The 72,089-nt window shown below is 30.8% G+C and overlaps 3 protein-coding genes across 3 annotated transcripts; 2 read left to right on the forward strand and 1 right to left on the reverse strand.

Annotated features, from left to right (window-relative positions):
• The first annotated feature begins 11,525 nt into the window (after positions 1-11,525).
• Positions 11,526-15,283, forward strand: LOC114387350 (NAC domain-containing protein 76-like). The gene is made up of 4 exons (XM_028347522.1): positions 11,526-11,797; positions 13,226-13,427; positions 13,832-14,103; positions 14,591-15,283. The coding sequence occupies exons 2-4, from the start codon at positions 13,259-13,261 to the stop codon at positions 15,128-15,130; spliced, it is 981 nt and encodes a 326-aa protein (XP_028203323.1). The 5' UTR covers positions 11,526-11,797; positions 13,226-13,258; the 3' UTR covers positions 15,131-15,283.
• A 9,788-nt stretch (positions 15,284-25,071) lies between these two features.
• Positions 25,072-26,771, reverse strand: LOC114386268 (sucrose nonfermenting 4-like protein). Its single transcript, XM_028346230.1, has 5 exons — positions 26,767-26,771; positions 26,380-26,473; positions 26,198-26,257; positions 25,813-25,900; positions 25,072-25,136 (listed from the first exon to the last, which is right to left on the reverse strand). The coding sequence occupies exons 1-5, from the start codon at positions 26,769-26,771 to the stop codon at positions 25,072-25,074; spliced, it is 312 nt and encodes a 103-aa protein (XP_028202031.1).
• A 36,533-nt stretch (positions 26,772-63,304) lies between these two features.
• Positions 63,305-69,972, forward strand: LOC114388027 (CTP synthase-like). The gene is made up of 22 exons (XM_028348366.1): positions 63,305-63,701; positions 64,100-64,299; positions 64,796-64,875; positions 65,177-65,263; positions 65,355-65,405; positions 65,502-65,619; positions 65,926-65,982; positions 66,105-66,169; positions 66,367-66,450; positions 66,537-66,587; positions 66,673-66,735; positions 66,939-66,985; positions 67,140-67,209; positions 67,326-67,388; positions 67,535-67,624; positions 67,720-67,758; positions 67,887-68,114; positions 68,204-68,289; positions 68,493-68,541; positions 68,628-68,708; positions 68,803-68,896; positions 69,332-69,972. The coding sequence occupies exons 2-22, from the start codon at positions 64,182-64,184 to the stop codon at positions 69,538-69,540; spliced, it is 1,830 nt and encodes a 609-aa protein (XP_028204167.1). The 5' UTR covers positions 63,305-63,701; positions 64,100-64,181; the 3' UTR covers positions 69,541-69,972.
• The last annotated feature ends 2,117 nt before the right edge of the window (positions 69,973-72,089 follow it).

A 72,089-nucleotide genomic window follows, 5' to 3' on the forward strand; every position in this document is an offset into this window, starting at 1 on the left:
AAAGATGAGATAATTTTTTATTTTCAAATATAAAGATAAAGATATATAAAAATATTTTAAATAAAATCTCTCCTTTTTGAAATTATTATAAATAGAAGCATCTACCTGAGAGTAAAGTGTATCAGACACAAACTAGAAAATTCTAAGCCTAGTTTTTAAACCTGAAAAGTAGAAAGAGAGTTTGCTCTTTAGAGTTCTACTCATCAAAATGATCTCGGTGTGGATACACGTAGAGTCTTCACATTATACATTATTAAAGAAAAAATTTGTTGCTTCAAGAATGCGCATCTAGATACACAAATCTATTTTTTTTTTCTATTCATTATTGTTGTATATTTTGAATGCAAAATAAATCCTAATTTTGTGCTGCAAGTGTTAGGAACACTTCTCGTAACTATCATGTAATTACCTTGTAAAAATATGTCATGTCATGCCTGATAGAGAGGCAATGTAAGCCCTAATTGCATAACTTAGAAAATAAAAGGTTATACACATTTCTATAAAACACAATAATTAATGAAGTGAGATTCTAGTGAGTGACCAAGATAAAAAGAATGATGTTTAAGTGACATAGAACACTAGTGGACTTAGAGATAGTCCAGGTAATCAACTCTAGGTGCCTAAGGGAAGGTTAAAGTATGGTCCAAGGAGATATAAATGATAAGTTGTGACAATAGTTATGAGATTAGAATGCTTAAGAAAAGAAAGGAAAAACCATGAGAGTTAAGAAAAGATCTCTAGAATAGGGTTGGCCTAGAGTCCTTAGGGTACTCATTGAGACATTATGTCTCATCCCTTTTAGTTTTTATTTTTACAGGTTAAAACAAGTGGATGCTAGATGAGTTGAACTTTGTGCATGAAGCTTTTACTTGGAGGAATACATATATAGTTATGTATGCCCCAATGTATGGGAATGGACTATGTGTTTTGTTTATATTTTAAGTTTTATTCATGTTATGTATTTAATAAGTTTTAGTTTCTGCATCGACAACTCTAATATTTTTATATACTAAAGTTTTTTAAAATTTAGTAATATAAGCAACAAAAGAAAAAAGTAACACTATTAGGATAATATTGGAAACTTAAGATAGAAAATCAAAATGGGTCTGATACTTATTTGCTGTCATTATTAAGGTGTAGTTATTTGCTTTCAATTCTATTTTCCATTTTTCAAGGATTTAGTGTAATTACCCTAGGAAGAGCAAGCGGTGTGCTTTGTGTATATAAATCAGTCTTTGTGCATCAATACAATATACAAAATTCTGCCTCATCATATTCTTTTATGGTATCAGAGCTAGGTCTTGAGAACCTGTAGATGACCAATATGGCAGAGAAAAAGGATGATGGCAACAAGATAAATGACGAATCCAACAAAGATGAGAGTGGGTCTCATTTGAAGAAACAGATCTCTCCCTACGATCTGTATTCAAGTGATAACCCAGGAAATATCATAACCCAGGTACAATTGAAGGGTGAAAATTATGATGAATGGACTCGTGCAGTCCGAGGCTCGTTGAGAGCACGACGAAAGTTTCGATTCGTAGACGGATCGATTAAAAAACCTGATGATGCTGCCCCTGAAATCGATGATTGGTGGACTGTCAATTCCATGATTGTTTCGTGGATTTTCAATACGATTGAACCGAAACTTCGATCGACCATCACATACAGAGAAAATGCACAAGAATTGTGGGATGATATCAAACAGAGGTTTTCTATTTCAAATGGACCTCGCATCCAACAATTGAAATCTGAATTGGCGAATTGCAAACAGAATGGAGACTCGATTGTCACATATTTTGGACGGCTTAAGAAGCTGTGGGATGAATTGAACGATTTCGACCAGATACCCATGTGCACATGTAATGGGTGTAAGTGCGGCATATCTGCGGCGCTAAATAAGAAGAGAGAAGAGGAAAAGCTTCACCAATTTCTGATGGGCCTTGATGATACTCAGTTCAGGACCGTGCGGTCTAATGTCCTGAGTCTAGACCCGCTGCCGAATCTGAACAGAGCATACCAGATGGTGGTGCAAGAGGAAAGAGTCAGAGTAATGACTCGAGGCAAGGAAGAACGTGGAGATCCAATCGCATTTGCTGTCAAGTCTGGTAGGACATCGAGTTGGGAAAAGAAACCTAACACAGGGTCGGAGAAACCATGCTCACATTGCAAACGTGATGGGCATGATATCGACTCATGTTTTCAGCTGGTGGGTTACCCAGATTGGTGGGGAGATAGACCTCGATCTGTAGGTCGTGCGCTTGGACGTGGAAAGCATGTGCATCGACCAATGAGTGGCGCGGTAAAAGGAAGAGGCAATAATGCAAAAGTGAATATGACACAAGTTGTTGATGACACTGAAGTAATGAAGTATGAAGATGATCAGGTGCTGCCGGGGTTGAGTTCAAAGCAGTGGAATGCTCTTCTTAATGCGATTAACACACAAAAAGGTGGGACGAGTACAAGACTAACAGGTGAGAATTCATGGATTATTGACACAGGTGCCTCTCATCATATGACTAGCACTCTTGCGTGCATGAATGATGTTCGAGATATAGAGCCTTGTCCGGTTGGAATGCCCAATGGGACACGGACATATGCAACTAAAGAAGGAATGGTCACTGTTGGTGACAAGCTAATGTTGAAGCATGTCCTTTTTGTCCCTAATTTAAATTGCAATCTCATCTCAATCTCTCAGCTCTTACATGATGCTGATTATATTGTTCACTTTACTAAAACAATGTGTGTTATACAGGACCGCACTTCGAGGATGATGATTGGAGCGGGTGAACAATCAGAGGGGCTTTATGTGCTTAGTGTGGTGACACCAGTCCGTGCATACCAAGCAAATGGCATTAGATTTTGTGAGTTGTGGCATAGAAGAATGGGACACCCATCATCTAAGATAACTAGTATGTTACCTGATGTAATTGGAAAAAATATTGATAGTAGACTAAAGACTTGTGATGTTTGTTTTAGAGCCAAGCAAATAAAAGAATCATTTTCATTGAGTGAGAATAATGCAAAGAATTGTTTTGATTTGATTCACTGTGATTTGTGGGGACCTTATAGAACACATGCCTCTTGTGGTGCTGCTTACTTTTTAACTATAGTCGATGATTGTTCGCGTGCATTATGGGTATACTTATTGAAAACAAAAGATGAAGTTCCACATATCATTAAACAGTTTTTTGCTATGATACATAGGCAGCATAACAAACAAATTAAAGTTTTGAGAAGTGATAATGGAACGGAGTTTAGAGGACTGAAAAGTTATTTTCAAGAAAAAGGTGTCCTTCATCAAACTTCAATTCGTTATACACCGCAACAAAATGGAAGGGTGGAAAGAAAACATCGACATATATTGAATGTGGCAAGGGCATTGAGGTTTCAAGCCAATTTGCCTTTGAAATTTTGGGGAGAGTGTATTCTTACTGCTGCGTATTTGATTAACCGAACTCCTTCTGCACTACTTGATGGGAAAACTCCTTATGAAGTGTTGTTTGATGCTAAGCCTGCATATACACAAATCCGAACATTCGGATGTTTGTGTTATGCTCTTAATGAAAATAGGGGGCGAGATAAATTTGATAGTAGGAGTCGGAAGTGCATTTTTGTAGGCTACCCTTATGGAAAAAAGGGGTGGGAAATGTATGATATTGAAACTGAAGAGTACTTTGTATCTCGAAATGTGAAATTTGTGGAAGACATATTCCCCTTCTCTAGCAATGACAAGGTGAGTGAAACACACGTAGATGAATGGGGATGGCCGCTTGATCCAATTGATGAATGTGGGGAAAGGAATGAGACAAGAAATGTAGTGACTACTAACGACTTGGGGGCTGTAGTTGTGGGAAATGATGTTCAGGACATTGAAAACCATGAGGAAGTACATGTTATGGAGCAGCATACTGAGACAATTGAAGATGTAGACCAAGGTGAGAGATTGGATTCTCAACAGAGTATTCGAAGTGATGAACTTCTTGGTCGGGGACATAGAATCAAGAATCCCTCTACACGTCTGAAGGATCATGTCACACACACTGCGACTGTAAGCCTCTCGACCAGTTCACCACTTCATTCAAAATCCTCAGGTACGCGTTATCCCATTGCACATTTTATTAATTGTGACAAATTTTCTATACAACACTGTGCTTTCTTGGCAGCAATTACTGCAGGGTATGAGCCAAATTCTTTTGCCGAGGCTGTTAAGGATGAGAAATGGCGAAATGCCATGAAGGAAGAAATTCAAGCTTTGGAGGACAATGGTACATGGACAACCGAAGATTTACCACTGGGAAAGAAAGCTATAGGATGCAAATGGATCTATAAGATCAAATATAATTCAGATGGGTCTATTGAGCGCCACAAAGCAAGATTGGTTATTCATGGCAACAGACAAGTTGAAGGCGTTGACTATAATGAGACATTTGCTCCCACGGCAAAGATGGTGACAGTTCGAACATTTTTAGCCATTGCGGCAGCCAAGAACTTCCAACTACATCAAATGGATGTTCGCAATGCGTTCTTTCACGGAGACTTAGAGGAAGAAGTGTATATGAAATTGCCTCCTGGCTTTGAAAAGAAATCTCCCGGTAAGGTGTGTCGCCTTCGAAAATCTTTGTATGGTTTGAAACAGACCCCTAGATGTTGGTTTGCTAAATTGTCGGATGCCTTGAAAACTTATGGCTTCGAACAGTCCTACTCTGATTATTCTCTTTTCATGTTGCGTCGCCGTAACACCGAGCTGTATGTCTTGGTGTATGTTGATGATATAGTTATATCAGGAAATCAAAGTGATGCTATACATAAATTCAGGGATTATTTGGGCCACTGTTTCCACATGAAAGACCTTGGAAAGTTGAAATATTTCCTTGGCATTGAGGTTGCTCGGAATGCTACATGTATTTTTCTCTCGCAAAGAAAATATGCATTGGATTTGATATCTGATTGCGGACTACTAGGAGCAAAGCCTGCGACCATTCCTATTGAACAAAATCATCAATTGGCCCTTGTTGAAGGGGAGGGCATCAAAGATCCAACTGGATATAGGAGTCTCATTGGACGACTTATCTATTTGACTATTACTCACCCTGAGTTGTCGTATTGTGTTCACATCCTCGCTCAATTTATGCAGGCTCCAAAGATTGAGCATTGGAATGCAGCTCTTCGGGTTGTTCGGTACCTAAAAGGCAATCCCGGTCAAGGGATTCTTCTAAGAACTGATTGTGATTTGCGCTTGTATGGCTACTGCGACGCAGACTGGGCAGGCTGTCCCCTCACTAGACGATCTTTGACAGCTTATTTTGTGATGTTGGGTAGTTCCCCCATCTCTTGGAAGACTAAGAAGCAAACTACAGTGTCTCGATCTTCGGCCGAAGCTGAGTACCGCTCCATGGCTGCAGCTACTTGCGAACTCAAGTGGTTGAAAGGATTGTTGAGCTCTCTTGGTGTTGAGCATACTGATCCTATGCAACTTTATTGTGACAGCCAATCTGCCCTTCATATTGCTAATAATCCGGTCCTCCATGAGCGTACGAAACACATTGAAGTTGATTACCATTTTGTGCGAGATGAAATTGTCAAGGGTAGCATCCAACCTTTGTATGTTCACACTTCTAAACAACTAGTTGATATCTTAACAAAGGCTCTAGGAAAACGTCAATTTGACTCTTTGCTGTCCAAGTTGGGCGTTCTTCATCTCCACGCTCCAACTTGAGGGGGGGTATTAGGATAATATTGGAAACTTAAGATAGAAAATCAAAATGGGTCTGATACTTATTTGCTGTCATTATTAAGGTGTAGTTATTTGCTTTCAATTCTATTTTCCATTTTTCAAGGATTTAGTGTAATTATCCTAGGAAGAGCAAGCGGTGTGCTTTGTGTATATAAATCAGTCTTTGTGCATCAATACAATATACAAAATTCTGCCTCATCATATTCTTTTAAACACTCTTTATTGTGTTACAATGACCCCCCAAATAGGTCTTCAATTTAGTTTTATATGGACTTAAAGCTTTTCCAGTGTCTAGATCAACATGAACTAGTAATCTCTCCAATCAAGTGCCTAATAATCAATCTTCTGAGTCGTGTGAATTATTTACTCCTCCTTAAGGTAGACTCTGAAGGAGCTGACTTGACAGAAGGAGAGTTCGATATGTCTATTCAAACAAAAAAACAATTAAGGTCAATAGCAAGTAAACAAAATTAATAAATTATAAATATTAAAATAAATATATTGAAAAAATGATTAGATTATTAATTAATAACATTAATATTACTTATATATAACACAATTAAATAAGAATATTCTTCCATAAGCCTTCGTAATGATCATGATAATTTGTATGTACGTCATCCTGTTCATTTTCTTCGATAATAGTAGGCATGCATGTGTGGAGAAAGGAGTCACACAAATTTTCATTTTATTGGACTAATACTTATCATGTGATTCAAATCTACCTTTTAACTTTATCAATATATATCTTTGCTTATAAAAAAAAAAAGGTCGAATCAGGTGTCCTAAACATTCTTAATTAACATAAGAATGTTTACTAACGGACAAACTTTTTGAATCTAAACACAATGTCCTGAGAGAAGATTATTCAGGTTTGAGCTTCACGTAACACAACAAATAGGAAGACACTGCAAATTCAACTTAGTAAGTGATAGTCAGAATTAAGCGACTAATTAAGGCTTTTTATCTAGTGTTTGATCTGAGTCAAACATGTGCTTATTTGTCAAATGATGAGTGCGAAAATCCGGGAAGAAACCAAGTGTAAACAAGATTGAGAATGCGGTTTTCAATTTCAATGTCTCCAAAAGCTAAGCCAAGAAGCGGCGCTCTATACCTTTTTTTGGATTTTTGTTTATAAGATTGCGCAAAAACTGGTTCATGAGGTACTCGATCGCGTTCTGGCTGCTCCAAGTGATCCATGCCACCAAAGCATGCATATCAATTTGGTAGTTTGAGGTGCATTATAATAATATTATTATTTTAACTAAGGTTTTAAATATCCTTTTATCATGTTTATTGATATCGTGACGAATTACAGACAAATGTAACCAACACATGCAGGTTTAATTATGATCATGTTACGATTACAAACACTTAAATCTTCTTGATGTTGTGGCACAAAATTACGGTCGTAGAAAACCTTGAATTTATGACATGTTCTGTTGCATTGCAATTAACAGCTATACTTCTCTACTACTGAGGAAGAAAACATAAACTTGTATCCAAAGTGATTTTCAAGAAAATCAACTTCATGCTGACGGGGACTACGTTACTTTGATCAATTTTTACACGAATATAGTGTAAACTTACATCACAACTAATCAAAGTTAAAGATATTTATAACATAACTTTAACACCGACTTTAATATAGATCTTAGCATTAATTTAACTTATCTTGTGTTTTTTATTAGTTGTGTCCTTATACTAATTGACAAAGACATGATAGGCGATAAAATTGTCACCATTTATAAGACCTTTGTATAATAGGAATTATTTTTTGTAACTTAACAAAAAAAACTAATAAATTGTTGGTATAACCATTACAGATCTACACTAATAATATGATATGTATTGCATTAATATTTGATGTACTAATCAATACTCTAAAATACTTTTAAATGTATTGCTGCATTCCTAGTTATGACAGACAGTATATATCAATTTTTCTTTATACAAAACAAAATTCTCTGTTAGCATGATGCATTTGTTAGTATAATCGTGTGATGTCTATATTAATAATATTGTTTATGCTAGAAATGACTATACTAACAAAGACTAATGCAATATTAAATTGTTAGTACATGACATTTTTTTTTTAGGATTATCTCCCTGTACTCTCATCATTTTTGTTGCCGGCTTCTAACACACTTTGTGCTAAGTTTGACTGCTTATTATCAATTATAATCATGCGTCTTTGTTATATATATATATATATATATATATATATATATATATATATATATATATATATATATATATATATATATAAATATAATATAATATAAAGGGACATGATGGTTTTTAAGCGTGTATATATATAGTCATTGTATTGTACTCAAGGAAGTATTGTTCATCATTTTGTTCTGCAACTGTCACTATGGATGGTACTAATTAATAACTCTCATTCAGCTAGGAGCAAAATTAAAATTTAATTCCTTTATTATTAACCATCCAATATATCTATGTATAAATCCAACCAATCCGGTCCATCCACTTATAAAAAGAAATAATGGATTGGTTGGATTGGATCATCATTTATTAATGAATCATCTAATATACTTTTATAATTTATGGGGTAAAGTAAATCCAAAGTTAATTGGTTGAGCACAAGCTTTTAAGGGACAATTAAGTTCTGAATGTATTTGGATATAAAAATGTGTATAAATATTGAACTTTATTTTATAAATATAATATTTAAAAAATATAATACTGTATACTTTAAATGAATGGATTGAATATATATTCATAAAAAATGATTAATGGGTTGGATTTTTTTTTTATCGAATGAATCGTAGATGAATTAGATTTTTTAATACATTATTAATGGATCATATATAAATGAATCAACAATTTCTTTTCAACTTAATCATAATTCAGCACGAAATTTCTTCGATCCATTCATTTGACACAAAGGCACCTGCATTCACCACACATCAAATATTCAAATTCAAACTAGGTATCCATTGTACCATTTCACAGCAAGAATTAGCTAGTTATGTATAGTTGTCCTTTGAATCAAGAACGTGTATCCCTCAACGCCATTCACACCTACACCAGACGAGGGCATGCATAGGATTCTCATATCTCTTAATTAAGCCAAAAATATTAATGTTAAATGTAGTGTTCGTAAAGGTAACGGCACCAGCACTAGTAAGCAAGATGCATGTGTACACATAGTATAGTATAATATTTACAATTAACAAGAAGCTAGATAAAATGGTTATAAATGGTTCAATAAATTGGTAGCTAGGAATTAATTGTGATGGAGTTTGAAGAGGAAGTCACGTTATAATGAGAGGCCAAAGTCTTTATAATGAAGGGGCTTTTGATTTTTGATTCATTCATTACGTTCATCTGCGTGGTTGACCAGCTAAGTAGCATAGTGTGAGTGAATTTTTCATGTGCAATAAGAGTGGGGAGGTTGCGTGGGAATCCCTTTGGTGAATTTTGTGAGAGATCGATCAGTCACTGAAACAAAGCCTTCCAGATCCCGGTTTTGCACCTATTTTGTTATGAGGATTTATGTGACCGAGACCTTGAATTGTGTATTCTATGTTGGATCAGCACGTGTATAAGCCACGGACTTTAAGGAATTTTGCTTTCTCTCATACCCTCTTTTTTATGTTTTTATAACCTTTAATTCTTATAAGTTTGTGCAAAAAATAGAATGGCAAACCCCACGCCATCCTTGTGACATTTTGGGCATATATTATCCACCTGACCACACACTAGAATTTCAGGAAAAAAAAATGTACTTAAGCAGTATACTAACCAATTAGTAATTTTAACGGGATGTCAATACTCTTTCATTACTAGTTAATTTGTCAATCTCATCGTGTCATGAAAAGAAATTACACAAAATTAACAATAATAAGAACCATTTTATTTTATTTTCTCGTAAACTTAAATAGTCAAATATATACTATGAAAGATCAAGTTAAATTTATTTATTTTTACATTATATATGTGTGTGTGGGCGCGTTTGTTTTTGAGAGAGGAATTATAGTCCGAATATTTCGATTGCAGCCAAAGTGATCAATCTGTTCTCAATGAAATTAAAGAATCATGAAAAAAAATCCACATGACCCACTTTAAAATATTGCGAGCCTCTAGACAATAAGTATTAACAGAACCAAGGTGCCTGTCTATATATGTTATAAAATTAAATATGATAGAGTTGTTTGATATATATACAGACAATTTGTTGCCTTTAATCACCACATATTTTTCTGCTTCATTTCGGATACATATATGCTAAACAAGGAGTGTTGTTATATGGTTAAAATTACATTTGATCGTTAGATGCAGTCAGCATGTATGACAAAAGGTAATACGCATCTTTGGATCAGAATAAATTTCAAGACAAAGGTGTGGTCAAGGACATGTTATGTTATCCATGTATTGTGTACTAGCAAACAAATGTGGTCTCACGTAACCACACCAAATGTTCCCATCTTTTTCAATGGAACATAGCAATTAAAATATAAAGTATAAACCAGCCAGAAAATAAGGAAAAATAGAAGTTAAAAGAGCAATAATTAGGGCAAAATTACACAAACTAGGTAGAAATTTTGTGAACTTTGTGGGGGCTTAAATGGTCATTTTTGTTTAGCTTGCTTTAGCTTGACTAATTCTTCTATTTTTATTACCACCTAGGATCCGGAATCATGATGCACCATTCATAGGTAAGCTGCATCTCAATAACCCACAAGATTTAAATTGGTAATTAACTAATATTGCGTATGCTCTTTGCCAGAGAATTACGACTATATATACACATTGGTAGACTTGGAACTCCTAAGTTCGACACTTACACTGAATTTGATGCAAATTTTTCACTTTTTTATGAACATGATTTCAAGGATAGCCGCTGGATCCTTATCCTTTGATTAGTTGACTGAAGCTTTACTAACGCTACGTACATTCATAAAGTAATTAATTATCCTTAGTGTAAATTAAAATATATAGATATACATAGCTAGCTCTTAACTGGCTTAAATTAAACCAGCCAAAAAGGAAGCACATGCTCACTTGTATAGGTTTCAGGATATAGTTTGGACTTGTGAATCATGATAGTACTTGCAAAATAATAACATATTATTATTTTGTAATAACAAATGTATTACTATAGTCTTGTAAGAATAATTATTATATTATTTAATAACATTAAGATGCATGTATTAGGAATATTGGAATGAGCAGAAAATGCCCTCTATCTGTATCATTCTTCTTTGACTTTGACTAGTGCGCGTGATAGTGATCGAAGACGGATACATTTTCATCTTGTAATTAAATTAAGGCACAAAAAAAAATATACAACAATAAAATAAAATCCACCCTTTAGCTTTAAATTTACATTTTATATAATATTTGGAAAAAAAAAACACATATATATAAAGGAAATTAAATGAGGAAAAAACCAAAAGAAGTTACTGTGACTATATTATAGATTAGTGATTGATAGTTAAGCAGATTTTCTTCATTGTAATAAGGCGGAACATGGGAGGAAGGTCTCCCATTCAACGGACATTTACCAAAGCCTATTTTGTATACTATTCTTAATCTTACAATACAATGCATAATTGTCTGTATATAATATACAAAATAAATTACCCACTTGAAAGTTTACAACATAACATGGGCCAAATGGTGTCAAGAACAAGCTCCATATGCTTCAATTTGCTTCTTATTAATAATGTACATTTATGATATCATCATAAGTCATAACACAGCTTGCTCAGTGTACTTCATAATTTATTTAATTATTCTTCATTTTGTTTCAGGTAAATATATAAATAAAATAAAATAAAGTTGAGTTTTTATATATTTCTGTGCCCATTCTTGGTTGTCAGTCCTTGTTTGTGAAGCTAGCAATATTTGCATTGATCCATTAATCTCTCTTTCTCTCTCTCATTCTCTCTTAAAACCCACGTCCGTGCCCTTGAAGCTAAGCAACAGTACAACCAAAGACTCCTCCAAGCTGTCTGTTTTCCTGTGTAGTTCTTTTGTCTGCTTTCCTTTGTCCTTGAGAGGGTTTCATTTTTTTGCGTATCACAAAAGGTTTGTTTCCTAATTTTTTCTCTTCTTTTTGGCATCACTTCTTTGTGTGTCATGAAACCATTTTCTTGCTTAGTTGATTTTCTTTCTTTCTTTCTTTCTTTTTTTGTTTACTCCTGGCTTCCTTTGTTTGCGCCTTGCTTTATTACATAATTTCAGAAACCCTTTTTGGATAGTAGTGCTTGATTATATCTCTTATCTCTTTCTTAATTCACAATTTCCTTTTCCTTATAGCTCTTGTTTTAGTTAGGTTAATTTGAAAAAGATGTGTGTGTGTGTGTGCGGTTCAAACAGAAAATTATGTTAGGACAGAAGCAACGAGGGTTTGATTTGTGTGCCTTATGGTTCTTCACTTCTTCCTTTAATTTCCATCAACTTAGTTATCAGATAATGGAGTTATATATATATATATATATATATATATATATATATATATATATATATATATATATATATATATATATATATATTAAATAGAGTTAATATTGAACGTTTTTGACATATATAATTGCATACAAAACCATATCAAGATGTGAAGATGAAGACTGATAACTTTTTCTCTTTCATTTTTCTTCTTGGAACAATGCTTAGCCCTTTTTATGCACGTAACAGTTGGAGGAAACGACTTGTTTTTGTTATTTATTGAAATCAATCCATGGATATGAGCATACATATTCCTCTCTTTCTGCTGTTTCTAAGGAACTGTGTTCTAACGTATATACTACATGGTGATGTAACTAGAGGGAACGAAGCATGGACAAATATATTTTTTTTTCTAGTTACTGTTCTAATAATTTGTAAGCTGTTCAACATCATGGAATATATAAAAGGTCTAGATATTCTGAAACTGAAACTGCTCAGCAACCAGGGACTTGGTCTGAAAAGTTAACTATCTAGCTTTTCTTTTAGATTCTTCCTAGGGTTAGCACTCAGATTTAGATTCCTTGTGTCAGGAAATGTCCCCTATTATGCATGGAGAAGGTTTTACATCCAATATGCTCATTAGTTTCCTTTGTTTATATAAATTTATGATGTGTACAATTCTTACTTTTTGTCTTTGATTTTGATCTACAGAATTCTGGTTTACATATAGCAGTGTACCTAAACAATGGTCTTGGAGAATATTAAATAATTTTCTAAGCTCCTCCATGTTTAATTTATTTATTTTATGGTCAAAAAGTAACTTTTTGACAGTGAATATGAAGAACTTACATGATCTCGAGATTAACAATCTTAGGCCATCATTTTTTGAATTTCTACACCATGGACTACTAGTATGTTCATACCTTCATGAAAAATAAAACCGTTTCATATACCCTTCTATAAGCAACGTACCCCTGATTTAATAAATGTATGTAATTTTATATCAAATTAAATTGTTTATCATCTAAATAGTAAATACCAATGGATCTTAATTTCTCTCTTGTTCAGGTAACAGAGTCAAAACCCTGCAAAAAGTACAAAATGATGCCAGGCAATGGACAGTTAACTGTTCCTCCGGGCTTCAGGTTCCACCCTACTGATGAGGAGCTTCTCTACTATTATCTGAGGAAGAAAGTTTCTTATGAAGTCATTGATCTTGATGTCATAAGAGAAGTAGATCTCAACAAACTTGAGCCTTGGGACCTCAAAGGTACACAAAACATTCATAATAAAAGAGATATATAGTTGGTCTATATTTCATTGTCACATGTTATGATACAACTAATATTAAAGAAATAGTTGGTCTATACACTATAGGAGCTACAACTGTTTTTTTGAAAGCTTCTCTACAAGAAATAAAGTTTTTTTCAATAGAAAACTCTCAAAAACACTTCTAGCTTTGTATCTAAACAGGCTTATAATATGCTTAAATTAATACAGATAAAATCATAAATCCATGCATATATGATATATCCTTCCCTTTGTACTATTCTTCTATCTAGGGTTTTATTATCATGGAAAGAAAGACATAGACTTGTTAGCCTTGAAGGTTATAATACTTCTTGAGTTTTTTGTAGCATGAACTAGTTAACATATGTTGATGCTTCTTTTCAGATAAGTGTAGGATTGGATCAGGGCCTCAGAATGAGTGGTATTTCTTCAGCCATAAGGACAAGAAATACCCAACAGGAACCAGAACAAATCGAGCAACTACAGCTGGTTTTTGGAAAGCAACTGGAAGAGACAAGTCCATATACCACACTAATTCCAAGAGGATTGGCATGAGGAAAACCCTAGTTTTCTACACTGGTCGTGCTCCTCATGGCCAGAAGACTGATTGGATCATGCATGAGTATCGCCTTGATGAAGATGATGCTGATGTTCAAGTGAGAAAACCACACATACACATACACTTCAATTATAGATGTCCATTCTCTTGATCTTTAGATTAAGGGCACATTTTTGACAAAAATTTTACTTGAGTATTTACTTGGTTAGAATTTATTTTATGAAAGTTTATTCATAAGCATGATAAATATGATTAAAATAAGCTTAAAATAGTTTATAAGGTCATGAAGCCATTTTCAAAACCTAAATAAACATTGTAATTGAAAACTTTCAAACATCCTTTAAATTATTGATTTGAAGCAATTAAGTTCATTGTATTCTTTAGTGAAACATGACAGTATTTGCTGAGAGCAGTGATTTTTGGAAACTCCACTTTTTCAAACACCTAATTAACACTTATCATTTGTTTCCTCTTTTTATCACTTCATATCACTTTAATCACATATAGTTCAAATAACACTCGTACGGATCCAACTTAATTTCCAGATAATGACAAAGTGTTTTCATGTGTTTAATTTCTTGCAGGAAGATGGGTGGGTGGTATGCAGGGTCTTCAAAAAGAAAAACCAAAGCCGAGGTTTCCAACAAGAACTTGAAGAAGAAGAGCACTTAACCACCCACATGAGAGCAAGTGGTCCATGCCAGGTTCTAGAGCAGAAGCATCTTCACATGCAAGGAGGACCATATGATCATTACAACTTTGATGGGACAATGCACCTCCCACAGTTGTTCAGTCCAGAATCAGCTATTGCACCACCTACAAATTCTTCCTTGGCCTTATCCATGAATGCCATGGACATCCTTGAGTGCTCTCAAAACCTGTTGAGGCTCACAACCACTGGCTGTGGACTTAATCTTATGCAGCAACAACAAGAAGAGAGGTTCAGTGGTGACTGGTCTTTCTTGGACAAGCTACTAGCATCACACCATGGCATGGATCAAAGCAAATGTAACCCTCCTACTAATCATCATGCTGCAACTGCTGTGGGCACTTCTGCTCAAAAATTCCCATTTCATTACCTTGGCTGTGACACCACCCATGATATCATGAAATTTTCCAAGTAGGAAGGGATATTGCATTTTAATGTGTTATTATACTTAAGGTGATCATGAGGTGAGAAATATTTGGTTTCTAAGTATGTGTAATATGTAGCACCTTGTTAGATACTCATTGAGATTCCACTCATTAATTTAGTTATTTCTTGAGTGTCAATTGTATATATGTCTATGATATCTTTTACGTTTAATTACATGCTATCACGAAGTATCTTAGTGCATGGGGTACCCTAATTATCCTTGTTACACAAACTATTTTGGATAAGCGAACACAATTAAGGATACTCTAATCTAGCTTTCTACAAAATAAAAACACACTTCCTATCCAACTCATAATTATATTCTAACTCATACACCAATTTCAGATTGGGGTACCTTTCTCATTCTAGCACCAAACCTATATGACATGAGCTAACCTCAAATCCATCACTATATATAACGAAGTCACACCAACCATTTAAGGAAAAATTTCATTCCAAAAGTGATCATATACGGACCAAAGTATAGCATTCCAAATCACCTTCTAAAGCTTTCTTCCCACCCACACCTCCTTTAAAAAAGGCCTGAAATTTCAGATAATGCTCAAATAAGTTATGGGGAGTCAGAAAAACAATACTGATCCAATTGTTTATAATATAATAAGCCAACTTAGTCCAAAATATACAGTCTGCCGATAACAATTAGAAGAAACTTAACTATTAGTATTAGATATTGGAAGGTAAATACATCCAAACACATGCACGAATGAAAACTATAAATCTGAACTGGATAAGTATAACAAAACAATGATAATCAAAAAGAAAAGTCAATTGATAGTGACATAATTACTTAAAGAATTATGTACTTTTTTTTTAATTTTTCTTATTAAAATATTACATAATGGTTTATATTTCCAGTTCTCATTTATTACAATAAAAGAAAGTTCTTATTTGATATGTACATATATAGAGAGGCTCCTGTAAAAATACTTAATTACTGTTATAAATAAAAACTATAAATATAGACTATTAAATCATATTTTAATGATGAATATATTAAAAGAAAAATATACATAATTTTTTAAGTAGTCATCTAATCACCAACTTATAATATTAATCATTCATATAAAAGTATGATCTAAATTTATAGATATCATCAACCAAATATTTTCATAGTAGTCATCCCTTATATATATGGGGCATATATATCAAGTGAGAAATGACAACTATATATTTGAGTAATATAATTATATATAAGTGATCAAGATTATAAGTTAATGGTCACACGATCACTTAAAAAAGTCTCACATGAAACATCTTTTAATTTTCATTATTCAAATATAATTTAATGGTTTATGAGTGTGTTTCGAATAACGTCCACTCACTGCATGAACTACAAGAATCACATCGACATATACTCTGATGAAGCTGAAGCTACTTCTTCATATTTTTTATGGATGTGGAGGGTGGCAATCTGCGTTCCAAATGAAGTTCCGAACACGGGCACTCTATATTTATAGTTTTTGTTTCCCACTTTAAGAAGATATCTTATGTAGAATTTTTTTAAGCTAAATTTTTAAATTTAGAATAAAGAAAATTCTTAGGGTTACTCTACCCGTCTAAGTCTTATAATGTCATATTTACTTATCTTTAACTGTTAAGAATAAAAGAAAATTAAGAGTGAGAATGACATTATTCTTCAAGTAACTTGATTTATCCTTCTATACACACGGTATATGTCTAGTTGACTACTTAAGATAATATACATTCTAGATCTGTATTTTTTGGGCTGATATTGATGCACCCTAGTGCTCTCTATATGTACATTCTTCGCTTATCAAAATAAATAAATAAATACATCATATAACTAACCTGCAGGCAATTCCATAGCTTGTATTTAATTATATTTTTTATGTTTCACTAATATGCAAGAATATGTCTGTCTATTTCGAAAGTGACAATGATAAAAAAGACAAAAATCAAAAAATAGGTGGAATTCAACATCTCATTAACTCTTTTTTTTTTTTATATTTCTCTCTTTTTATCATATTGTAAATCCTATCATGTTTATAAATTTTTTTTCTTTTTTAACTCTCTCTGGATATAAGGATGTTTATCAAAGATTGTTCTGACAAGCTAGATGCAGAAAATGTGTATCCAAGCAACATTGTACTGGACCTTGTGCTTATCTAATTGGAGAAATATGAAGTGGTCTAAGCACGCGATGAAAACTCCATCTATTCGTACAAAGAAGACACGACGTTACACTAATTCTGAGTGACTCATCAAAAATGTTTTTCAAACATATCATCAATTTTAGAGACAAACAGCTGAAATAATCTGTACCACTCCTTTTTTAAAATTCAATCTTAATTGGGCCTAATAGTGGCTGCTAGAAGTTTTGATTTTCATGAGAGGAGTGGATATGCTAATGCCTTGTAAAGAATATGGTGGCTTACTATTCTTGTACATTATATTGATCCAAAGGTCACCATCTATAATTTTTATAAATAAGAGAAAGATAAATATTTATTTTGATCCCTAGAGATATAAGATGATGACATATTAGTCCTAGAAAATTAAAAAATTAAAAATTTAATCATTAAATATGTAAAAAGTATAACAAATTAGTGCTATAAACAATTTAATAATAAATTAAACTTTGTAACTTAATGTCAAATATAAATCATTGAAAATTATAATTTATCGTCAAATTGATTCTTGAACATTATAACTTAATAACAAAATAGTCTTACAAATTTGATAACAAGACCAATATATTGTACTTTTTGCACATTCATAAATTAAATTCAATTTTTTTTCTTTATAGATTAATTTATCACGGTGTCACATCTTCAAACACCAAAATAAATATTTAGCTATAAGAAAACGTATGATACTATTGAATCTCAGTGTCATTAATTATCATGTATTCGCAAAACTGAAACATCCTCAATCCGAAAGAGAAATCCAAAAAATCACTAAGAACCAATCACTAAGCTAAGCCACATAAATTATGTAAAAGTAATATTAGGAAGCCTTTGTATTAGAGGACGTTGACTATTATTTGTGATCCCTTATATAGTTTATAATTCAACGAGTAGTCTAGCTGGACCATCGGTGTTGATCAGTTGGAATTAAATAAATGCTAAAGCACAAAGAAATCTTAATAAGAAGATAGAAGATCAAGGTGCATAACCTTTTGTTTTAGGGGAGACTTGCTTAATTAGGTCACAGCATCAGTCTTAACACAGGTTTATAGTGAATTAGTATTAATGGCCAACACCAATAAATAATCACTACCAAGTGTCTATATGACAGTTTCATATTAATTAACATAATTTCTGAAGCAGTAGTGACCTATGTGACCATTGCTTAATCGTACGAAAATTTTAATAAAGTGGTGAATCAACTTCTGTTTCAGTGGTTAAATAACAAAGTAAATAATCAAAGGAAGGAGGCGAATTAAAATACATCAACCTTAATTATGACCATTGGTATACAGTTATATAGTGTTCAGATTTGCATCTTTCGTATGTTCGTGTGTCAAAATAAATTTTATGATGGCACAACCGATTTCTCACAGCAGGTACGTTTTAAAAAAAAGATACAAATTGGTTAGAGGACCACCTTTTTTAAATGTGAATAGTGTTTTGGTTAGATGTTTAAATAATTTGGAGGATAGGTTAGTTGAGTATTTATTATATTTTTTTTTTGGGGGGGTATATTAACGTAAAAAAGTCCCAAATGACAATTATACATTAGCGAGCCACTAATACTTATCATTAAAATTAAACATTGTAAACTTTTACTTTGATATGATAAACGAATTAAACTATAACAGACGCGTTCAAACTGGAGGGGAAGTGAGCAACGTTAAAACACAGCCACAGCCACAAGTTAAAATTGAATATTGGAAAAAATATATTTAGAGACCTATTCGTAATGTATATTGAACAAGAGAGATTAGAAAGAAGAAGAAAAATACACAGAGAGAAATATAAAAAATGTGATGAATAGAACGCTGAAGCTTCCCACCAAAAGCAAAAGGGGTGGTAAGGGTTAACTTTGATTTTTTTTTTTTTTTGGTACGGGTTAACTTGGATTTGAAAGTGAATTGGAAAGATAAATTCATCTCTAGTTTTTTTTTTCTTTTTTTCATGTCGTTTTCTTATATAGGTTGGCGGGTCTCAGTTTGTTTAAATAATTAAGAAATTAAAATATACCAAATAATAATAGAAAAAGTAAAAAAGTATGATATTTTTAAGAAAAATGATTAAGAAATAATAAGATTTAAGTTTAAGTCAGAATCTTCAAAAACTTAAAATTAAAAAAAAAAAAAAATCGATAGGTTAACTCATTTTTCCTTTGATCCATCTTAACTTGTGGTCATGGGTTAGATAGGACACGATAAGTGGATTGATATATAATATTATGGCCTGATATATAAGAAACAAAAGATAATATTTTTTTTTAATTATAAAAAATTTATAAAATTATTTTATTATTAATTTTTTCTATTCATAATTAATTGTGAGATCTATAATGATATACTTTCATTTTTTTCATAAAAGTTGATGTATTTATTGAGGTATCAACAAATAGTTATACTCATTTGTTGAATTTGAAAAATAATCATCTCTTAAATCATTTAATATCATGAATAATCTTAATATAAAATTAAAATTTATGACAATTAATCAATTTACTATTTTTATTGATCTTGATGTATTAGAAAATTATTTTTTATATACAAGATCGGGGGTAGTATATGAAATTAAACTTACTAAATGATAGATTAAGTAAATTAATTCGATACGCGACATGATTAATATTATTATTCCTAAATTAGTGATATGATATGGAAAAAAAAATTATTCAGAGAAACAAAACACACTTCAATAATCTCTACGGTTAGTTTTATGACTTTCGTTTCTGAGAATATCTTACTTTTAAAAAAAATTAAGAAAACTAAAAAAAATACAAAAGATAGTATATGACAATATCTGAATTATCAAATATTTGTCTTTTTGAGCTGGATGCTTTAGACTTATAGTGCATTATATTCCCACTTGTGTTTAATTACACATATGTGGTTTTGTAGAATTTGTTTGTATTTGATCTTTAAGATGAAAAAGCATTTTACATGAACTAACGAGTGTCACATGGGTGACAATAGCACCCAACTTTTCATTTAGAAAACGAAGTTCTAAGTTCTTTGCACATTAACTTGTTTGTCACTTTCCCCCGCTAGCTAGTTCACACACACATAATCAACGATCACAAGCCTAACTTGTGAGAATCTAATCCTCAAAGCTGATGGGATAGGACTGCCAACGAAGGATGCCAAAGTCCAGAATTTTCAACCAATAAAACAAAAATTTTATAATTTTATTGTAAATTTGGTCTCTTTATTTGTTTTAAAATTTGATTTTGATCTCCTTATAATTTAATTTACAAATTTAGTTCTCCAATTTTTTGCAATTCCGTTAGGTCAGTTTTCAACTCCAAAATTGAACATTGACTACTACTTATCAACTTTGACTATCATGTGTCACGCTTTTAATGGATATCGACCGTTGCGTGTCACATTTTTCTTGGACATTAATTTTGTGTACTTAATTAACGTCAACCTCCAATAAAATCGCAATACGTAGCGGTCAACATCCAATAAAAATACGACGCATGGCGATCAAGATAAGCAATTAACGTCAACGTCAAATTTTGGGCTTGGAGACTGAAATAACGGAGTTGCAAAAAACTTATAAACTAAATTCGTGAATTAAATTATAGAGAAACCAAAATCGAATTTTGAGACAAATAGGGAGACTAAATTTAAAATTTAGCCTAATTTTATAGATATGTTTATAATATTTCTATAATTTTTCATCATATTAAATTTAATTTTATATATTTCTCTTCTTTTTTTCTGTCATTTCCTTAGTTATTAAAATTTTATATAAAAAAGTGTTGTATAAATAATATTTTTATAAAGAGAAATGTCCAGTGTGGTATACAATTCTTCCCATGATCACAAAGGGCAATATATGCTCCAACAAAGTGGGTATGGAACCTACAATTTTTTTTTCTTGGTGATAATCGAAGTTGGTTGCTTTTACTACATAAGAGTTAGGCATCTATCTAGTATCTAAGATAATGATTTGTGGAGACCATAAGATAATGTCCTTTGCCATATTTTGCCTTTACCCTAACATTATGGTGTTTGATAAAGATTTGTGAACATCATAAACAATGTCCTCTAAATTTGCAATATTTAGCCTTTAACATTAACGTACGTACGTTACGTAGGAATGGGTAGTTGGGTGACCATGATACGGACAATAGTACCCACACACGTACGTATTGTTAATTGTTGCTCAGAACGGTCAAAGGTTATGTACGCGAAGGAAGAATATTACGTTCGTGAATCATATTTTATTGAGCTCTTTCTAAATGTGTGTTAATTCATTCTTGGGTTATGTTAGGTATAATATGCAATCCGAGCAAGGGGAGGATCCTTTTGGATTAATGAGGTGGCCTTGGCTACCTTAAAATAAATAGACATTATAAAATTTGTACGTATATATACTTTTTATTTTGTCTTCCCATAAAATTATAAATATGTATAATAAAATTTGTACGTATATTCTTATATTGTAAAATTTTCTTTCCTTTAACTTGTTTTAATTTATATTTTATATGAATAAAAGTTATAATAAATCTTTTGTTTTATTGGTTAGATTTAATATGTTAATTTTGAAAATATTTTTTTACTCTTTGAATGTGGCCCCTCATAAAAAAATGAGCTAACTCCGCCCTGATCCGAGCCCTTATATTTTAATAACAATAAACAAAATATAAAATTTGTTATAAATAATAAATACTAATTTTGATTATCCTATTCATCCTAGCTAGCAGCTTAATATCATTTTAGGTACAAAAGGTTCATCTATCCATGCACTACTAAAAAAAAGGTCTTCTACATCAGTTCTAATAGTCTTTCTACATCGGTTATGACGCGTGGTAGTAACACAGTGTCGTTGAATACCGACATCGGTTAGAGGACCGTCTTTGAAGGGCAACCTTTCTACATCGGTTGTGTAGCTCAACCGATGTAGAATGTGAGTTTTCTACATCTGTTCTAAGATTAAAACTGATGTTGAATGATAGGGTTTCTACATCGGTTATCAGTCAACCGATGTAGAATAGGTAATAATGACAAGGTTTCTACATCGGTTATAAGTCAATCGATGTAGAATTTGAAGGATTTCTACATCGTTTATTACTGAACCGATGTAGAATGGGTAGGAATGACAAGGTTTCTACATCGGTTATAAGTAAACCGATGTAGAATTTGAAGGGTTTCTACATCGTTTATCACTTAACCGATGTAGAATAGTAAAATTTTTATTATTATTTTTGCGAAATTTATAATTTCTCCTTCAAATATTGATGTGATGTTAAAGTGCATGATTGTGGTTTACTAAATGTAAAAATACACATATTTGAGCCAGTAATAAAAAAATCACAAACTACGTATAAGACTAATGTGAAAAATCAAGAACATAAAAAACAGTTTTATTGAAATGTTATTTAACAACTTCTATAAAGATTTTGCAGGGTCAAGGAAAGTACCTACTGTAGAAGCATTAATCTGCAATAGATGGTGTGAAAAGCCCAAGTTATAATGCACTATCGACCCATCAACCAGTTGATAGACGAAAACAAGATTTGAATAATTAATATTGCAGAAGATAGGAATAAAGCATGTCAATACATTTTTCTGTTTCATGATTAACAAACAATAAAAAAGATAATAATGCCACCAACCTGTCAATTAGTATGACCATCACGACTAACCAGTGTACCAACGAAGACAAATTAAACAAATTGTATTATCAACTTGTATTTATATGATAATTTTTAATAAAGTTTTTCAACTAGTATTTATTTTTCATTATATATTTTTTTATATTCTATTTTTTATACGAATTAAATTAATAGTATAAATATGTATTATATTATCATCTAATTATAAATGATTTTAATATATACTAAAATTCTGAGTTTTATAATATATATATATATATATATATATATATATATATATATATATAACAAACAGGTATGTTTTATATTTTGTAAAACTTAAAATACTAACTTTTATTTATAGTATATATTAATCAAAATCCCAATTAATTAGGGAAACAATTAACGATAAATATGATAACCAATCCTAAGAGATAATAAGGAAATAATGAAACTAATTCTACCTAGAGGATAATCAACGATATGATAAGATATTTTCACAAATTCTAACAAAATCATACTAATCTATATGCATCAGGTGTGGATTTGGTTCAAGCATCTCATAGTATCTCCAAAAAATAAACTTCCACTTGGAAATGAGGATGTCATGGTTGTTAGGAATTAATCAAAGCTTCAAAACTCTAGGATTTCCTCTCTTCATCCTCAATAAAAATAAAATAAGTGCACTGATACAACTAAAAAGATATTAGTAATATATTATGCCACTATAACACCATTGACTCTTCAATCATAAAACTGTTAAAAATAAAACTATTCAAGAACTTCATTTCAAAATAGCATTCTTAAAAACCAAGCTGATTAATATTGGAGTAATAAAATGCTTATAGTTGCCATAAGTAAGAACAATATAGAAATAGATTTAGATTTACTATGCACAGAGTCAGTCCTAAACCCTCCTTTAATAATCCGTCTAGTTATTATGATCTATGTTTTTTATTACTACAATTTTTAGTCCATCATAAACTTCTGTACACTAAAAGCATTCTTAATCAATCAATTGCATTTGTGCTGGTTACCAAATCCTAATTACTTGAAAACCCTTCATTGGCTCATAGTGCAAGTGTAAATAATTTATACTTCGACCTCTGGAAGAGAAATTATTAAATAGTCTTTTAACTATTATGTGTTTATATAGTCTGATTAATCTCAACATGACATGTGTCATATAAAGATTAATTGAAATCACAATGATCTGGTTACCTAATAATTTGTCCTGCATGCCAACCAGCCAAATTCATCTTTTATCATCAAATTAACACTTTTACACGTAAAGAAAAACAACAATACATCAAATTAGTTTTTAGAATTTTATAAGTATCGATCGGTTAATCTAGTTTCTTTTTTTTTTTAAGTATAGGTTAATCAAGTTTCTGAAATTATATATAAATATCATTTCAATTTTTGAAATTACCAAATGTTAATCATTTTAGTCTTTATTGTTATAATTTCAAATACTAAAATAATATTTTTATAATTTTAAAGATTAAATTGACCGATTGATACTTATAGTTTTAAAGTCTAATTTTATATATAATTACTCTGTACCTAGAAAATTAAAACACGTACATATATAGTCATGTCATCTCTCATCTCAACTATATAATTAAGAAAGTTTGATTAAAAATTTTTAAAAAAAAATTGCTTAAAAAAATGTTTAATGAATTTTATGGGTCAACTTTGTAAGTCACCTAACGTACCAATAATCGCATATTCATCAAGTCTGTTTTACTTTTTTCTACCTCTACGTGACAAGAACTTGGGCTATCATTTATTATGGGTGAATATCTCGAGCTGCAAAATATAATTCAAATAAAGCTACCATCACTTGTTGAGCACCTTAACGTAACAAGAGAGAGAGAGAGATTATAGAAATTAAAACTATATAATTTGAAGTATTAAAGAAGAAAATTGAAAAAACTGAAAATTATAGAAATCATGATCACGTAGTATTAGGTAATATTTTTTCTTTTGTTAAATAAAAAAAGAGATTCTTAGTATGTTCTATACTGCTGTAAAAAGTTAGTTTTTATTTGGTTAGATTTAAAGGAGATGAGATCTAAGTGTAACTAACTTCTCAGTGTATAGTTCTAATCTAAAAAAATATCTAACTAGAGATATCATGAAGAAGCAAGTCTCAGTGGTTCAAAGTTCACCTTTTTCAAAAGCTACATAGAACACTGATCTGATATGGAGAAGCTTGTAAGGTCCTGTGACAAAGAATATATGAGGATAACCATGTTAAAAATCTTAGTCAAAGTTATCAATCGCACCATTCACTTTAGATTATCTTCATCTATAGAAGAAATAGAGTATATTTTACAACAACCATCCTAGCAACTATACATTCATTTAGGACAAATAAGATTACACAATCAACAATAGAGAGGAGTGAGTCAGATAAAAATTATACACATTCATTTAGGACAAATACATAAAGCAAGAAATTAATTAGTAGAAAGTGGTGTATTATTTTTACCTTTAGCAGAAATTAATTAGTAGTCTATAATCAAAATCCTCTGCTACAGCTCTGCTCCCCTAGTCTGCCACGCCCCTTCATCATCACTTGCCTTTATTCATCTACATAAGTTCATAAATTGATCTCTGCAGGATCGAACAAGTTGAGATTAAACTGATTTAACAATCAATCTAAAAGCTAAAAAATAAATCATACAAGTTTTTCTCACATTTTTCTTTTTTGCCTTTTCCTTTCATTACCAGGTTTTGTAACTTGTCATACCTCTTCTATCTATATGACATATAATACACTATCTATCACAGCATCACAAATCATCACCATAAAAGCATTGTATTCAGAAAGCTTACCAATACAAAGAAATAATGATCCTAAACTTATGCACCTCTGTTAAAATATAAAATAAATACCTCTTAAAATTAAAATAAAATCCGAAGCACTAAGAACACCAACAAATTGCCCCTTGCAGAAGTCCCAAAGAGGAGCCATGAAAACTCCCTGCAAATTATCCAGATCAGAAAAATTGCATATGCAAATTTCTAATCAGCAATTCACACTAAAACTAAGAAAGCTAATGCATATAAAGGAATAAGGATTAAGAAAAAGACTTAAAATCATTGTCAAAATAACTGGTCAAATTCCATAGAGCAATTCAAAAGCACGAGTTCATTCTCACTTATTTACCAGGGTAAAGGCACATTTAAAATGGCACCAATTTGTTTGGCAAAAATTACTAAATATGCTTAAAGGACTCTGGAAACTTTCATTTCATCTGAGAGAAAAAAAAATAGCTACCTGCTCATGCAATATATGAAATGCCTGTTTCACTGGTAGATCAACATCCAAAGCAACAACCTGTGGCCAGGAGTCACTATCACTATTAGTAATTTTATGATTCATGTTTGAGGTTTGTAAATTTGATGTAATGTAGGCAAATCATAATGTCAAAATAAAGGGTAAAGGTAAAACTTTCAAACCTTGCCTGACTCGGGAAGTAATTCATAAGCGGTGTGTGAAGATAGAAATGCAGAAATACACTGACGGGATATCTGTACATCAGTATCTGATATTCTTGGTTACTACACTTGACATCATTTTTTTCATTTTAGTCCCTATCTTGGTCACATTAGTCACTACATAATTTAAAAAAAAAAAAAACTACACTGGGTCTCTACACTTGACACATTATTTAGTTTTGGTGCCAATAGGTGGGGGAAAAGCAATAAATGGTACAGGCTAGGGAGTAATTTGTAGACAATTTTTCATGCAGGGACCAAAATGTTGAGTTTTTACATTAAGGGACTAAAACAATCTTGAATATAGGGATTAAATTTATACTCTAACAAAAAAAAAAAGCAACTAACCTCATTCATATCGTGCCATGTTTTTCAATGTATCCAATATCCTTACATGTAAACAATTTTTATAGAAATATTTATTCTTACATACGCAGGGACGAGGAATCCATAATTAATAGGAGCAACAATATGAAAATATGATAAAAAAAATACTCAAATAAGATATTAGTTACACATTTTCGAATCTAGTGATTATTATCTCCTACTTTATTGATACATTTCAAAGTAATAGGTTTATGTGGGACACTTTCATTGATATAATAAAATACTAATATATTTCTCTTAATTAAACGTGGAGCTCCTAATAAAATTCTCTTATCTCGATCCGTAGAGAATATGACATTCTAATATAAAAAAATCTAAACATAAACGGAAAATTAATTAAAGCAATCCGTGAGATCAGGGAAGTGAATTAAGTCAGTTAGATTAGGTTTACAAAACAAAAATCTGGTTTCCTTTTCAAATTAAATGCTCAAGTGCAGTCTATTTATTTAACATGTACAAGTGTTTTTGAAAATTTTGCCATATCATTTTAAAAATCAGGCTAATTAAACTTTTATACTTCAAGTTCATATGCATGATAATAAATTAAATCCAAACTCTAAAGGCATATAGTAACCCTGCAGGATTTTAAAGCTAAAGAAAAACATTTAAATTATTAAATTGTGACTATAACATATAAGTAACAAGTGGCAAACAGGAGGAATAAATACACAAAAATACCAAAAAAAAGCTACTCTTCCATGATTGCAGAACCAAATGGTGAATAAGAAAATAGTAAAGTGGCTAGGGAAAAGAAATGTGACACCAACTATCTCCATTTACAACAGCCAATAAATTGATAAATAAATAAATAAAAATGAATAAATTAAAAAAATAATCCATTTGAATAAATTAACTTATACACGTATTAACTTAATTAATTAAAAAAATACCAATAGTATATATGGTGAAATAAATGCTAAAGCTGAGAGAGTGCATCATAGTCAAAATTCAAATTATAGGGGTATCCTGTAATAGATTTTTCATAAACATTAGTATATGAGATAGAAAATACTAATTCTAGAAGTTAAGGGAAGAAATAAATGTTGTATCATACCTGAATGATAGTTGGTCCTTTCAGAGATTTTTTGTATTTAGCCAACATGCCTGCCATATAAGCTTCCCTTTCCCCAGTAACCTCATCATCTATATCAGGCTCAGTGACTTCAAGGCACGTGGTGTGAATATTTCTTCCAAGCACTATCTTTCTTTCTCCATTTTTTGTACCATTCTGAACAACCCCATTTCCCTATTTGTAGCACAAGAATTATCTGACAGACATAACACACAAGTGAATTATCAACAAATAGAAAAATCCAAGTGCAAACAAAATAAACTATGAACATAAAACTCAATCATCACTCCTTATCAAACATTTTTCTGGAAATCGCCATTCTAAAAAAAAGAAATGAAACAAGTCTAACCAAAAAGCTCGAACTGCTATACATGTTCATCTACACATATCCATGTTAGACATTTCTAATTGCATTGAATAGTATTCATTTCACTTTATTATTTTTTAAGCTTTTCCCGCAATCAAATCAAAGAGGCTGTTTTGTCAAAAGGCAACAACTTTATCCATGCGCCACACACCCTCAATCTGTAATGGCTCATACTTAATTTTAAAACAATAATTCTAACTTTTAATTTATTATAAGCCCTTTCATGTCTTACAATCTCAACCAACTTTCATTTAAATATCCTCCACGAAAAAAAAGCATTATAAAAAAAGGAAGTAAGCTTAGAAGGCTTCAAAGAAGAAGAAAATAAAAACAGATTTACTAGAAAAGGAACTAATTCAGCATATCTCAAGCCAAAACCAAAGTAACATGATGAAATGCTCTGTTTCGGAGATAATATACTCAAATAGTCAAATGAAAGAACAAAAATTCACAACTATAAGTAAAGAAGAATAGGCACAAACACAATGAACTACAATTTACAAGCAAGAACAAAATCTCTCTGACCATAAAACCAAAAAAACTCATTAAGTAATAAACGAAGCTAAGAAAAGTTCAAAAATCTAAGTATTTGGATCATACAGGAAGCAATCACAATTCACCAAACTTGCTTATGAAAACTAGAGAGCATGGAACAAATGGAGTAGTACTATTCGAGACTCTAAATTGGATGAATGTAGGTGCTGGATGGAGAAGCAGTGAATAAAAATATCCATAGTGAAAACAACACAATTCAATGAAATTAGGATTCCATCACAGACACACACAGAGGACCAACGCCAAACACTCTTAGTCAAAAGAGAAGAGAAGGCTCACCACAACATCATCGAACTCGAAGTGGCGAGCGTACTCCTCGACGGCAATCATGGCGGCGGCGCCCTTGCGCTGGAGGGCGATGCGCTTGGCCTTCATGGAGGCGGACTCATCAAGCGCGTCAGGGCCAAGAGGAACAGCGTCGGACGGAGGAAGAAGCGGCGGCAGAACCTTGGGGACGGGGACCTAAACGGTGGCGTCGTCCCTGCGCGTGTTGGCGAGGAAGTCACGGAGCACTGTAACATCGTGAACGAAGGCATTGGGAGCGTCAGGAGCAGCATCGAATGCGCACAGAAACCCTAGCGTGCAATGGGGGAGGAATACGAAAAGGGGAAAGAAAGAGAGAGAGAGAAAGAAAGTTGTCGTCAATGGGGGGAGGATAAGCTTAAGCTAGGGTTAATAAGTGGTAAAGGAAGGAATACGAAGGCAGTTTTGCTTTAAACCCGTCGTTGTTCAAGCTTTTGATAATAACGGAAATGCCATCGTGTCACATTCTAAGGCGATTATTTATAACCGCCTTAGAATGTACGACGTGAAAACAAATTTTTATTCCCTTAATTTCAAAAATGTCACCGCGTCATGTACTACATCGGTTTTTTAATAACCGATGTAGATAGCACGATGTGGAAGCCTACTTTTGTAGTAGTGATATGTTTTTCCTGCTGACTTAAGGAGAATAAGTCCAATGAACAATGATACGTTAATTGATATAAGCTTAGAAGTTTGGTTAAGATTTAAATCTTCATCCTTAACAAAACAAGACATATAAGATTTCTCTCTCCAATATCAAATGGCATAAACGCATGGGACAAGACGGCATTTACTACATTCTGTGTTGTTTGTGGGTTAAGGTTTCGGGAGAATTCTGAATCTGACGTGACACACCTCACCAATTATGCATAGACCGCCCAAAGAAAGCACGAAACATACCACATAATGGGAAGATTTTGTAAAATTTTAAACATTTCCTATATTAACAATTATAGGAAATTAACTAACAAGATAGATAAATAATATGTACATTTCTCTATAGTGAGACTTCTCTATGATGTACTTTGATTCCTTGAAAGTAGAGAAAAATAAGATTTTACTCTTTTAACTATTTTTTCTGTCTCTCACGTTTGTGATGGCTAAAGATTAGAGATAACATTTTTTTGTCAAGAAAGGGATCTTATTTCACATAAGTGACTATTAATCTCTTTTATAACCACTACTCTCATCAGTTACCTTTAGAAACTTCTCCTATTTAATCTAATTATAATTTAATCTCTAATCATTAATTATTTATTTATTAGTCCCTACATAAGTCACATGTATCTCACATGAGACATTAATTCTAACATTCTCCCACTTGGATCATGTGACATTACTAAACATTATGAACTAAATAAATAAATAGATTAAACTAACACTACGCATTAAAATGACTAAATTGTTCTATGCATTGGGTACATCATAATTTCATGATTAAGAATAGGAACCAATTCGAGTCATGACGGTTGTACATCACTTAATCGATATGATCCCTTTCATGTACTACAAATTAGTTTTCTCCTTAATATGACCATTATTTAGGAGTACATAATTGGTCTAACATAATATTTTTATTCAAGACAAATCTGTTAACATTACTCTAATACAAATATGCATGCAAACATAAAGAACAGGTAATCAGAAACATATCATAAATGAGTTCAAAGTGTGAGTAAAATACATAAAGCAAATTACACTTAACGATCATCAATAACAACAATGCTCATATTTTCAACATGTTCTATAAATGTCTTGGGCGGTAATCCCTTTGTCAAAGGGTCAGCTATCGTAAAGTTTATGCTAATATGTTCTATTGACACTCTTTGTTTCTGAACTTCTTCCTTCACGACAAAGTACTTTAATTTCATATGCTTAGCATCCTTAGAGTACTTATCATTCTTAGAAAAAAAATACTATTATGGAGTTATCACAATACATTTTTAGTGGCCTAGCAATATTGTCGACAATTTCAAACCCTGAAATAAAGTTTCGCAGTCAATTAGTCTTAATTGTAGTCTTAAAACATGCTACAAATCCAGCTTCCATGGTAGATGCAACAACAACTGATGCATATAGAATTGCTTCCATTTGTTTTCATTCCAGATCATCTCTAAGACATTGTGTGAGACTAAATTTGTCCCCTTTCTAAATTGGAACAGGTGACGCTGAGGCTTTTCCATCCTAAATATCTCTAGTACTTTATCAATATATGTTTTATGAGATAAGCCTAACAATCCTTATGATCTATTACAGAATATTTTTATCTCTATCACATAGTTTGCCTCACCCATATCTTTCATTTCAAAGTTTCTAGAGAGAAACTTCTTAATCTCATGAAGAAGATCAAGATCATTATTTGCAAGCAAGATATCATCAACATACAAAATTAGAAAAATAACCTTACTTCCATTGGCCTTCAGATATATACACCGATCAACAGTATTTTCCTTAAATCCAAAGAAAACAATGGTATCATTAAAATTCAAATACCATTGGCGAGAAGCTTGCTTAAGATTATATATTGATTTCTTTAATTTGCACACCATGTGTTTCTTTCCTTCAACTGAGAACCCCATTGGTTGGTTCATATAAACATTCTCCTCTAAATCTCCATTAAGAAAAACAGTTTTCACATCCATCTGTTGTAGCTCCAAGTCATAATGGGCTACTAATGTCATGATAATCCTGAAACAATCTTTTCACGAGATCGATGAAAATGTCTTTTTATAATCAATGTCATCTTTTTTAGTACATCCCTTAGTAACAAGTCTAGCCTTGTAACGTTCAAGGTTGCCATGAGAGTGACGTTTAGTCTTGAAGGCCCACTTACAATCAACTCTCTTACAACCCTTTTGCAATTCTACAAGGTCTCAAACATCATTATGTTCCATGGAATTTATCTCTTATTTCATGACATTTAACCACTTCTTAGAATTATCACAGCTTACAACTTATGAAAATGAAATTGGACTATTATCATTAATGCTTAAGTCTGTTTTTGTTTCATGTAGATATACCACATAGTCATTTGAAATAGCTGGTCTCCTTTCTCTTTGAGACTTCCTTAATGCTACTTCTTGTGGTTCTTCCACAACATGTTCATCATGTATCATGGGTTCATTATTGTGTTGTTCTTCTTCATTATTGTTTTGAAGACATACATGACAATTTTCAAGACATACATCCATAAAGATATGGGTAAAGTTAAATTTCTTAACATACTCCTAACCATATTCATTAAAGTTCTATTACATCTTTCCGATACACTATTTTGTTGCAGTGTACCAAGCATTGTGTATTGCGCACAAATGCTACGTTTCTGAAGGAGTTTAGCAAATGGATCCGAGTGTTGCCTAGTTTCATCGTATCTTCCGTAATACTCACCACCTCTATCAGATCTAACAATTTTTACATTCCTGTCTAATTGTCTTTCTACTTCATTCAAGTAAATTTCTAAGACATTCACTATGTGAGATTTCTCATGCAATAAGTAGACATAACCGTAACATGAATAGTGATCAATAAAGGTGATAAAGTATACTTCCTTTTCGAAAGAATTAACATCAAAAGGTCCACCAATATTAGTATGTACAATTTCAAGAAGCTGAGTGTTTCTTGTAGCTCCTTTCTTTCTATGTTTTGTTTGTTTTCCCTTAATACAATCCACACAAATATTTAGATCCATAAAATTAGATCATGAAGAATTTCATTCTTTATTAATCTTTCCATCCTTTCTCTAGAAATGTAACCTAAACGTTTATGCCACAAGAAAGCAGATCGTTCGTTCACTAAATTATGTTTAGTGTCAACATTATGATGCAGAGTTAAAACGGTTTCAGCATACAAACCATTTAATTTTAGTTTATATAAACCATCACAAAGAACATCAGTATCAATGAGATGGTTATGCTTAAATAAACTGAAACATCCATTACCAAAATTAAAAGAGTATCCAATAACATCAAGTTTAGATAATGAAACTAAATTTTTAGATAAACTAGGTATGTAAAAAGTTTCCAGTAAATCTAAATGATATCTAGTGTCGAGTTTTAAACAATAAGTCTTGACTGCTTCCGCTAGAGTTTTCACTCTATTCCCTATGAAGACAAACTTCTCATTTGGGCTTATGGTTTGGATTGTAAGAAATCCCTACATAGTATTAAAAACATGAGTCGTACATCCAGAATCAATCCACCATGTATTATAGGGAACTTCAATTAAGTTTGATTCAAAACATACATGAACATTAAGCCCACCTTTCTTTTTAAACCAAGACTTACACTTTAGGAAATCCTTCTGGAAGTGTCATAATTTCCCATAAAATTGGCAATTATTGTCCTTTGATACCTTTTTCTAGATTTGCAAAGAGTCTTCATTGATCTTTAATGGCTCTTTGCCTTTTTCATGTTTCTTCACAAATTTCTTTTCAACTCCTTGAATCCCTTGGTGGCTTATATAATGGACTGAGTGACTTTCTTGATTCTTAAGCCTCGTTTATTCCTAAACTAACATACTGTGCAATTCATGCACATTCCATTTATCTTTCATGGTATTATAACTCATTTGGAACGGACCATACTTAGATAATAATGAGTTCAAAATAAACTGAACAAGGAAGTTCTCATTCATAATCATTCCCAAAGTCTTAGGTCTTGCTACAATGTTTGACATGTTCATGCATAGTACGTGAACCATCAAATTTCATGGTGGCCAATATAGTCATTAATGTTCCAACAAGAGACTTATCAGTTGTTTGAGAGCTCTCTTCCACTAGCCCATAAACTCTTTAGCATTATCAGTCTTAGGGAGAGTTGTCTTAATACTGTCTATAACAGTCATTCTCATGAACATTAGGCTGAGTCTGTTAGATCAATGTATATTGATGCTCTCTTTTGGGTGATACACCAACACAATATACAAACATGATGATGCTAATAAAATTCTTAGCATTATTTGACAATTAAATATGCACCAATTAGTAGTACCTATTACCTTTGGGTATATAAATAAAACCAATGATACACATAAATCGCCTACAATTATATTCATTAATTATAAGAATAACTAATCAACCTTTGGCGATCCATAAATGTCTTATATCAATGAATTTCAATTATCCATAAATCAATAATCATATAATTTAGCATCCATTATTTTATGAGTAATTGAAATAATCATTAATTTGGAACTAAATAACCTTATAAATTTGGTCACTTTGGTGACTAAGAAATTCATCATACATTTAATTCCAACCAAATATATGACCTGTACATACTTATTGCTATTAGCAATTCATAGTCATTTTATTAATTTCATTTCATGCCATAAAATAATATCCACATTTATTTGTCTTTTACATTCAAGCACGTGTAAGCAAATATGTAGCATGCACATATTTATTGTTACCGATAATTTCAAAGCATTCACATTAATTTAATTCCAAGATATAAACTTGTCACTCCTTCAATGACATTCAACAATAATATTTGGGGGGAAAATGAGCATGTGGCTTTCTTTTAATTACCATAAAATGCAATGTCAGCAGACTTCTGCTTTTCAAAGAATAACTTACAGCAAAAAACATGTACAGCAGATAAATCATGATGGGTTCCATATGTGCAGAAATTGGAGAGGCAATTTTAACGATCATAAAATTTCATACTTGTAACAAAAAAATCCCTAAATTTCATAATTAGGATTCATGCATAATTAAGAAAAAATAAATTATTTTTAGAGAATCATAAATTTCATAACACATGCTCTGATATCACGTGTAAAATTTTAAGGGTTTTCTAGATTAACAATAATAGGAAATCAACAGGATTTTAAAACCTATTATTCTCACAAATAATGAATAAACAATGCGTATTTTTCTCCATAGTGAGATTTCTCTCCAATGTATTTTGATTTCTTGGAAGTGGAGAGGAATAAGGTTTCACTCATTTGACTATTCTTTTTATCTTTTAACATTTGTGATAACTAGAAATTAGAGAAAATATTTTTCACTACTCTCATCAAATAACAGTTACTTTTATAAATTTTTCTTATTTAACTTACTTACAATTTAGTCACTAATCATTATTTATTTACTAGTTCCTACATAAGTCACATGTCTCTCAGGTGATAACATTAATTCAAATAAACTTCGTGTGACACAGGTTGCTTTCTCTATCGGAAATATATATATATATATATATATATATATATATATATATATATATATATATATATTAGTTCCTCGAGCAGTGGCATTGTCAGTGGGCTAAGTTATCTTAAAAAATAAAATTAAACTAATAACTATTATCATAATATAAAAACAATGAGATGGAATATAATGTGAAGTTTAGTAACTTGAAAAGAGAACAAAATATAAGAAGTAGTACTAAAATAAAATTTGAGAACAACTAAAAAATTGGAGACAGAGGGTTAAAATTATACAAATAAAGGGAGCTAAAAGATAACAACTTTGCAGATCAGCAGCTGTCAACAATTAATGGAGGATTGATTTTTGAAGAGAACTTTATTTAGAATTGTGTTCCATAATATTTAATCACATCTTAACAAATATATATCTTATATTCTCAGCTAATTTAAGGATATAAGATACGTTCGAATCTTAACTATTATTAGGAAACTTTATAAACAATTTAGTCCTCATACAAGGGTAAGACAAATCGAACACTTTTTATGATATAAAGTAGAAACCTCTAATTTCATGGAGGAACTCTATCCCGGAACAAGAATGAATTGACAAAGGTATGCTTTATGGGAAATATTTTTGTTCGAAGGAAATATGATTAGATTATTAAATTCAAGAGTTTATATAAATTCCTCATAATTTTATAAAATCAACTTGTGAATTTAACTCATAAATTTGTAAGAATCTACTTTATATAAAAATAATAATAATATATTGATAAATAACATATCAATTTAACATTTTAAAATAAAGCAAAAAAATCAAATTTCATAATACGTAAATTACTAAGTCTGATAATGCATCAATATTAGATAATAACTTGCAGATGTTATAATAGTGATAGAGTATTTTCATCAAGGGTTTGATGTTATTAGAGAACAAGAGTTTGATTTATTAGATTTAAAAAAAATTATTCAGGAATAACACACTAAATGGAGGTATGTTGAACCCTGAATAGACATAAAACAATCCAAAATGACTTACGTTTTAGTCTAATTTTTTAAACTTGTTAATTGACTCGTTAGTAAACTCAAGAGTCTACCGAATTTATTTAAAATTTATCGAGTCTACCTAAAGTTTACTAGAAAAAAAGTTTACACATGAGTCAACTCAAAGAAGATAAATGAACTTGTAAACTCGTAAGAGTTAAAGATATTAACTTAAGAGTTTGATAACCATGAATATGACTATTGCAAACAATAAAAGTTTCCTTTAACATATTTAACATAATTACATATGTAAGAATCTCAAATTCAAAATAATTAATTAACTTGGAACAACCTAACATAACTTATCTATGTCTCTTGTACTTTTTTTTATAAAAAAGAGTTAAAATGAGTACTCCCTCCAAATATAAGAAAAAAACTCATGCTAAAGTTAGTTAGTTAGCACTTAGCATCATTTAATTAATTGTATTAATCTTATTTTTAAAAAAAATCCTAATATTTTTTCTTAAGACTTAATATCAAGAATAAAAATAAGTCATTAAAAAAATTCAATCATATGAAAAATATTTTAGAAATGATATCATTAAATAAAACAAAATTAGTTAAAATATACTTATATTTTGAGACCAACACACCATGAACTTATAGTAACACGGGCTTACAACAACTCATGCACATTGATCAACCAATTGAGCTAATTATTTTTTAAACAAATCAATTATATCAATTTGTTTCTTTTATTGAAAATAATTGGTTTGAATAATTTTTAGATTATAAAATTATTTTTTATATTTTACGTGAATTCTTAGGATTAAAAACTTTGAGCGAGCTGAATGAATTGAAAATATGTTATATTAGTTTTGAAAAAAAATTTAAATTTTAGTTGGTATAAACTATGATCTTAATCTATTATTAAGAACAGAAATATTTTTCTTCAAATATTTAATGCAGTTGCATACTCAAAACACAAACTTAAACCTCTAATTAAGAAGGAATAATCTTATGTTAGTTAATTCACGCATTTGATGATAAATGATATTGAGATTATATTTATATTTTGATGGAATATTATTTCTCAGTTTTCCCTTTTTCTTATTTTCTTTTTATCCTTGTTTCATTTAATTTTCTTATTTTTCTCATTTTGATTCCTAAAGTTTAAGGATTGGTGCAAACCCTTGTGTATGAAAGAGTGTATCAATCATTAATCAGCAATATATGAGAAGAAACTATCTCCCCATCTCAAACTTATATCAGACCTCTCTGGTTAGTCCACCCTCTCCTCTCTTTAGGGTTTTAGCCGCTGCAAGTATTGGGTGGTAACCATATAGTGATAGAAACACCACCACGTCCAGTGATAAAATTAAAAAATAATTATGTTTCGTCCTTTAAATTAGAGAATCTGTTTTATTTTATCTCCATATAAAAATTTATACTTTTTAGCTAGTCTCTCAAATTTGAATGTTGTTTTAGTCCTTCTATCAAAATTTGAGAGACCAAAAAATTCAAATTTTTATTTGAGTGATGAATCACACGTCCCTTTCATTCTGTTGAGTCCATTCAACCATAATAACTGACACCACAATTCTATATATTGGGGACTCTTGGCTAAATTGGCTGTGTTGCTGATTTGCTAAAGATTCTGTCTCCTCCCATTCAGTAGGAGGTCCATTCAAGATTCCCGACCGTGCTTATGTTGCATCACACCCTTTGTCATTATTCACTAAACATGTTTAAGAAACATTATTATTGTTACACTACAAATAAACTAAATTATTTTTCAGATATTTAAACAGAAATTGTTTAAAATTTGTTTGAGTAAATTTCATTTAATTGTTCGGTTAAATATACAAGTTCAAACTTAAATTTAAATTCGAATATTCTTTGCTTAGATGCACTATATTGAACATTCATATTAATTCACATTAAATTAGGTAGAAATATAAACTATAATATTTAAATATGTTAAATATAAAATATTTTACACTGCATAGTCTTTAAATTCTTTTTTAATTCCTATCTTGAACTTGATTAAATTAAATTTTGATGAATTATATGTTAATTAATTCGGTGACCATATAACCTTCTTTAGAAATATATATATATGATATTACAAAAAAAGTCATTTATTTTCTTATTATAAAAATTATTTTATTTTTTCATAAATAAGTATTATTCAATTACTACTAAATTAATTTTTTTTAAAATCAAATAAAATTGTGATGAATAAAAAAAAATTAAAATCAGTTAAATGAGACCAGTTTAAGTTTCATCTTTTTAAACAAACTGAGAACAATTTAAAAGGAATTTTATTTTAATAAATAAGTCAAACATTGAGTAACAAGAAGAAGAAGAAAGAAAGAAAACATAAATTGGAACCCCTTGTCATTTTTTCCCCAGAATTTTTTTTTCCTGCTCAAATAGTTGGAGGTTTAATTTATGGTAGATTAGGATATGAAATAATTTTAAAAGTTTAGAAGCTGGAGATTTAGTGAAAGTTTGATAAAAATTGAGGATTTAGTGAGACGTGATTAGGTTTGAAGAGGAGACAAGATTAGGATTTTTATTTATATTTTAGCTGAAATTTGGTATTTTAGTTAGTGAATTTTTAAAAAAGGTTTAAAATGATTTAATCAATGTAACTTGCCAAAATTTGAATACAAAATAAGAATTTTGAGACTTTTAAATAGAATAAAATGATTAATTTACAATAGACTTTTTTTTAGGGAGAGGGGATGGTGGTACCCCGGTAAAAGGCAACAAAAATCTTCGAGCTAAAAAAGTAATTATAACCTATTTATATTTGTCTCACTTTAAAGAGACAAGTGGATGTTCAATTAAAAAAATAAGAGATTAAGTTAACTCAAAAAAATATTAAGAGAACAAAATCATACATTAATTAAGTATAATAGAAGGACTAAAAGTGTAATTAAAAAAATAACAAAATTAACCATTTAACTTTAAAATCATACTAATTGACATTTTGATCTTTCATGGTGAAAATAATAATTAAATGAATAGTGTCAAAATAAGCAATAAAGTTTTATTTTCAAATCATACAATGTTAATTAACTTCAGCATACAAATTGATGAAAGAGAAAACAAATTTGAATTAGTGTAAGATTTTATAAGCATGATGCACATCATTCCTATTTTTCTATCCAACTTGCGTGCGTATAGATAATTTAGTTTGACACATTAATTTAATCATTCAAAGCTAGGACCAACTACAACAGTTGTTTTCACAAATCACGTCAAACTAATTAGACCACTAACTATAAACTAGCTAATTATGTTTTAGTGATTTATTATGGGCCGCTAACAGCTAATAACTAAACTACAAAAATTATCATCAAACACTTAGATCAAGTGACATAAAGTTATTTTAAGTTCACTAATGTTTTTGAATTGAAGCTTTAGATATCTAATTATTAAATACTTAGAATAAAGATTTTATTATTCATAATAATTTTATTTGACTGGACATAATTATCTCTAGTAAAAAATTATATTTGAACTCATAAGTGATTGAAATGTGTACGCATGGTTTACAATTCTTTTATAACAAATGTTCATCGAGTACATGGAAAAGGAAAAAAGTAAAGAAAAGTAAAAATGGCGGTTATAAGGAAAACCGATTTTAATGATATGATTTGGTAAAATATTCCAATATCTTAATGTTCTATGTTGTCTCATATATATGCACTTTCACAAATTCTAATAGTCAAAGTATATCCATTATCCAAACCTCTTCCCCAAGAAAAGAAAAAATAAATCCAATATAGTCAAACTAGACGGCAAGCATCCTTTGCCTCGTCGAAAAATGCATGGCCAGCAGAAAATAAAATGCATGCCGAGAGAACATGATGTAATCATATTGGTTAAGAAAGTGAAATATTGTTGGCAATGTCAAAGGGTGAAGTCTTCTTTGTCTATCCATATCTATTTTTATTGAATTTCAAAGGTCCATTGAGATACCCAGAAAGCCATGATTAATGATTCGATTAAAATCAAAACAAACTAAGGTTTTCACTCGCCGTCAAATAAGGAAAAAAAAAAGGACAACAGGATCAACCTAATGGTTTAATCCATCAATTGGGGCTGTCGTTATAATTTGACTTTTTTTAAGTAAGGAAATATATAAATTAAGAAAATAAAATTATATTTCTTGTTAATTTTTTTAAAAATGTTTTGTAAATTTATTTTTCTTTAAATTAATATATAGTTGTTATTTCTGTTTGAGAAAATTTTGAAGTTATGAAAATTGAGTTCGTTTTTTATGAGGACATTTCAACGAGGAAGCATGCATCTGAGTGTCAATGACCATGAAATTAGTTTCAATTTTGTCTTACACAGTTATTATTTCAATTAACACGTGGAAGAATGACTTACATTTCATTAACCTTAAAAAAAATTTAAATGACTCAAAAGCTTTGGACTTGATAATAAGTTATACTCCATTTATTATATTATTTTAACTCATAAATAAAAATAGTGATGCGCTCAAGGTAGGACAATTGTGACTCCTAAATCACATAGACCAATCTACTAATATCGTGTATTTAAATTAATTAATTCTATTTATTTAATAAGGATTTTATATTTAAGATTGTTAGTAAAGTATGTCTAAACAAATTTTTATACTAATAAATAATAATTACCAACGCTTACTTATAATTATTTAATTCTATTAATTAAGAATCGACCATAAAATAATAATTACCGAGGCTTACTTATAATTACTTACAGTTAGTTAATTCTATTTATATTGGTTGAGATCAACCAGTATAAATCTTTCTGCTTTTATTGTTTTCATTAGTCTTTAACTGACTTTGAATTATGAAGTTGTTTTTTGAAAAGTTCCTTTTATAACAACATGGTTCTAAACTATCGTATGCTATTTTTGCTTAAACCTTATTTCAATTTGTTTTTAGACAATAATTTGCTTAAAACACAATTCAAGTCCTCTTTTGTGTTTTTTTTTTGTATAATTTGGTATCAGAACTCAACTTCTAAGGCGTTGAACATCTGATAATGTTTAGAGGAAAAGATTTTGATGACAAATCAAGATTCACATGATTAGTTTATCTCAAAAGGGGTTTCCCTTTCTAGATCACCAACCTTTCTAGGTGAAGATTATTCTTATTGGAGAGATTGTATGAAGATGTGCATCAAGTCTACATAGTATCAACCCTGGCATATCATCATGCATGGAGATATTCCTACCACAAAGCCAAAAGCATAATGCACTCAACAAGACTTCAACATTCTTTAGCTCAACAACAAAACTAGATATACCTTTACTTGTGCTTTGACTAGAGTTGAATATAACAAGTTTTGTAGCTTAAAGACTACCAAAGAAATACAGGATGATCTTTGCATCATCTATGAGGGGATTGAAGATGTTAGACTCAAAAAAGTTGCAACCTTGTCCAAATGCTATGAGAACTTCACCATGAACGCTCACAAAAACGTGAAGATCCTAAATAGCTTCCCAAGGTGTGGGAACCTAAAACCACTACTGTCCAAGGAACACACAACACAAAGACTTTGACCTTGGATGAACTACTAGGAGCTCCATGAGTTCATGAAATATGTATTCAAGAGCAAAATCATATTCCAAAAATGGAATTTGTAGCTCTTAAGACTAAAGAGACGGGCTCTAAAAGAAAAGAAAAGGATGTTTCTTCAAAGGCGTTAAAGGTATAAAAAAAACTATTGAATCGAGAAGTTCGAACAAGCTCTAGAAGATCAACAAACAATGAAGTGGCTCTCATGTCTAGGAAATTCAAGCAAATGTTTAAAAAGAAGGGAAAGTTCAAAGAATCCTCCTAAAAGAAAGACAACAAATTCAAAAAAAAGAAGAAAAAAAAGACAAAAGTAGTGGCATCATGTATTTTGAGTATAAAGAGCATGGACACATGAAAGCTTAGTGTCCCAAGCTAAGAAGGAAATGGCACTCAAGAGGAAAGAAAAACAAAATTTTGATTGCAACTTGGGATGATACAAAAAGTGATGAAAGCAACAGTTCAGATGAAAAAAACAAACCAACATTTGTCTGATGATTGATGTAGATGACAAAGTTGAGGTTAAAACATGTATTGAATCTGATAGTTAATTTGGTTCCTCATCAAACGATAAAGAAGAGATGCCTTTTGATGTTTTTCTTCAAAACTTTCATATGCTTTCTTTATAGTTTAAAAAATACAAAAAAGTTGTTTGTGAAAATTCATTGTCAAGGAAATAAAATAAAGAATTAGAAAAGAGAAAATTCATACTCTAGAAGAAAGTCTAAGAGAAGCCAAAAAATAAGACGAATGAATCGTTCGTAGTTGAAAAACTATGAGACGAAATTGTGTGACATTCCAATTTTCTAGATTGGGAAATACAGTGTAGAAATAGCTTCTGTTTGTTATAGTATGTACTGTAGTAGCATTATACATAGTGAGATAATTCATATAAGAGATAGAATCATTACTAGACAGGCAAGTGACCTAAATTTTAAGTACTGAAGCTAGGAAAAAGTGGTTTAGAAGTAGAAAACCCTTGACCAAACCTATTTCTTTTCTCTTCAATAAAATATTTTTTATTACCCTCTCTCCAAGGCGAAATAGGCGCAAGGGAAGAGTAATAGACCGGACCAACCCACAAAAACGCCTATATCCTCTTTTTCTTCTTATACCACCTTCATCTATCAATGTCTTTTTCTTTTTCCTATAACATTTTCTTTTTTTATGCCCCCTTCTTCTTTTACTTAATATGTCTTATTAATTTGTTTGATCATGCTAGCAATTATATATTTTAGATTGAATTGAACATAAAAATTAACATATTGACCCATGGTAAAGGGCTTACCGGAAGCATAAAGAATCTCCAAGTGAAGAATTGTCCCCTTCCTTGAATTTCTATGGGATTATGTTTGTTGAAAAAAACAAAATGTAAAATTTATCATCAATAGTAGGTCATGCTTTAATGATTTAATAGTAGGTCATGCTTTAATGATTTAAGTATTATCCCATTTTAGTATGCTTGTTTTTTGTAAGTTTACCTTTGCATTGTGATTCGTGTCTGTGATGATCATGTATCTAATGTACGTGGAGAGTAGATGGCTAGGAGGTGGCCCCGTGTGTCTTTAGAGACTTTGTGGATATGCATACCGAGATGTGAAGATGCATCTGTATTTGTTCTTTCCATCTTAGCATCTTGTATAGTGTTTACTGGTTTAGAGTCTAAGGAGTTTACCTTTATAGAATTATATATGCTTATGTTCATGTTTTGAGTAGTTATGAGTTACTGATCTGTTGTTAAGTGTATGCTATAATGGACTGCCACAAGACACATAGTCATTCGGTTGTATAGTTATATCATATGATGTTTTACATTTGTATCATGTGTCTTAACTTTGGTCTTTGAAACGCAAAAAATTTACCCATATCTTCACAATCAAATTAATTGAATAAGCTATATTATTTTATCAAAAATGTATGCCTTAGAATTTATCACTACTAGAAAAAGGGCTTTTTACGATGGTTAATAAGTGCTTTTAACGACGATTTTAAACTGTTGTTGTATATAACGTCGTTAAAACCAAATTGCTTTTTAAGACGATTATTATAAAAACCGTCTTTGAAAATAAGAATCATTCAAAGACGGTTATTAACTAATAACCGTCTTTGAATGCTATGTCTGTGTTGACATTCAAAGACGGTTATTAGCTAATAACCGCCTTTGAATGCTATGTCTGCTTTGACATTCAAAGGCGGTTATTAGCTAATAACCGTCTTTAAATGTCAAAGAAGAAACAACATTCAAAATAATTAGGCAGAGTGTCTTACCCTGCAATTGGGGTTCATTCCTGAAGAAAGGTATCGCTATTGCAATTGGGAGAAGAAGAAAAACTTAAATTGAGTCCATCTGGAAACAGTGAATCAAAATTGGAATCGTTGAGCTCCTTTTTAACCTCCAACATGACTCTTCTTCTAAATCAAATCCTACAAAGCATACATATGAGCAGAGATAATAATAATATATCGACAAACACCGTGATATTGGAAATAACTTGATTTGGCTATTTGCATATATGTTATGGAAAGGAAAACAAAAAATGTAATGTGAATAACAAAGAGGCAGCCCCAAGCTTTGATTCAATTCATTCAAAACACAATCCAATAATCGGAATTAATAAATTTCACCAACATTCTGTTATAAACTCAAGTCAATCAGGGAGGCAGCCCCAAGCGCAGTCCATCAGTATTCGCACAATAGAAAAATTAAGCAAAACAGTCAATCCCCTTAACCCAGACTTCCTTTCCCTATGTGCAAGCTTACTTTCCCCATTTTACCCCTTTTTTCATCATTGAAAGTTCACTAAATTTTGCCAAAAATTAACTCTTAAATGGAATGAGGATGAGTTAATCTTAGAACTTACAATAGATGCCCCAAATCATCCAAACCCTGAATCAATTCTTGATGTCTCGGTATACAAATATGATTTGTCATCCCCAGTAAAGCATTCCAATGCCCCTTCCTTTCTGATGCCTGAATCCACAACCTTGCTCACCACCATTCCAATTTTCATTAAAACACTCTACAACAGTTCCTCTTCAGTTATGTTCCTATTGACTACGGAAATGCCACAACTTAGAGGAGTGAATCTTCGCTTATACCGCCATTGGTTTCCGGAATGAGTTCGAAACGATAGCCGAGGCCGTCGGAGCTGCCGCGTTCACGCCACACCTCGAGCCTCCCCCAAGGCTTCCACGTGCCATCGTTAAGACGAAGAATGAGCCACGAGCCGGGGTTGGAGCAGCTCACCCGGTCCGAATCGAACGAAGCGACGAAAGACGTGACCATGGAAGCTGCGGCCACCGACGAATCGGAAAGATCGTGAACCGTTATGGACCATCCTTTGCGCTCCTTCCCCGGCCTCTCGCGCTCGCTCCTGAACGAACTCAAGCAGCTTCTAGAACCTCCTGGTTCCGATTGTAACAATTTGAACGAATGAGTATGAGAGCGTGAGAGTGAGAGGGTCAGCTAAGAAACTAGGGTTCTATGTGAAAAGGAGAAGGTGGGAGGACACTACGCGTTTTGCTTTTTTTTCTTCCTGGATTACGACGGTTTTTTATTAAAACCCGCCGTGAATTTAATTACATATAACATTCTAAGGCGGTTTTCAATAACCGTCTTAGAATGTGTGTCGTAAAATGCTCTATTCCTTATAATAATTACAAAAATACCACCGTACTACTTTCTAAGCCAGTTCACATACAACCGATGTAGATAGGGTGTCGTAAAAAGCTATTTTTGTAGTAGTGTATATAGAAATTCGGCATTATCTAATAATTAAAACTTGTTTCATAATTTAATGTTAGAAAATACTGAATTTATTTTTTATTTTTAATTTAAAATCATACTTTAATTAGGGTTAGTTTGGCCCAATGGTCCAACATAAGGTTGAATTAGGCCTAAAAAATTAAACTACAATCTAAAAAGAATGCGTCTAACTCTGTTTAATACTATAATCTGATGGATTGGACTGATCGTTTTGATAACTCTAATATTAAATCTTTTAGACTTATAATTAAGCTTAGTGGTATTGTATACGTACCAACATATTACTTGTATTCATTTATGTGAGCACAAGTTTTTTAGATGAGGTTCAAAACATATTATTATTTAATTTGATTGAATTTTCCTTCTCTTTATTTTTTTTAATATTTAGGTTATTTGAATAATTTAGGTATCAATATCTCTCCATTTATTATCTGCATATTTAAATTCTCTTCAGACAGTAATCTTTTTTTTTGTTATTCTTCTTTTCTTTTCCCACTAATAAAAAATCTCTCAAGACCCCTTCGATAACTTTGTAATTGTTCTTTAGGAAATTATTAAAAGCTTTTATATTCTATAATAATTTTAGTAATGATGTTATGCAAGTTTTATTACTTAAACTCTTTATAGTAATATTTTGGTTGACAACAACTTTTAATGACCTACCAAGTTGTTTCATTAATATTACTAATTTTGACGTTAGTATTATGAATAGTTAAGGAGGTGTTTGATTTGGTTGTTTTTTGTTTTTATTTTCACTGGAAATAAAAAATGGTGATGAAAATGTGTTTGGTTGGATTTCTGTTTTTATTTTCATTGAAAACATTTTCTCAAACGAACCAAAAGTTGGAAACAATAAAATTTTATTTTCAGTGTTTTCAGTTGAAATCAAGAACCTCATTTTAGGTAAAATGAAAATACGGTGACAATGAATGTAATTTTAAGCAAATCTAAAAATATATCTTCTTTTTAAAACACATTTTCAGTATTTTTATTTCTTGAAAGTAGAAAATAAGAAGTGAAACTAAATATATTTTCAAAATTTTAATCTTTCAAAAATTAAAATAATTTTCAAAAAATAAAAACAAAAAATAAAAATACAAACCAAACATACCCTAAAATAACATCAATCTTGTGTTATTTATAAATAGTATTTAACAACAATATAATATAATATAATGCTACCAGGAAATTCCTCTTGCATCATGAATCGTCATCAAATTTCCTTTTATAACTAGAGACTTCCCATAATGACAACCTCACGTTAACGCGTCGTGTAACATATTTTCTTGTTGTCGGCACTTAACCACGCGTCACACGAATCATAACGCGTAAACATTTTTTTCTTCTTCTACATGTATGGAATTGATAAAATTCTATTTATATGTAAACCCAACACTAACCGAAACTACGAAAGCTAAAAGTCTTGGGATGAATTAAAGGATCACCTAACATGGCCGACGAAACATGTCTCACACACATCAAATAAAAACAAACTTTTTGTGTTGGGTTCAATTCTTATTATTCAACCATCATATGATAGGTAACCATCTAGGGTTGTCGATGAACACAAAGCCATATGCATATGAGTTGTGGCACACTGGCTAGCACTGAAAGACCCACCACCACTACAAGATTGCTCTCCACGCAAACCCGACCAATTGTTAAAACCTACAAGTCATGACCAATCCTTGACCAAAATAAAGAGCCTTGACCAAATTATCCATTCTAGTTGTTCCATCAAATTAATCAAATTTAGATAAGGTTCTTTACCAAGAGATATAGGCATGTACTAGTTTCATAGTAATTAATGCATCTCTTCCATCAAATCATGGTTCAAATTTTTGTGCTAATTTGGGTTGGCAAAATTGATTAAAGATCCAAAATGGATTTCTATTTTTCTCATGACTGTCCATTAATTCTAATCCTTCTTACACAAATTTTCTCGCTTGGTGAACAATCTTCTTCAATAAGAATCCTTGGCGTCTAGAGACTAATGGAGTACCTACAACTAAACAATTCAGACTTGTACAAAAATCCTTGAGGTGAATCTATACTGGAAGTTCCAGCATGTCATTCGTGCCCTGATGTTTTGAAAAGAATTGCTTTTAAAAGAACATATTTGTAGAAAAACAATAAAAAAAATGATTGATGCACTAATTTAATCATATTATACTAAGAAAATAAATGTGTATCTATAAATTGACTAATAATTTATATAATTTAGCTCTGGTGTTGCTTTAAGAATATACTGGTTTGATTGCATGTGAATAGTAAGGACTTTTAACGTTTGTAATAATGATTTTTTGTTAATAAACAAATATCTTATACATGTTTTAAGAAAACCTTACAGCTTAAATATTTAAAAGAGAACCTTTGATTAAAAGAATTAAGTGATTTATATCAATATAAACGAATTTATATATAATCCTATAAATGGATAACAAAAGGCCAGCTTTTAAGTTTTAATAATTATTCGGTTTAGTTTTATAGTAGTGTTATTTGTTTTAGAAAACATTTTGATGATTATAAAAATTGTATACATATAGCCATTATATTTTTTTTTACATGTTAATTAGGTGAATTTTTAAACATAAAAAACTAAACCTTTACGAATTTTGGGAGAAAGGTAAATTTGTATTTCTGCCAACAAACTGTTCTGACACTAAAAAAGGAAAGAAAGAAAAGGAAGGGTTATTCCCTCTATTTTTTTTTATCGGCCAAGAAAAATATATTGAAGAAACGGTATTTAATTTACAAATCAAAATAAACCAAACGAATTTCCTACGAGTTGCTTATGAAAAAATCCTTTGACCCTTAAAAAGGTGCTTCATATAAGTTTTAGTATTTGAATGATTTTATAATTACAAGAGTTAGGTGATATATTCTTTTCCTATTAAATACAATAGGGTTTCTAGCATATCAAATGAACATGCAAGTATAAAAAACGGTAACTCCCATACAAATTAAATAGTTAGGTCTTCATTCTAGAAATTTACAAAAGTTTACTGCGCGTCATACAAAACCATGCAATTCCATACTTTGTTTAAAACCGTAGTGTTGGGCACAAATTCAGAAAAGAGAATCTGAAGCAATGGTTCTCCTCAGCTTGTAAGACTTATTTAGCATCTCTTTTGTTGTAGTCCTCTAGTAAAATACTTTCCATGTAAATAAAGAGATTCTTTTACCAATTAAATTGGTCTTCTTAAACTTATGAAAAAACTATAAAAATATAAAATTTAAATTTAAATATGCAAAAGGTCAAGAAAAATACAAATGAGAGAATTAAAAGAATTAATAAAATAAAATAAAATAAAATAAAAGAATAAAAGAATGATAAAAAAAAGCAAAAATAAAAATCGTAAAAATGTCATATAGCATTTATAGTAAAAAAAACTTTTACAACAAGAACTTTTAAAATAATACTAATAATTTCTCCACTTCAAGCAAAATTCATTAAATTAAAGATTAGTTAGTAGGCTCAAGTAGTATGACCGACCAATGATAATCCCTTCACCTCAATGACTTGCCATCACGAAGTCATTATTGAGAAGAATCATGCATTGTTCTGAGAGTCATAGACAAAGACTGCATATTGCAACTACTTAAGTCACATTCAACGATGTTTGAGAAAGTGTCTATTTTACTTAACAAAGATAAAGACATTGTATTCAGAAATATATGGATTGAACTAGAAAGTGTTTTTTCATAAATAAATAAAAAACTGAATATTTTAATTTATTCTAATTTTTAGAAAAATTAAATACTTCTAAATTAATTATATATATTAATTCTTATATTTAAATATTTTTAATGATCTTATTTTAATTTATATATTTTTTAGACTTTATTTAAATTAATAATGCATATATATTTCATTTCTTTTGTAATTTTAATTACTTAATCGATCTGTACTTTTATCTTTTTCTTGAATTTAAATATTCATATGATAGTCAAAATATTCGCAACGTGACACTTGTAAATTCATTAGTATATTTTTACGTGGCCAAATTTTATCGGGCTATAGGGCTATAAATAGTAAAATTTGTGTGAAAATACTTGCAATCGAAGTCACATTACATGATAATATAAAAAATAAAAGTAGTAACATACACACACACAAAATCACATTATATGATGCTTGAGGAAACACGTACTTATTGTACGCTAGACTAATATTAAAATATAGTAGTTGTTTTTCTTAAAAGATTTCATATATTATATTAAATATTTTATTAGTTCAAATTGAATTAAGTTAAATTACTATAGACCACAGAAAAAAGAAAGATATACCATATTTTAAGACAATTAAGACACAAATTCAAAACGATTTTAAATTAAAATAGGTTCCTACCAACTCATTTACACACGCCTTCGTAAAGTATCTTAATCCTAATAATATTGTTAAAACTTAAAACAAAACTTGACAGATGTAACGGCAGCAAAAAAAAATGGGTACATGATGTGGCGGCAGCAAATTGATTTGACTTGTGCAATATTAATTTTATGCAGACCAATTTTTTAACGTCATAAACTTACAAAATTTAGTGTTTACATAAATTAATTATAAAAGCATATATTTAATAATTAATTATATTGTTATGATTTATAATTAACTATATAAAATAAATTCTCTTTAAATGTGTCAAGTGAAAAATAAATTTAGAATGATTTATTTCATTTTAGAATATTTAAGAGAACCTTTTTTATAACAAAGTTTCATCAGAACAAAATGTTAACTTTTAATTATAAATTTTAAGTTTTTGTTGTTTGTGAAAATCATAAATAACTTAGTATTAAATAATACTTAAGTATTCTTAAATTTAATGAGAGTTTAAGGATTGTATTAAAAGTGGTCTAGAAAATACTATTGTAGTCATAGTAGGACAAAATAATTGTTATAATCAAGTTTTAATTAGTAAAATCATTTATTAGTTTGTAAAAGAGAACTAGATACAACTTTGTTTGAGTAAATCAGTATAAACACTTAATGTTTCTACTTCCATCCAAAGTTATTTGATTAGTATTCTCTTATGTTGATTTTAATGCACTTTGTCACACAAGTCTACGTTTGAAAACCTTTGTGAAAATTAAACTCTATTTTACTAGCATTGGACGACAGTCCACACTTGTTTTTAAGCAAATTGGTTTTTGAACTCATTGGACAATACATTCAGCATCTAGTGTTTAAACATATATGTTTGTGAAAATCATATTCTTTGTAAAAAGCTTTCAATTTTATCTAACACTTTATTTAACCCATCATTCTAGTGTGATATTTGTTATTTCATTCATAAGAATAATATCATCGTTCTGCAGGGCCTTATTCAAACATTTCATCTTTGTCCTTTCGACCTTTATTTACTTTTTGATCTTTTCAAACTTGTTAAAATCCCAATATGATAAATTTATCACAGCCCTTGTGATATTAGCCACCATATCTCCCCTTTGATCCAAGAGTTGTTGATAACTGATTCACATTCTTCATCTTGAGACCAAAACTTCTCGAACTAATACACCTCCATTGTTTTTCTTCTTCTACGACTTTGACCCTTCCCACAAAACAACAGAATGGGATTATGGTCAGACTTGTGGCAAGGGAGGCAGGTCATTAGAGAGTCGTCAAAGAGGCGCAACAATTTTGCATTGCTAAAAGCTTCGTCAAGCCTTTCTTGAATATGGTTAGGATATATTCTCTTTTTCGTCCAAGTATACCGAGATCCTGCAAAATTAATTTCAAATAGCTCGTAGTCATAGATAGTATCAGAAAAAGCATACATAGAGCTCAAGTCTGGAGGGGAGCCCCTGACTTATCTTGGGGTTCCATGATCCGGTTGAAATCACCAATAGCTAATCGTGATGTTAAGTCTATGAGTTTCAATTGTTGAAGCATAACCCTCGTAAGGTGCTTAAGATGACTTTGGGGATATCCAAATATGGCTGACATAAAGAAAGATGCCCCATTTTGTTTCACCACAATGCTTATATGGATATGTTGCATATTTCATGAGATGAAATCAATGTCAATCCCATCATTCTAGAAAATAGTTAATCCTTTTGCCTTATTTTTTCTCCTACCTTGGCAATTCACCCCTAAATTTTTTTTAAAACCAACTGTGTTTCGAAAGCACTGAAGTTCTACCTAAGTTTTCCTTGTCTCCATAAGGAACAAAAGGTCAAAACCTTTTTTAACCAAGAGTTTCCTCAAGGCTTTAACTATGGTGGGTTCCCAAGCCCCCATTAGATACAACTAATGAGCCTCATTGTGCCCCTCAATGTGCTAGCTAGAGTTCTATTGTTGCTTCTAAATTCATATTATTCTGTTTCCATGTCCACCACCTCCTCTTGCCAATGACTATCCCAACTTTCTCACTATTGACCCCTTTTTTCTAGTCATCCTTTTCCACAATTTGACATTTAGGCTTCCCTGGTGATCTCTTTATGTAGATTTGTTTGGGTTCTTTTGTTGTTCCCCCTCATAAGTACTACCACCATTCTCTACCTCTTTCTTTTCCTCTTCAGTAGCCTTCATAATTTCCTTCACATTAATAATATTGTTACTGTCTTTAGGGGGTATCCCCTTCTCTTAAGTGGGTTCTTGTCAAGAGCTTTCCTTTCCCCTTTCAACTTCTTTTATATTCCTCTTGTCCTCTTTCTGAGTAATTTGGACCTCCATGAGAGCCTTCATCATCTGTTCCATTGATTATGTGTCTATGGAGAGATTGGCATTTTCCCCTTAGGCGTCTCTGTGCTAGCTTCATTCTTCCTCAGGCAGCTCAAATGCACCTTCTTCCTTATGCTTGACACCACATTTTGTTTTTGTGCCAAAGCCCCTAACCATGGGCAAAAAGTTATATTCCCCCATTCACCCTCATGTGTCTCCCTTTCCAAATCATCACATTCTTTCAGCATATGATCCACTTTGCCACAACAATAGCAAAAGTTGGCAAGTCTTTCATAATGAAAGAAAATCTTTGATGTTTAGTTTGGCCTCACTTTCAGAGTCATGGCTCTTTTTAGAGGTTTCCTCACATCAACATAGGCCCTTACTCTCATTGCCCTTCTAGACTTGCTTTCGTCCCCTGCATATTAAGTCATGAAAGAACCAATATTGTTCCCAACAATCCTTCTCTGAGTATAGTCCTAAGGGAAGATTAATCACCTGAACCCAAAACTGGTACATGGTAAGATTTGTTGATTTTGGGTTCATATCTCCATGAAGCTTCAATGTGACCACCAATTGCTTGTTGAAATTCCATGGTCTCATATTTAGCACTTGCTCAGTGTCTTTGTCGTAAAGAAACCTAAAGGTGAAATGGTTTGTTGCTACCTCCCTAATTTCAACTCCCATCTTGGCCTTCCAAACCTAGGGAAAGGTTGATTTGAAACCCCTATTATTCGTTGTGTCTCCTTTCAAAACCCATCCTTAGAGAAAACTCTAGATGACATCATCCTCCTCTAGCTGCACTTCAACTTATTCCTCTCGTTCGAAAGTAATATGCTTCCAATAAAAGCAAGGATAATTAACGAAAGCAAGGTTAATTAAGGAAAATAGGACTAATTAAGGAAAGGAGACTAATTAAGGAAAGCAAGACTAATTAAGGAAAACAGGCTAATTAAGGAAAACATGATTAATTAAGAAAAATAGACTAATCCAAAAGCCCGCTAATCTCCACCTAAAAAAGAAGAAGATAAAAGAATAAAAAGAGACATAGAAATTCCAAGAGAATACAATTCCTTATAGAAGACAAAGGCTAGAAGAAGGAGAAGCAAGCATTGGGAGTCATTCCTTCCCTCTATTTTCTTTCTTATCTTTTATCCCTTTACTAAATATTTCCATTTTGCAATTGTAAAACCTTCATGACAATGAGAGACTAAACTCCCTTTGTTGGTCAATTATTCTTGATGTAATTTTTCTTCCTATCTATTTATGAATATTAGATTTGCATTATCTTAATATCATTGTTTGTGACTTGATCACCCACTTGCATGATAAGTTTTAGGGGTAGCATTGGAAAACGCTATTTTCTAATAGAACTGGAAAAATATATCTAAATAAAGTCATCACTAAGGAAAAGTTGATTTTTGTTTAGCTTGTTATACATTTTCATTCTTAATGCAATTTATTATTTTAGCTCTACAAAGGGATTTTGGAGAGAAAATAGATAAATTAAGCTCTTTCATGCAGGGACCAAAGTTAGAGTATACTAGTAAATGTAGGTGTAAATTGAAATAATTATAAATAAAGAAAAATCATTAACATTACATCAAATAGTAGCTCTGGTAGGCTAAGTTACCAATATTTTCATCTTCTGAATTTCCTTCTACAATAATATTGGATTTTGTCATCTTTTATGTCTTTAATTAATTAATTTAAATTCTTATTTAATTTCTTCTTTTATTTGATTTAATTTTCTGCCAATTTAAATTATTATTTTTTTATAACATTTTAAAGTCAATTTTTTAAAACTTTTTTATTAATAAAATATCCATCTACTTAAATACAAAGTTCATGTGGATTCGACATTCAAACTTTCGTTTTAACTTTACTACATAAGACGTATTGATGCACTTGTCAATTCATCAATAAGAAGACAAGGAGAAAACTCTTGCGGTAAGAAAACAACACCCTTACATTGTTGCCACCTAAACCCTAATATGATAGAGCATCCAACTAAACCCTAGCTAGGAGAGAAAATCAAAGGGACCATTAAAGCTTTGAAATTGAACTGTCTTAACTCAACATTTTATATAAAGACCAAGATATACTAATTCTTGAAAATAATAGTCATATATAGACCTACGTGGCACTCGCAAAATCATGAAGTTTGACTCGAATAATGTAATCTGAACTTTATATATGTGAATACAATTTATCTATGTTGTACAGTCTTAGATTTTCCTACAGCATTAGTTATTGATTAAGGTCACTCGCACGAAAATGGGACACTAAAAAAATCTATTAAAGGCATCATAGAGTAGATTAAAAAATAACATTTTATGCGTATAACTTTCTTTCCCAAGCCATTAGGTTAGGGAAGTGATGGAGCAAAGCATATTCCTCATATCTTTTAGAAGCATCATAATGGTACGTGGATGCTAATAGTCATAGGAGTGTGCACCAATCTCTTTCGTATCTTTGAATATTCTTCTATACCATAGAATCGTCCCTTTTGCTAAGTTTTCTCAAATTAACCTTTTAACTTGGGGAATCACAAAGGGTAAACTTTCATTGGTTGTTTAATAAATTACTCCATCTCTACTTTCAAAACAAAACATTAAAAAGGACTCCTGATCCTGCTCCAATTCCTGTCACGCGCAGAAATTATTCCCGTGTCCCTGGTGGCCGGTGAGAAATTTGAACATCCACATTTACATAATTAAATTAATAAAAAAAATCAAATGTAATGAAATAAAAAGATACAGTAAAGGAGAAATAATCTAATATTAGTATGTAAACGACAACCTTGTCCAACAATATAAAATTTTAAAACTACACAACTTTATTTTATTCAACAACCTAGCAACAACAAATAATTTTAAAATTAATTACTTTAAAAATGAATAGTTAACAAAATATGCAAAGTATTATATATATATATATATATATATATATATATATATAAAAGTTCATTTCTCTGTATACACATATATCTATATACATAAAACAAACCTATGAAAATTATATAATTTAAAAATAATTAATACTTCAATTTTAATTATTCAATTTATTTAGACACATAATATAAATAGTTATTGATTATAAAATCACATATCTATAAATATTTAATTTATAAAAAAATTAACTTACATCATCATTAAGATAATATTACATTATTCGCTCTATTCAACTTATATAATATAAAATAATTTTGAATGAAATAAACATTTAATAGATTCTTATTTTTTTTTTCTCCAGAGAGAGGATGAGAGTTAAAGTGAGAACAAACTTTTGATTGCTATGAGGAAGTTAAAAAAATCATACATAGATTCCTATTCTTTCTCTATATAATTTATTTCTTTCTGTATAGAGAGAGAAGGTTTAGAAATCAAGTGAGAATAAAATTTGAATTATGATAAGAAAGTTAAAAAATTTGAATTATCACATCATTATTTTAAAAAATCATACATAAAGCTTTAATAGTCACATCATTATTTTAAAAAATTATGTTCATTTATATTTTAATCTTAATTATTTAAATATGATTTGATAATTTATGTTTATTTATGATTTTCATTTCTCACATATATATATATATAAAAGACATATCATGTGTGAGAGGATGAAAGAGAAATTTTTTAACTATATAATCATATATAAATAGTTAGAATTAAATCACTAAGTATATGTAATATTTTAAATAATCATGTGATCATTAAATAACTTTTAATTTTAATAATTCACATATAAATATATGGTCTTGATTCATTCTTCTTATTTTTATTCTTAGCACTCCTCTCGGTTAATATATATATATATAAAGCATCTTGGAACCCTATCTATTAAATTAAAATAATGTTATCTTTCCTTGTCGATCCCACATGAACGAAAGATATTTTCTTATGCAAATTCGGTACACCTATAACTTGAGCACATTAAGTCAATAATGAGTGTTGACATGTTAGTATTTTTTATTAAATAAATATTCAATTTACTAATATGTTTCTGATGTGCCAATATATTATTTATTCAATATAAAATCTCAAGCACATCCCTCGAAATAGTTCGGTACTATTTGCTCAAGTTAGAGAACATATTAATGTACATGTTAAGAGAACATATATGAATTATGAATGCACATGTTAGGAGAGATCACTATTCTATATATATATGGTGAGTAATTTAACATTTTACGACAGATATTATAAATAAAGTAAAGATAATTTAAAGTAAGTAATTTTCTATCTAGTTAAAAGGCTAATACGACATTCTTTATAGTTCATGTTTTAATCTTGGTTATAATTTTAAATTAATGTTCACGTATTTATTTTACATTTTCATAAATTATTTTATTTTATCATTATAAATTATTTTATTATTAAATATCATAAATTTAATTGAAAAGAAAATGAGTATTCTATGTTTTTTATGTGACTTATATAAACCTCATAACAAATAAAACATATGTTAATGGATGTAATTATAGTAGGATTTTTCTACAATTTTGTAATTAACAAGGTTATCGATTATTCTATAAGAAATTTATACGTGATAAGACTATGTATTTTTTTTTAAGAAAAATATTATTTATGAATATTAAATGGGCGAGGTTCTATCAAACTTTATGAGTGTCTAACAGCCATATTAAAATTTTGTCTCTTCATAGGCATATAGATAGAAAATCCCATTAAACTATGTACATGCATATATTGAGAAAAAAAAAAAAAGGAACGTAAATTTTTTACACAATCTTGTTGCTTAAGTTCACATGAGAAGATTTAGTTCTATTCATAATAAAAAAAAAATGTAAGGTGCGTTTTAATTATTTTATTTTCAAATTTAAAGGAACAGCAGAATAGCACAAATATACTTGAATCGAAACGGAAGTAATACTTTTTGATAAATCCTTTTTAATATCTTATGATTAAATGAACTTTATATAGGCCCGATTAAATTAAATGATATTGATTTTATTTTAGAGAAATGGTAAGATCATCAATATATTCTCTAGTACATTCTTTTGAAGATATTCTTTTTTATTAGTTAAAATTGATTGAAAATGATAAAATTTATAAGTTTTACAACATATTTGATAAATTTTTCTTATGATTTTGTAATTTTTAATAAATTCTAACTAAAAATGGGAGGTGTGTTAGAAAGCATGCCACTAGCACTTGTATTTATTCCATAGATCTCATTTTATAATTTATATTTAGTAAATCCTATAAAAGTTATTTTAATACAAAATTGTATTGCTTAGATTATTGAAATTGAAATCCATCCAACCACGTTTATTTTTGAACCAACTACATACAATGACAATATTCACTTATGATGAAAATATGAAATAAAATTTTATTGTTATATATATATATATATATATATATATATATATATATATAATTATAATTTTATGAGTCAAGAAAATGTTTTCGGCATAACTTAGACTTGGCTATTTCAACTTACAACTTAGTCTCATCTACTCATCCTAACTTCATATCAATTTGGAATACAAATGTGATTGACATCGATTTGGTCACTCATCATGATCCCAAGCTACTTAATTGAGTACATTTTTGGCATAGGCATGGACCTCGAGTTCCATTGGCACCCACCATATATAGCTCAAACAACTCATCTACCATCAATTTGCAATATGGCTCTCCTAACAACAAACAAATAACAAATGTAAGAGAATCTCAAACACACCACCTCCCAAATGCTTATTATTTACCAACGCTCTCTCAGTCTTAGGTATGTTCTTCAGAGACACTTGCATGATTTTATTCTTAATTAACTTGGACGTTAGAGTCTTTATAAGTAATCACCATTGTTGTGCACCACCTTAATTTGGATAATAAATTATCTAACCTTCATCAACCTCGATCAATGGATCATGATCATGAGTACTAGAGAATAACAAAAAATAAGTGAATTAGTCCTAACAATTATTTGAACTAATCATCAAGTTCAAGACATACCTTAAGACTTTAAGAGTATTTATAAATTTACTTACAAATTATTTATCAATAAGCTATTCACATCAATAACAAATTCAAACTCTTATCCTTATAAAATATGAGTTTGATCCTTAGTAACTAGATTAACCTTTGTTGATAGTGAAAAACAAAAAAAAATTATATATATAGATATTTTTGTATTAAAATTGAATAAAACTAATTTATTAAGTATGATTAACATATATTTAAATTAATTTTAATTATAAATTCTAGAATAAATTGTATATTTTTGTGAGAGTAAATAATTTCAAATTAATGTTTATAAAACGAGTACAAAGTAATTCAATTCATCGAAAAAGAAAAAAAGTAACCCAATTGAATGAGCTCACTTTTCGGTGCACCGATTAGTTTATATAAAATGATGTAGTACTACCAGTCTAATGCACACTCACATGTGAGTCAGGAACCAGAACACAAGAAAATGCAGCAGCTGCATGTGGATTGTCTTTGTTCTTATGTGTTATGTGTTATTTAAAGAAAACAAAACAAAACAATATAGAGGCACGCATGGTCCAATAAAGACAAATGGTCTTGGGATTGACCAACTTTGTTTAGTTTTTTTAATTTTTTTTACTACATTTATGGCTTTTACCCTTTAACTTCCTTTCTTGGACCATTTGATTTCATAACTTCCATGGCTCCAAATTTCTAACCGAAACTATATTGCATGTGACATCAAAGGTATCTTAACAAACCAGCATGTGACATCAAATCAATCTTAGCAAACATAAATGGTTGAATTATTGTTAAGGAGATATATTTATTAGCTAGGAGTCAAATATTGCATTAAACTATGCATTTCATTTGATTCTAAGATTCATGTGTGTATATATATATATATATATATATATTTGAAAAAAAAATCCTTTAAAGTTTGAATTAAAAAGAAAATATAAGAAAAGAAAATTTGAATTTTTTGTTTCTACAAATTATTTTTTCTTTTTTTCAACCAAACAAAAAAAAAGGTGATATTCTTTTTATTTTCTTTCCTCTCATCCAAACATATTACAAGAGAACAAATTTTTATTACTTCTCTGACTAAACATGTCTTAAAGGATTAATTTTTAACTTACCAGATAGAAAAAGAGAATCTAGATCACGGGATTCTTGTAACTTTATTTTCATAAACAGAGAATCGTGTGAACTTTACATAATTCTACAAATTTTTTATTGATCCAAGGTTTGCCATATGAGAAGTGAAAAGATATTTTAAAAAATTAAAAAGAAAAGGATGACGTGTCTTTGACCATAATTAGAGAAAATATATGATCTCAGTTAATGCAAATTAAAGCATAGTAAATAATTATACCTTTGCCTTAAAGAAAGGATATCATCTATCCTAAAGAAAAGATCTATCCAAAACACAGTAACTAAGATATGGATTTGCTTATAATCTCAACGGAAAGAGATATAGATATTGTTTAACATAATCTATGAAAGATAAACAAATGGAGGGTCATAGATGTAACCTAAGTAAGGGATAATGTAAAAAAATAGGCACAAGAGATGAACGTAATCTAAGGAAAGTAGGGTCTACAATGCAACCAACCACAAAAGCCAATAGCCGCATGACAAGTATTTTTTATTTTCGGTCCAATTTAATGTATATAAATTTTAAATTTTAATTTAATGGTTCATCGCAAATTAAACATAAAACAAAGTGTGGAAATATTTTTATAAACTTCATTTTGTCATCACGCCCATATGTAATGGATATCTAAACATGTACTAGATTTTTTTTCTTTGGGGTAATTTAATTTAAATTTTTTAGGTTGCCAAGTGTCGTGTTATTATACACCCTTTTGTTGAAAACTTTTGTCTGGTGTGAATGAATGACCATAGAATGGAGGAACAACAACAGCATCACCCTTTTTATCTTTGATTCTAGGTTAGAGATTGCTTTTGTGGAACAAACCAATGAAAAATTGTTTCTCCGTTAAAAGAGATGGAATAAGGAGAATCTGATACAAATAAATAACAAACCCCCAACATGGGTTTCAAAAGTTTGTTCATATTTAACGGTGATCTTTTCACATTCTCACACTACTCCAACTTTGCGTAGAATATACTCTTCTATCAACGGAATAATCAAAACTATAACTATTATTTTTTTTTAATATGGTGTAAGAAATATCAATAAATTTTGTTAATGATTAATCTTTATTAAAAATTTTGATTGATTATTTTTAATAAGATCTTTCATCTCAAATAGTTAAACTAGAAACTTTATTTAAAAAATTTAAACCCAATTCCATTTGAATCAATATTGTTGGTAAACAATTTTTTTGATTAGGTACAAAAATAAAAGACGGAAGATTACAAATAAAACAGACTTTACTTAAAGAATTCAAACCCAATTCCGTATGAATCAATATAATGTTGGTAAATTTTTATTTATTTTTACTGAGATAAGAGATGCCTAGGGCATAAGCTAATAAAAGAAAGTTCAAATGATGTGGGCAATTATCCCATAACATGAAAGACAAAGCAAATGAAGATCACATCTTCACAAGCTCATTGGCATAGTTGTTGCCCTCCTTAAGAATGTGAATAAACTTGAGGTTCCAAGCACAAGACATGTAGCTTTTGACCTGGTTGATCACAACAACATATGGGTGAAAAAGAACATTTCCCTGAGTAAGCTTACTCAGAGCCAATGTAGAATTTGACTCACAAATGATATCATGACAACTTGACTCCCAAGCTATCTTGAGACCTTGTAAGATAGCAAAAAGCTCCACATATAGATTAGTGGCTATACCACAAAACCCTGAAAATCCAGTGATCCATTCACCCAAGGAGTTACGAATGAAACCTCTGTAGCCTAATGGACTTGGATTCCTAAGCGAACTGCCGTCGACATTGAGTCTCATAAACTGACCAAAAATGGAAGCAAATCTATGAGAAAGGAAGTTGGACTTAACAAAGCATTTTTAGTTGAATTAGTAATGATTGCATGCAACATTTGAATCTAATTAATGATGTACCACAATGACCACTTTACATCCGGAAGACCTCCATGTTGTGAGCACGCCAAATGAACTAACAAGAATAGGTAGCCAACAACTTGTTATGACCTATGAGCTAAGACGTGAGCCATAGGATCTCATCATCAGAGGTGAAATTCTCTGATTGGTCAAGCTTTAGAATCCTCTATAGATAACAATCACCCTTGAGCAATCCCTAATCATGTGAAGAAATGACTCCTTAATCGCTCCACACCTGCAACAAGAAAGGTTAGAAGATAAATGTCGTTTAACACGAAAAGAAATTGTAGGGAGGCTGCCATGGAAGGCAAGTCAAAGGAAGAATTTGACATTTTTAGGTAAAGGAGGCTTCCAAACACAAGACCAGTTCACTAGAAAAGAAGAATGAATGGCAGGCTCTCGGATTAACCACTCGAAGGCATATTTAGTTGAAAAGCACCCTAAACTAGATGGGTTCCATATAATTTTGTCAAGCATATGAATAACAAGTGTGGTACTCATCATTTTGAGTCTAATATTATTTGGTAAGGTTGTATAAACAGTGTCCCAATTCCACTGGCCCTCAATGAGAATGTTATTTATGCTAAGATGGACATCATGCTCATGTTAAGCAATACAAAGTCTTCCTATGAACTCTTTCATCTGAGGATCAAATTTAATAAGAAAAGTAAGTCCCTACTACAGTGGATTATTTTTTCTTTTACTGTAAAAAAAACAGACTTTGCAGCCGTATGCAAAACCAATATTAAAAAAACAAGTTAATTAAATGTGAGTATTTGCATTCGGATCAAGGTCAGTAAAATACACCAAAATTTAGTAACAAGATCGAAATTGAAGTTGTGGTGTATCACTGTATCGTGAACCAAAGAAAACACTCTTTGAAACTACACTCGCTATGATTAATGGTTGAAATAGGATACACGATTCAATGTTAACGATACTATCCTTCAAAAAAAGTTTTGGTGTTAGAAATAAAAGTATATCTAAGAAAATATTGTCTGATATTTTATAAAAGTTTTTTTTATAGAAAATATTGTCTGATATTTTTTAAAAGTTTTTTTTATAGAAAATTTGTCTTCAGTTATTTCATATTATAGTTAAATTAATTAAATTCTTTTACTTAATGATCCTCTATATATAAGATATAAAATTATTTAATTTAAAACTTTTAGAGTTTTAAATAATTAAAACAATTTAATAAAAAATATTAAACACTTATTCACTAATATCATTTCAAAACTTGTTAATGTGATAATTCAAACTATACGCACCCTTAATTTTTATTTCTTGTGTATTCAAAGGGCCATGACAATTAAATTATATCCTACAAGTATTTGTTTGACTACGACCTAACCTTAAAAAAATCTTTTTCAATAGGGTTTAAGATTAAGTTCAAATTTTCCCCACTTTATAGAAGCGAGGTCGGGGGTCATGGATGTAAACACCAACCCTTGAACTCATCTTGCACCATATTAATTTTGCATATACACATATAAATTACACTCTATATTTCTATAATTATTAGAAATATAATTAATAAATTAATTATGACAATAAGTAAATAATTTAACTTATAGTAATATTTAAATAACAAATTAAAATTATACAATATATCAAAAAATAATTTACATCTTCAATTTTATTACTTTTACGATTCATGTTGTTTATTAAATTTTTATATATTATTTAAATTAAAATAGAATTAATAATTTAGTGTATGATTTATTTGAAATTATATGTAAACAAATAAAGTTCTCAAATGAGGTAACATGAGTTAGGTTAAGAGAAAACAACTTATTTCTGAGAGATGAATTTATTATTTTTTCTCAATTACTTAAAAAATTTAAAATTTTCAAAAGATGAAATTTTTATTATTTTCATTTAATAAATTTCTATTTCTTTTACACTGACAAAGTCCAAAGTCCAAATGGTTGATATTTGATTGCGTCAAAAAACAAAAATGAAAGGAGGAGTAAATTTTCAATATATATAATTTCCCTTTTTCTTTTTTCATTTATTTTTTTTCTCTAGGGGCATGGATTTTGCTTCTTTTTAAAGTTGAAAGGAGAAGCCATCTTCCATGTTCACCCGCCGCCTGTAACAAGAAGAAGAACAACAACAAAGAGATAGAGAGAGAAATAGAGGGAGAGAGAGAGAGAGAGAAAAGGGTACATTTTGATGTTTGTTAACCATAGAGGCAAAACCCAAAAAGCATCTTCTTCATCTTGATCAAAGTCCAAACCTTTGTACCCTTTTGTGTTTCCCTCCCATTTTTGTGTCACAACACAATCCTTAACCACACAAAATCCCTCCCATTTGTGTGCAAGAGGGTATTTCCCTCTATTTGTTGGGGGGCTAAAAAGAGAAAGTCTTTGGGCCAAAAGGGGTGGGTTGGTTCCCAGAAAAAAGCAGTGAAAGGAAGAACCTTGTAAACCCCGTCATTGTGAACAAGGTTCCTCATTATTCTCTCCCTTGTGGGGTTCTTCAAAGTTCCCACCTTTTTTTTTCTAATTTTTTTTCCTTCCCATTTTCTTTTGCTTATGATATCTATGTATGTAGTAGTTGTAGTAGTAGTAGTAATTTCATATACCTATCTATCTAAATCTTATCCGAACCACCCCCACTTACTAGAAACCGCCACCTCTTGCATTGTTCCCTTCTTGTACTGTTGTTGTCATCATTCTTAGTTTTATCAGAGGGCTAAAAGAGGGTTTTAGTGGGTCTCAGTATAAGTAGTGGTGCTTGTACTTGAGTGGTGGTATTATTGGCATGTGTCTGTTTTTTTGGTCCTAGGTTGTGTGTTGGTGGTGGTGGTTGTTTTTTATTTTTTCTAATAGTGCTCATTTTCAGGGTGGCTTTGTGCATTGAACAAACAGCAGAGGACTAGTTTTGAGTAGTTTCATCGCTGTTCAACTTAAAAAGGGTGGGAAAAATGAAGTATGTGTTGGTGACTGGTGGTGTTGTGAGTGGACTTGGGAAAGGAGTCACTGCCAGCAGTATTGGGTTAATCCTCAAGGCCTGTGGTCTTAGAGTTACCTCTATCAAGATTGGTATTTTTCCTTTTCTTAGTCTCCTTTGGTTTGAAGACTCACTACCCCTCTTTCTAATTCTTGAAGAGAATGCAGTTTTGTGTTTTTTTATTGTTGTAATAGAGTAACTATCAATGAATTTGATTGGCTTGCTGAATGGCCAAGTTTTCTGTTTCCTCTGATTACTTGAGGTTCCATTTGAATGGAAATGGTTTTGTTGAAGAAAAAAGGGGATTTTTGTTGTGTGGTTTACAAAGGGATTGATTTGATGTTTTTCTTCTCTTGTTTTGGAGAATTCTTTATCCTCCTGCATTGTGTTCCTTTCTCCTCAGTGTTTTATTCTTTTGTATTGATAAAAAAAAGGAGTAGATTCAATTTTGTGCTTGGTGTTTCTCTTCCCTCCTGTAAATAAATAAGAATCTGTCTCCTTTTCTAATTATGTTATGTAAAATAATGAATGCTAATTATCCTTCTTTTTTTAAAAAAAAAATTGTTTTAACTTTTTTATAATTTGCAGACCCCTACTTGAACACTGATGCGGGAACTATGTCTCCTTTTGAGCATGGAGAGGTTTTTGTCTTAGATGATGGTGGTGAGGTAAATAAACTAATTTTTTTTACCACGAGGATGCTGATTATTAGTTTCTTTTCCGGAATTCAATGGAAGGCTGAGATTGTATTTGTTCCTCTTTTGTGGTGACATGCCATAAGCCATAGTGTGAATCTCCCGTGTTGTATCCCCCTGTTCTTTTCATTTTCTCATTTTACTTTGAAAGTGCAGCTAAATTTGTCTTCTGTATGTTTCTAATTTCAGTTACAATAAAAAGAGGATAGCTACTATTGTTTTTCTTTGAAGTTTTTGATTGCCATTTTTATTCTTTCTTTTTTGTTTGTTGAAGGTTGACCTTGATCTTGGAAACTATGAACGTTTCTTGGACATCAAATTAACTTGTGACAATAATATCACTACTGGAAAAATATATCAGGTGAGTTTATTGCCTTTTGATGTTTTCTTCTTTGTTTTTGTCCAGGTGTGCCTTATGTTTCTTATTGTTTTATTGTTATGGATGTTTATAGTCTGTTATTGAGAAGGAGAGAAGAGGAGATTATCTTGGAAAGACTGTACAGGTATATTTAATCATTCTGATTTTTACTCTTTGAAGCTATTTGTAATTGTGGTTGGTGCCTTAATTTTCATTTTTGGTTTTTTTGCTTTATTTGTAGGTTGTTCCGCACGTAACAGATGCTATCCAAGAGTGGATAGAACGTGTAGCAAAGATACCAGTTGATGGGAAAGAAGGGCCAGCTGATGTTTGTGTCATTGAATTGGGTGGAACTATAGGTAAATAATAGTCAGAGAAAACGTTTAATCAAAATACTAAGATAGAACTTGATTTTCAGTACTATTATCCATTCAAAATTTTCCATATCTTAATTTTAAAAAATCATGGGTTAGGTAGAAGTAGAAAACTAAAATTGAAAGAGACTTCTATTTGGCAAAGTGAGAGAAAATAGTATTGATATTATCGGTACTGTGAAAACTCTAGAACCCCTATATTCTTAAACAGCCACCACCAAGCCTTTTTCCGCTTGGTGGGATCGGCTATATTTTAAAACATTCATTTAAAATGGCCTTTCTTTCATGCAGGGGATATTGAGTCCATGCCTTTTATTGAAGCACTTGGTCAATTCTCATACCGTGTAGGTAATAATGCCTTGTCATGCTTCAAACCTCATGCTCTATTAATTTTTATACATCAATTTGGTTATTGGTGTGCTTCAGTGAATCAATCTTGCTACTTTTTTTTTTTTTTTGCCTTTTTGTAGGCCCTGGCAACTTCTGTTTGGTTCATGTCAGCCTGGTTCCTATTCTCCATGTTGTTGGTGAACCGGTATAGTGTTACATATTTTATCAGTGAAACATTTTTAATTTATTTTTTTATTAGAAATAAATTGAGAAATGAGTATAAAATTGAAATTTTAAATTTTAAATTTCAATTTATTGGTCCCAAATAAACTGAATAGAATATTTTTGTTCCATGTTTCAAGTGGTATGATCAACACTTATTTGATTTTTTTTAATATGTAGAAAACAAAGCCAACTCAGCACAGTGTTCGTCAACTTAGAGGATTAGGTTTGACCCCTAATCTTCTTGCTTGTCGCAGTTCGAAGGTGTGTTTCTTGTCTTCTTTTTTTAATTCTATTGGCTCCTTGGAATAATGATTAAAATATCCATATCTGACTTGTCCTTTTATCAGGAACTTGATGACAATGTCAAGGCAAAACTTGCTCAATTCTGTCATGTGCCGGTAATATGACAAATATTGACAACTTTGACTTTTCTTATCACAAAAGCCTTATATGTATTCTTAAAACAAACTTTTGTATCTGCAGTTGTCAAACATACTTACTCTCCATGACGTTCCAAATATTTGGCACATTCCTTTGCTATTGAAAGTAAGTAATTCTATTTTGAAACTCCTTTCTGTGACCATTTTCTAGAACTGCTGGAACCGTAATTATGATGTTTATTTTGTTAATTTTGTGGTTTGATGTTTTTTTTTTGAAGTTGGATTGCATACTTTTCAATTTAGGTGGCTTTAATTCATGCAAACATTCTAAACTTTTTTTCCTTTGAATTTATTTTCCATAACAAATAGGACCAGAAGGCACATGAGGCGATCCTGAAAGCATTAAACTTGCTAGGGTTGGTTTTACAAACTCATTCTTTTTTTTGCGTATAACTCCCTCCCTTTCCCCATAAAAACCCTAATCCATTGGTTTTCTGAAAATGTATAGTTGTGTGCCAGCTGTTAGCTAAAGTGTTTGTGTCTTTCAACTAATGCATTTATTATTTGCAGTGTTGCTGCAGAGCCTAATTTGAAGGAGTGGACTTCAAGGACAAAAGTTTATGACAGATGTCATGAAATTGTGAGTATCATACATCTGAAATATATCATCTGAAGAAAAAAAAATCAACATATGAATAGATATAATTTTCTGAGTAGTGGCAAGTTTTGAGCTTACAACCATTATGTGCTTAACAGGTTAGAATTGCAATGGTGGGAAAATACACTGGCCTTTCAGATGCATATCTTTCTGTTCTGAAGGTAACCAGTTATTAGTAATATATAGTAATTTTCATTTACTTTTGGCATTCTCTGCTACTTGCATTTATAACACCTGAGTTTAAGAGGCATATTGAACATTCTGGAGTATACTGTAAGCTAATAATATACTTGGTTTTTTTGTGAAGGCACTTTTACATGCTTCTGTTGCTCGAAACCGTAAACTTATTGTGGACTGGGTTCCAGCTGGGGATCTTGAAGATGCTACTTATAATGAGGTGATTACCAATCATTCTGTTCTATTGCACATGTTGGTCGACTCTTTTGGTTTTGCTTTTTGCAACCCTGATGATTGATTAATGTCCTACTGTAGGATCCTGAGGCATATAAAGCTGCTTGGAGTCTTTTAAAGGTATTCCTACTATTTAGATGAAATTTCTTTCTTCAATGTTCTGATTATAATACAAATACATATTTTTTTTAAATGTATTTAAGTGATAGATTATTTACTGGTTTTCTCTAAATGGACTTGTGCTACAGGGTGCTAATGGGGTTCTAGTTCCAGGAGGTTTTGGTGATAGAGGAGTGCAAGGGAAAATTCTTGCTGCTAAGTATGCTCGAGAACATAATGTTCCATTTCTCGGCATTTGCCTGGGAATGCAAATTGCTGTTATTGAGTTTGCACGATCTGTTCTCGGTCTGCATGATGCTACTAGCACAGAATTCAATCCTGAAACCAAGACCCCTTGTGTCATATTTATGCCAGAAGTATATTATCCTATTTTGACGTTCTGCATGAATTGATAGTATTGTTCCTTTTGAAAACCTAGTTAAGCTGGTTTGTATTCTGTGAATAGGGCTCAAAGACTCATATGGGAGGAACTATGCGTCTTGGCTCAAGAAGAACTTACTTTGAAGTTGCTGACTGCAAATCCGCAAAATTGTAAGAATTAAGAACCAAACTTGATGTGCTTTTGTACTTGGATTGGATTTGTTAATTGAAAATATTTATCTTCATTACACCAAAAAAGAAAAATCACTATCACACATAGTAAATAGTATTTCAAAATGCTAATTTCTGGATCTACACTCCATATTATGTTGATATTGCATATATATGATACGGTAATTTGGAATTCTTTATAGGTATGGCAATGTAAGCTTTGTTGATGAGCGACATCGGCATAGATATGAGGTAAATTGTGTTTGTAAGCAGAAACTATCTTTATTATGGCTAAAGATGCAACCATAGTCACTAACAATGATTCTTATGCTGTATAGGTTAATCCTGACATGATATCACCGCTAGAGAATGCTGGTCTATCTTTTGTTGGCAAAGATGAAACTGGGAGGCGTATGGAGGTGAGTATTTACTTGAAAATATATAATGTCATTCATCTTAAGATCTGTGCAATATTAATAAGTATAATTCTGGTAAATATGTGCATTGGTGCAGATAGTTGAGTTGCCTAGCCATCCTTTTTTTATTGGCGTTCAGTTTCACCCTGAGTTCAAGTCCAGACCAGGGAAACCTTCTCCGCTCTTCTCAGGTATCCAGAGTCATTTCTTATCTGTTGTTCATTCAAACTCATTATTTGATGTTGTTATTGCAATCATGAAATCTTATGGTTATTGGTTTGACTTTTTCTATGTAAGGAGCTATTAATTTTACTTTTGTCCTTCGATTTAGTCATTGGGTTGGGGGATCCTGTTGGTTTTCTTCTCATTTTTATTATTATTGATGTACACTTACAAGGGTTGAACTGAACTTGAAATTTACTGCATCGGTAGTTCCAAGCTTAATTGAAAACTAGTAGTTCATTTAATCTTTGATGTAAAAGTCTCATAGTGATGGAAAAGATTAGGGAAAAAAAGTGGATAAGTAAATGCTGTGGTTTCCTTCATATACTACTTGGCTCTAGTTGACTGAGAGCAACATTGAATTTGATACACTAAATAATGTTACTACCTCATTGACAAAACAGGATTAATAGCAGCAGCAAGTGAATCTAGGAGGACAATCATGGTGCCAAGTAATGGTCACGCCAAGTTAACTAATGGAAATGGAATGTGCAATGGACACTCACCAAAACTGAAAGCACACCAAAAGGGAAATGGCTTCAATTCATCCAATGGTTCCTTAAATGGTATATATACCAATGGCAATGGGGTGTATGTGGATGGTAGTTGTTAGGCCTCATATCAAGTGTTTGGTGCATGCTAATAATCGTGGTATAACTATATCCAAGGGCATTCTTCTTGTCCTCGGTTGCTTGTACAGTTAGTGAGTGGATAGGTCTTTTAGATAGGGACTTGTCTCCAGCATGAAACAAATTTTGAGTCTAACAGCTTTTTATATTTCCTAGTGCGGTTGTGCTATGGTGTGGCGGTTGCAGCCACCATTGGTTTCACTCTTTGGTCAAATATTGGCCAAAACTTCACTTGATCATGCCAAATATTTGGGCTTTGGTGGCTTTTAAGTTGCTGTTTAGGGTTTTTCATCTTAGTATACAGGCTGAAGGTTTAAGATTTTACTTTCAACTGAGTGTCTTCTTTTGAGTGGCCATTAATGTAAACTCTTATATATTATGAACATTTAAGTTGAATTTTGTTTGGTGCACATGCACTTGCCTTGATCCTTTCTTTTTCTTCCCTTGAATTTAAATGATCAGATCAGAGAAAGTGGTGTTTAAACAATGATCTTTCCTTGAATGACGACCAAAAAATGAAACAATGAAGGACATATGGAGGTTGTATTTGGATAGATTTCTTATTAGCACTTCGATAAAAAGAAATAAAAAGCTCAATGAATCATATTTATTCTTAGTTAAAATCAACATACCCATCAACTTTGGAAGAAATTAGACTGGAAGAAATTAGACGAGTTTTTATTGAGGTTGAAGTGTACAATATGATTATAACCTGTAAGAGAAGTTGAATTTATTGTACCTTTTTCCCTCTAGTAAAATCACTTACAGAAAATTATATAAAATTACGATATATGGTTTTCTGTAAATACACTTTAATGAACATATTATTTCTCATTACTTGAACACTTTGAATGCACACAACAAGAATATTATTAAGAACATATTTTTTGAATACATCATCTTTATTTATTTTTGTTCAAAGGAGGGAGTTAAACACATTCATTGGTTGAAATTTATTATTCATAAAATTTTGTTGATCTCATTTAATAATTTTATTTTTATAATTTATAATTTTTAATAAATTTTAATTTTAATTCTAAAGGTATTAGAAAATATGTTCTTAATATTCATTCAATCCTTTATTAAAACGTGTAATTGTCTAACTGAAAGTTTCAGTGACTTTTTTTTAAAAAAAAGAGTGAAGGTGTTGCACATTGTTAATTTTTTTATGTACAAAATGATAAACTAAATATGCCTTTTTTGAATTACTTTTTTTTTTAAAATATAAATAACACATGTCTGTCGAATTATAACATCTTTTTGTCCGAATAATTGGCAAATCAGGATGATTCTCTCTAGGAAACAAGGCAATGCTGCTAAGTGTTAATAGATTGCAGGTTGCACAATTTCCAAAAACTGTTTTTATCTGAAAAGCATTGGACCCCACTGGGTTCCTACATCACTAGGTTTCTAATTCTAACTCAACAACTACTGCTCTGACTCTGAAATCTTTTAAGTTCTGAAAGATTCTAAGCAAAAAAAATTATAGCCATGAATGATCATCATGAATAATGTAAGATTGCCATACGTTGAACCTGCACGCAAAACATAACTTATGATGGCCGTTTGTTGAATGATGAGTGATTTGAAAGTCATATGATAATTGGGCGAAAACAGAATGCAATATAATAATTTTTCTTATATTTTATTTATTTCAAAAACAATTTTCTAGTGATATTTTATCATGTGAATGTGTACGTGAGTGGGACAAAAAAAAACTATTTTGAGAATCAAGTTGGTGTTCTGGTAGTACCAGACTTCAAAATTATAATAATTCAATCACATGATTTTATAGTTATTATCGTCTAATCATACATTGTAAAAGCAAAACAACAAAAATTAAACAATTGTGTTTTTATTCCCAAGAGTAATTTTTCTTTTACTCGTTTATACAAAAAAAAAAAGCTGCTTAACATTAATCAAACAAATTTAATTTACCACTATATAATTATATTTTATTCTTAAAAGTGGGATAACTTATTTTCCTTCAGTGATTCTCGTTTTTTCTTATTTTGTAATCCATGTCTTTTAAACTTTCATATAAAATTAAATCAACGGATTATCCTCTCTAATTAATCATACGAAAATAAATTTTACTTTTAATCAATGATTAAATCTCTTCAATCAACGTTAAACATATCCAAAATATGCAAACCAATGTTTAAATATTTTATCAAGTTAATATTAAGGTATTTCAGATTGAAAAAGGTTGAATGAATGTATTTTATATTAATATAGTGTTCATTAACCGTAAACATATTTTCAATCAATTAAAACATTCATCTCATAATTTGTATGGAGTTAGATTTTTTTTTTAATTGATACTACTGTAATTAGGATGTTAGGTTTCCCAGTAGTACATCAAGGTGTCTTTACAAGTTTGAATCCTTTAGACCAATTATGAGATTAATCCTTAGAAGAGTCTAATCACACTTAAAGTTTTTCATCCCTTCCAAAGAGTGGATTCTTTGAGAATTGAACTTAGAATCCTCCTCCACAAATTGTCCATGTATTATTAATTGAGTTACATCCG

This window comes from Glycine soja, chromosome 15 (genome assembly GCF_004193775.1).
Source record: "Glycine soja cultivar W05 chromosome 15, ASM419377v2, whole genome shotgun sequence".
NCBI classification, from domain to species: domain Eukaryota; kingdom Viridiplantae; phylum Streptophyta; class Magnoliopsida; order Fabales; family Fabaceae; genus Glycine; species Glycine soja.

What these genes read in the sequence shown, in the direction of transcription:
- LOC114387350 (XM_028347522.1), top strand. Translation starts at nt 13,259, where the DNA reads ATGATGCCAGGCAATGGACAGTTAACTGTTCCTCCGGGCTTCAGGTTC. An exon ending in TGAGCCTTGGGACCTCAAAG is followed by an intron (nt 13,428 to 13,831) that starts GTACACAAAACA and finishes GCTTCTTTTCAG; the next exon opens with ATAAGTGTAGGATTGGATCA. An exon ending in AAGATGATGCTGATGTTCAA is followed by an intron (nt 14,104 to 14,590) that starts GTGAGAAAACCA and finishes AATTTCTTGCAG; the next exon opens with GAAGATGGGTGGGTGGTATG.
- LOC114386268 (XM_028346230.1), bottom strand. An exon ending in TTCATATATTGCATGAGCAG is followed by an intron (nt 25,901 to 26,197) that starts GTAGCTATTTTT and finishes GATAATTTGCAG; the next exon opens with GGAGTTTTCATGGCTCCTCT. An exon ending in TTTTATTTTAATTTTAAGAG is followed by an intron (nt 25,137 to 25,812) that starts GTATTTATTTTA and finishes TCTTTGTCACAG; the next exon opens with GACCTTACAAGCTTCTCCAT.
- LOC114388027 (XM_028348366.1), top strand. Translation starts at nt 64,182, where the DNA reads ATGAAGTATGTGTTGGTGACTGGTGGTGTTGTGAGTGGACTTGGGAAA. An exon ending in CATATCTTTCTGTTCTGAAG is followed by an intron (nt 67,389 to 67,534) that starts GTAACCAGTTAT and finishes TTTTTTGTGAAG; the next exon opens with GCACTTTTACATGCTTCTGT. An exon ending in CTGCTTGGAGTCTTTTAAAG is followed by an intron (nt 67,759 to 67,886) that starts GTATTCCTACTA and finishes CTTGTGCTACAG; the next exon opens with GGTGCTAATGGGGTTCTAGT.